This window comes from Diospyros lotus, chromosome 15 (assembly GCF_014633365.1).
Source record: "Diospyros lotus cultivar Yz01 chromosome 15, ASM1463336v1, whole genome shotgun sequence".
Taxonomy (NCBI): domain Eukaryota; kingdom Viridiplantae; phylum Streptophyta; class Magnoliopsida; order Ericales; family Ebenaceae; genus Diospyros; species Diospyros lotus.
In genome coordinates this window covers 24,065,173-24,127,591 of record NC_068352.1, presented here as the reverse complement: position 1 = coordinate 24,127,591, position 62,419 = coordinate 24,065,173, and the positions used below count along the sequence as shown (strand labels likewise).

Below are 62,419 nucleotides of genomic sequence, written 5' to 3'. Positions count from 1 at the left end.
TATATATATATATGTACATGCTTAATGATTTTCATTGTACGTAAGGAAATGACACAAGTAATGAAAAGATTTAGCATTATAATACCTGCAAGCCAACCACAAAGCACAATTTTTCCACCTTAACTGTTTCTCATGAGTGAAAAATAGAGAGAGTTTACTTACTTGAAATCTTTAAAGTTCACTCTTGATTTGCAAGTGGAAGAGTCTTAGAGGCCCATGACGTCAATGTGCCAAAAATCCTAGTTAATTATCAATGACGTTAAAAATTTTTCAATAATCTTTACCTTCTAAACATGGACTCCATTTCACTACTATTTTTCTTAAGTAAATTTATTATGATACTACATGTATAAATAGTATTAAATAAAAAAATATAAAGAAAACATTTACAATATAAACCTACTAGTGAAACATTACCCATTTATGAATCTAAACAGTTAGCCCTTACGAAGACAACAAACATAAATTGAAATTCTTAGCACTAAAATCACGTGAATACAATTTTGTGAGCTAAATAACTCATAGAGATTACATTCTCAATTATTAAATTCACATCAAGATTCAGATTACAAGACCCTCAAAATATTTTTCCAAATTTACAAACAGAATTTATTTTTTCTTTTCTGGCAGCATGCAGTAAAATATTTCAAAAATCATTTAAAAATAAGAATCGATATTATAAAATTATAAATTTTACACATGATGTAGTAAACTCTTATAAGGTCGTCAATATAAAAAATTGAGCTTATTACAGAAACGTTTGGGGTTCCAAAACATTTTTTCTATCCTGCAAAATACTCTTCTCATATGAATTGTCAAGTATACGAAAAATGTCATAAATACTTATACAAGTCTCCAAATGATTTCATTTCAACTCTAGATGATAGACAACTCACAGAGGGTCATTTTCCAATTTGAATCTTCCCAAAATTCAATATATACAATTTTTGACAAATTTTTAAAGTAAGAGTAGAAAAGCTGTTGAATCTGGGCAGCATTATTGTTCCATTAAATCTATCAAAATTACATGCCTATAATACCCAATCAATATAAAATCAAACCTATCATATGTATTCTGTCACATCTATGTATATATTTGTATATAAAATATACATCCTATTAAAGGTTGATTTGGGGAGAATTAAATAAAAGTATAGTTACCTTTTTTTTTTTTTTTTTTTCTTCTTCTTCTTCTAGGATATGTGGGTTGAGGGAGAAGAGAGAAGTGAGATGGGTGAAGGAGACAGAGAAGTGAGATGGGTGAGGGAGAGAGAGAGGACGTGAGGTTTGGGGAGGGGAAAGATATATTAGGGTTTTCTTTTCTTTTATTAGGTTTTGAGTTGGGTGGGCTTTATTTGGACTTTTGGGTTATTTTATTTATTTTATTTTTCTCACTTATTGGGCCAAGAATTAAGCCCAACACTAAATTAATTGGTGTTTTAGATTCTACTAAAATGCTATTAAAATTTGCAACTCAAATTAATGTATTTAACCATTTGAATTGGTTTGATAAAAAAATAATACACTTAGAAATTTTTAAATCAATAATAACACATTGAACCCCATAATAACAAATTATAATTTATTATTATTATTATTATTATTATTATTATTATTATTATTTTATTTTTATTTGACACATTGAGCGTGACGACGTCCATTTCCTTCCACTATAATACAAGGCTCAAAAGTTTTGACAGTAATAATTATGATTTAATCATTTATTATGGCATAAGAAATAAAATTACGCAAAATTTATAAATACATGTAAAATGGACACTGGTGTTACACAAACAGTACACATGAAAGTTTTTACGTAGTTCGACAGAATGATATCTAGTCTACGATTGTTCTTTGGTTATTTGACAAAGTAACAGTGTGTTATTATTGTTCTCCCTTACAATGGTGTTTTGACTCCTATTTATAGTGTGTGGTGTTAACAATTTTTACAAAATCCATAAATAAAAGGATAATGTTATGGGGAACAAAGTATCCTTATCAAGTCCATAAAATCGGGAGTAAGTTTGTATTACCAGAGATCTGGTTTTGTCTTAGATAAAATAGGTGGATCCTACCTTAATTTTTTTGCGATTTTTATATTATTATAAAATTGAACAGTTTAAGCCAGCAAGCTAGAAGTATTGTTTAAGAGTTTGCTTGGTTCTGTGATCTGAGATCGGGTCTCAACGACATGTGACCTTGCTCTAACGAGCTCGGCTTGGGCCTATTGGGATTCGAGAGATTGGGCTGGCCTATCTAGCCAAGTCCAGCCCATAAGAAGTGGTCCAAAAAATACCTATAACAATTATATTTGTTATCTTATATATCTTAATATTAATGTGATTGTTTGCTATATATTACCATGTGGCACATTAATTTTCAATTTGGACAAATAGGTCCAAGATAATGTTAGACTAAGTCTAACTAGATAGATATTGTAAATTATTTAGATATTAAAAAACTCGTGACAAACATGTCTAAAATAATGTTATTTTTTTAACGAGCTTACTATATGAACATTCTAACTTATCTACTTAGTCAAGACCAATTTTTATCTCCCAATTACTCAAAGATTTGAATGTCTTCGGATTCTTAAAAATGCACGTATAGATGATAGTCTGTGTGGCAATAGAAATATAGCAACAACAACTCCAACTAAATGGATTTAACTAAATAAATTATAATTCATCAATTATTACGGTGATTTTTTTTTTTTTATAAATTCCTTGTATCTATCATATCTAAAAATATCCTATCAAGTTTTATTTTTAGGTTATTTTGTTTGTTGCTTTTTTTAAATACTTGTTGTCACTCATTTACTTTTCTTATAGCAACTTTTGTTGGAATTCTAGATAAATTGACCATATATCCTCTTAATTTTGTCTATTTGGGTTAAACTCTAACTGAAATTAAAATTTGCCCAATCAATATTTAAATTTTTTAAAATTAGCCATGACACTTTTTTAAATGGACAAAGTTTAGGGGTGTTATGGCTAATTTTTTTAAAAAATATATAAATTAATTTATAAATTTTAAAATTTAAGATATGCTTGAACTAGAAGTGGAGGTGTCAAAAGGGCCGGGCCGGGCCAAAGAAATTGGGCCCACAACTGGGCCCAGCCCGTGGCCCACTGGGCCCTTATGGGCCAGTCAGTTAGGCCCTTACTCATTTTTTTTAATTATGTTATTCTTTAGTAATTATTGATATTGAATATTAAAAAATTTACATTTCGTAATATATATAAATAATAACCATCAATTTATTTAAAAATTTTAAGTTAAATTTTTTATATATTCAAATTATAAATAAACATTCTCCTTTTTATATGTATATTATTTTTCATATCAATTCACAAGAAAATTTATAAGGCATATAAAATTTTAGAATATAAAATGATAAAATAATATTTAAAACTTAAGAATTTAAGATATAAATATTTTTTTTTAAAAAAATTAATTTTTATATATTTATTATTTTAATATTTATATATGTATACATTATATGCATTATTTTTAAAAAAAATTATTAAAAGAAAGAGAAAAAAAGGGCTGGGCCCGGCCCGCTAGGCCCTGTGAGCTAAGGGCCCAGCTTGGCCCCCCTTAGGGGGGCCGTGGGTCGAGTCGGGCCGGGCCCTATCCATGGCAGTAGGGCCCGATTCGTTTAAAAAGCCCGTGGGTCGACTCGGACTGACCGGATCGACCCTTTTGACATCTCTAACTTGAACCAAGGAATCAAAGTTCATAGAGTATTTTATCAATTTACCTTTATATTAATTGGATTAAATATATTTTATTTTCAATAAAAATCACTATAATATTATTATTAAAAAATTTACCTTCACAAGTGGGGAGAGAGATCAGAGATGGTTGAAGCACTCGGGGCGATCGTATCTGACCAATCCGAACAGGGCAATTCCTGTAAATTCCAAACTGCCACCAACCAACGACTCGAGCGAGGGAGGGAGAGAGAGATAAACCTTCCTCACCTTCCGATTCACAGAACAGAATAAGAACCTCCCAATTCTCCTCCTCTTTGTCGAGAGACAGAAATGCAGTCTTTGTGGTTCACATCCCTCTCTCGATCCCTAAAATCCACCGCCAGTCTCCCCCCTCTCCTCTCTCTCTCTAATCTCTTCTCCTCTTCCCCCTCCCTCGTCGATTCTCCCAATCCACCTCCTCCTGCCCAAACCCTAGAGGGCCTCCGCCGCCGCCTGGCTTCCGAGTCTCCCACGCTCGCCGACTTCATCCGCCTCCAGTCCGATGCCGAGTACTCGATCGAGGTCGGCACCAAGAAGAAGCCCCTCCCCAAACCCAAATGGATGAGAGAGTCCATCCCTGGTGGCCCCAGGTACACTCAAATCAAGCGGAAGTTGCGCGAGCTGAAGCTCCACACCGTCTGCGAAGAGGCTCGTTGCCCCAATTTGGGGGAGTGTTGGTCCGGCGGCGAGACCGGCACCGCCACCGCTACTATTATGATCCTCGGAGATACTTGTACCCGCGGTTGCAGGTGATCCATTTCATTTCCTATTCTTTCCATTTTATTTTTTATTTCGTTATTCAATTTCCGAGGTTGTTTTTCCCGACGAACGTTGTTCTTCCAATGATTTATCTTTGATGACTGACCTTGTGGGAAAATAGGTGCTCTTTTTTTCGTTGGAATTACAATTGAAGCATCAGTTCATTTGCTACTTGTTTGTGCACTGACAAGTACTAGCATGTTGTTTAAGTAATTCAACAATTTGCTGTCTTACATTCTTTTGCCTTGGGGTTTGAACACGCAATATTGGGCATTGGGATCTGTTGTACAGTCGTGAAGATGAAAACTTGATTGACCGACCAAGCAAAATAGGGGGTTATTGTGACGTTGTAACTTGAGAACAAGTGGACTCTGAAATGATGCCCTTTGGGAAGTCTGCTTTTGACATTCAAATTTGGATACATTCTACCTCATTTGCTTATTAGGATAAAGAGTTGGTCATTGTTAAAGTACATGAGCTGTTACTGGGTTTTGAATGGATATTGCCACTTGTTAATTACATAATAGTGAAATTTGTTGCTCACATTTCAAGTGCTTAACCAATCCCAACACTAGGAGTTGCATCACTATTAGCTTTATTTAGATCAAATAGGGAGACACCATACTTTAATAACTTATACTTGCAAGGAACTAAATTTTTACTATTGAATTAGATGTAGAACTATTTTGTTGCAAACAACCAAATTTAGCAAATTTCCCGGACAGTAAGAAAAGCACCAAACTTGTTTTGTATGTGTTCCGAAAACTGTAACCATATTTTAGAACTGAACTGACATACGGGAAAGTAAACTGATTGATTAGAAGTACAAGTAGAGCCAGAGGAGTCATCAATGGCTATCATTTTGCCAGTGCAACTACATCAACTAGGAAATGCCCATATTAAGTTGTTCGTCATAATTGGAACAGAGCACAAATTAAAAAAAAATGATTGTTTATTTTCTATGATTCCTGAAAGCAATGATAGAAATCCCTTTTTATCCCGTTCTTCTATAGTTGATGTTTAATTGGTCCTTGCAAGTAGTTCTTGGTAATTAGTTTAACATTGACGGAGACATCGTATTTGGAGTGAATTGACTGGACCAATCATCATGAAAGATACCTTTTAAGCAATGAACAGAATTCTCCATACCATCAGAAACTCTATTATACCTTTCAAGAACCAAAACGCCAATGAGTAAGGTTCATCTTGAGAAAGCACGGTACGTCTAAGGTTAAGTTTGGAAGCTGCAAAAAATGCAGTATCACATCACCTACCCCATGAGCTAAGTAAATGAAACATCGAGGCATATCTCACACACTAATCACATGGAACTTATTTACATGCACTTTGTGACACCAAAGATTGTTTCACTTTTCATTGATTCCATCTTTGTATGTCTATGCAGGATCCTCTCTTTAGATACTTTGATTATCATTTAGCCTAGTCATAGCGACCATGCCCCTAGCATGTATATGTGCAATGTGTATGGCATTTGTCAAACTTAACATGAAACACAAGGCAACTTTTATACTAACAAAGTGAAAAGAAAATAGAACTATCTTATGCTTGTGTCTGGGTCTGTTTAATTCATTATTTTGCTTTATTATATGCCTAAGACTTGAAACCTTGCAGATTCTGCAACGTGAAGACATCTCGCACTCCCCCTCCTCCAGATCCAAATGAACCCTCCAATGTTGCAGAAGCCATTGCATCCTGGGGTTTGGATTATGTGGTGATAACTAGTGTTGACCGTGATGATTTACATGATCAAGGAAGTGGTCATTTTGCTGAGACAGTGCAGAAATTGAAGATATTGAAGCCAAATATGCTAATTGAAGCCTTGGGTTTGTATCATTTTGTTCCTAATTCACATAATTGATGTTACCATGGCACCCTAAACTTAAAACATCTTCAACTGCAAACAACTAGATTTAGAGAATGGTGATAGTTGTCATGATCCTAGGGCTTAACCTAGGATCAGTTTGGGAATCGGAAGAATCCGATTCAGCTAAGCCAAGAACAGAAGGGTATTAAGGAGCAAATTGGAAGAATGAGGGAGAGACTAGAAGAAATGTTAGGGAGATTAGAGAACAGAAAAAGAGGGAGATGAAGATCAAGAAAGGGGAGAGAATTTGGAAGAAGAGAAAAACAGATTTCAATTCATTAAATTTCTTGGATAAGGAAACAAACCATTACAACAACCTTTTATAGGCATATTTTCCTTCTAACAGCCTAGCACATGCTCCCATATGCTTCTAACCACTTGCTAAAATACCTAAAATATCTTCTAACAACTATTATCAACCTATTACTATATTTCCCTCTATAGATTCTTGGGTCATGACAATTCCCCCCTCCTTGAGAGAGTTCTTGTCCCCAAGAACTTACAACAATTTAGCCATTGCTCCTCAACCAATACCAACTCTCTCTAGCTTGGTTGTTCTTTCTTTTATCATTCCCTTTCTAGGCCGTTTCTTCTTTGTTCTTGGATACTCCTCAGCTGAAACAATAATGATAACCAGTGCAATCAAAGCTGCATCTTCCTCCAAGGAGCAACATACCATTTCCCGTGGGTTGGTGATAGCTACCAAATTAAGATAGCTTGTACCAATAGATTGAGGATCCATTATGATGTCAAATCCAATCAATATATCCTCATCTAGTGCCTTCATTGAATTTAGCTGCTCCTGGTCACAGGCAACAGCTGAAACTTGCAGTTCTTCAGCCTTCAATTGATGTTGCTTCTCAACCTCAAAATTTACAGCAACATTGTGGCACATTTTAGGATCAGTTCTACACACCTTCACAACATTGAAAGATATTTCAGTTACATGCACTTCTCCTTCAAAAGGATTCGTGGGCTCCTTTTGATCTGCTGTCCTATCAACCTGATCAATATAATTTTCCTTGAGATTGTGCTTTTCACCACCAAAATTACTCTCAATATTGCAGCCATCTTTCTGGTCACTGCTGCCTCGGTCAAAATGTTTCTTTTTCTGCCCAAAGTCTAGAGTAGGCAGTGAATCGATCGTTCGTAATCTTGTCTCCTCCTTCGGCTGCTCCACTCTAAGGAATTCTTCCTTGTTAAAACTTCCGTGATAATCATCAAAGTATTCTACCGGAAAGTTGTAATGATACTTCTTAATAAGTATCATCGCAAACTCTTGCAGCTTCTCACGGAACATACGACCAAATTCTTCGCACTCTTCATAAATCCCATTGCTTGTTCCTTTGTCCCTGTTGCTGCCAACTGAAAATGCAGCCTTCTTTGGTTGCCATTGAGGCTCCATTCCAGCTATAAAGGAAGTTTTCTTCTGCTGCAATTGAAGGCTCATCTGCCCCATGTATGCACTGCCTCCCCTAGCTTCACGAGTTGGATACCCCCACTGAAAATGCAGCACTAGTCCGTTGCAATTGAGGCTGCTCTCTTGCATGAAAATTAACCACTGAAAATGCAGCATCATTCAGCTGCAATTGAGACCCCATTTGTTTCATGTGTGCCCTGCTTCCCTTAGCTGATTTTTCACAATCAGCATACTTTGAAGACCAAGGAGCTATGTACATACTACTCTTCTTTGCCTTTCCCATTCAAACAAAGTTAACCAAAATTCAAAGTCAAAACTACCCTTTGTTTACCTTACTAGCAACCTAGAATTCAATTGGAATCACTTCCTATTACGCCTGCAGAAATTCGAACACTGACTGTCAGCTTCACCACTGGAATCGACTGCTCGAATTTGCTTTTCCTTCCACGTTCGGCCTCAGCTTTCAGCCCAAGCTCAATCTCTGTAACCTTAGGAAAGTGATCGGTGAGTAGTTGTCGGAACTTCTAGTTCCATTGACTCACTGGACTCTAGAATTCGCTGCTCAATGAATTCACCAGAGTTGCCGAAAACACCGTCGGACCAGCCAGGCCAAGTTGCCTTCAATCCTTCTCAACCTGGACCTTAACTATGGAAACTGATTTCCCTACCTTACACTCAAGTCAAAATCGCAGCCAAAGAACAACTACTGCCCAATCACCGTCCAAGGCTCCCAGCACAATTTGCAATCGCTTCTGATTCCAAAATCACCAGAATTCACTACCAGATCAATCGCTACACCTACTCCCGAGTCCAAATTGCAACACCCACTCCAATCACGACCTCCTGGCCGTCTGCGTCAACTCCAATGGACTCGAGATCGCCTCAAGACGTCCACACTCTTCGTCCGCTATAGTCACGAAGGCCTATTGGTCCGCGTCACCTTCGACAGATTGTCGCCTCTGGGATCGTCTGGGCTGCTCGCCTTCCTTGAGCGAATGCGATGCAATCAACGAAATTATGCGGAATTGAGAATTCGGTGGTTGCAGTAGCTTACGACTTGGCTTCCAAGTCCGTTGAAGCTGCGTTCCCTTCCACTTCGAGCAAGACTTACTGAAATTCGTGGCCAAGCGTCAATGGTCAGCTACGTCTTCAAGACTTGAACACACTTTCGGAATTCTCAAGCTGAGAGCCACTCCTCTGTCGAACTCACGGGAAGCTGAATTCGCTTAGCTTTGCTTCATCATACGAACAAGTCGGATCAGAATGACTAAAATGGTCTCCTCGTTTGATCAATGCGAATCTGGCTCGCTGAAAATCACTCGAGACTTTGCTTCGATCATGCCTTCCTTCTCTCTATCAACTCACGATTAAAGTGACTTCAATATTACCAGTGGAGTTCCCACCCAATCACCGACCACTGGTTGGAATTCACTTGAATTCTTGAATTGGTCTTGATTCCTTTCGAATGCTTGCACTCGCCTATCACACCGTAACCAAGGAAACTCGTTGGAGTCCTTGTATTTGTTGGAATCACTTAACACAGAGAACCGCTGAGAAACAGTGGCTCTGATACCAATTTGTCATGATCCTAGGGCTTAACCTAGGATCAGTTTGGGAATTGGAAGAATCCGATTCAGCTAAGCCAAGAACAGAAGGGGATTAAGGAGGAAGTTGGAAGAATGAGGGAGAGATTAGAAGAAATGTTAGGGAGGTTAGAGAACAAAAAAAGAGGGAGAGAATTTGGAAGAGGAGAAAAACAGATTTCAATTCGTTAATTTCTTGGATAAGGAATCAAACCATTACAACAACCTTTTATAGGCATATTTGCCTTCTAACAGCCTAGCACATGCTCCCATGTGCTTCTAACCATTTGCTGAAATATCTAAAATATTTTCTAACAACTATTATCAACCTATTACTATATTGCCCTCTATAGATTCTTGGGTCATGACAATAATTTGATTTGGGTGCACGCTGTATAGGCTGATTAGAGCATAAGAACTGCTGCATGATATGAAAACATGAGTTATGATTTTACTGGTACACTAGCAATGTCTGTCTCAGCAGCTTTTAAGTTTATTATGTTGTTATACTTTTCTAGAAAATAAAAATAGAGCAGTAGAGTGGCCAGTGTAATGTTGCTGGAGTATGGATAACACCATTGGTTTGTTAGGTCTGATCTATTTACTAGTTGGCCGCTGAATCTTTGGTTCCTAAGGTTATGTGCACTGGTTAGTTAAAAAAGCAGGGGAAGACAGAGTGATGGCATCTTGACCATATTTGTGCAACTGTGTCAAGCTTGATTATACTTTTTGATTCTAATTAGAGCATTGATCCATGTGAATGTGCATTGCTAGATTATATTCAACTCTGTTGTTCATAGGAAAAAGGAGAAACTCTGTTGTTCATATGCAACTCCAGTAGTGGAACATTTCTTCCTTTTGTTAATCCTGCCAGTGTGATTTTGTTTGTGCAGTTCCTGATTTTCGAGGACATGCTGAATGTGTAGAGAAAGTTGCAAAATCTGGATTGGATGTTTTTGCTCATAATATTGAAACAGTTGAAGAACTTCAGAGTGCTGTACGAGATCACCGTGCCAATTTTAAGCAATCTATTGATGTTCTAGTGATGGCCAAGGACTATGCTCCTGCTGGCACACTTACGAAAACTTCAATAATGTTGGGGTGTGGGGAAACACCTGAGCAAGTGGTGCAAACAATGGAGAAGGTGAGGGCAGCAGGTGTAGATGTGATGACATTTGGTCAATATATGAGACCATCAAAGCGTCATATGCCAGTATCTGAATATATAACCCCTGAGGCTTTTGAAAAGTATCAAAGTCTTGGCATGGAAATGGTTTGTTCCTCGATCCTTTAATTCTGAGTTTATGATTTTGGTACTTGTTTTAATTTCTCCCTGAAGGCTGCTTGTACTCATGGTTTTAGCCTTTTAGGTAAGACATTTTATTTCAAAATTGGCATGACCTTTATTTCAGTTGGTGAAATATGACTGCTAGTAAAGAGCTTCTCTCTTGCTTCCTCCCCAATTTTCTTTTTGAAGAATGAAGAACTTACTGATATGGATGGCGTGCAATTAACTGAATATCTAGTGTAGCATTTTTCAGTTATAACCATGAATGTCAACATTGTGATTGTACCAAAAAAGACCGCAAGTATATCAACTTCTACAGTATGGTGAATAGTTCAAATATTAGAAGCGACAAACCTAAATTTTTCAAAAAAATAAATAATAAGAGAAGGTAGAAATATCATTTTAAAACAAAATGAATAACGTAAAACTCCATGAATTGTACTCTCTCTCATAAGTTGGACCGCAGCTTAGATGGTAGAGCTCTCACACAAACACTGAAATGAACTGGAAGAATCTTTTAGTGAAAAGAACTGCACCTCCAATCAAACAGATTAAAAAGCATGGAGAAGTAAAGCGGATTTAGTGAAACTTGTCCTTGGTTTCCTGCTGCATGTATTATGTTATTGTGCATAACCTTTACATCTGTGATAGAGGACAGTATTTAGAGATTTGGAGTAATGTTGCGCAAAGTAAATAGTTCATAGTGGGTTTGGGAGAAGGGAAGTTTTGAGGTTCAAGAACCAGAAAGATAGGAGAAAGGTTTTAGTGTTATTAGGAGGTTAAGTGTATGTAATTGGGTTGGTTTTGAAAATGTGGCAAGTTTTTGGTTTCATAACAAGATTTTGAGTTTTGTTGTCTAATCCCAAGGATCTACATTAAGCCCTTACCTCTTTTGTCCTAGAAAAGGATAAACTCACTAAACATATTTAGGTGGAGATGTGGTGTTTGCTACTTGCAGATGATATTGTATTGGTAGATGGGACAAAAAAATGTGTGAATACTAGCTTGAGAAATGGGTGACCAACACTTTGAAGCCTAGTGGTTTTAAGTTGAGTAAAAACCGAATATATGGAATGTGAGTTTAGTGAAATTGTAAGTGTGGATCATGTTATGGTAAACTGGAAGTTCAAACCGTACCAATATAAGATCAGTTTAGATATTTTGGATAAATCATCTAAAAGATTAAGGATTAATGTGGATGCCCATAGAATTAAAACAGAATAGTTAAAATGGAAAATTGCATCTGATGTTTTATGTGATAGTAAGATGTCATTGAAGGTAAAGAAAAATTTTACAAGATAGTCATGAGACCAACTCTATTGTATGACATCAAATGTTGAACAATAAAGCATCAACATGTGCAAAATATGAGTGTTATGGAGATGAGAATGTTAAAATGGGTGTGTGGCTATACAAGAAAAGATAAAATTAAAAATGTGGTTATTCATATAAGGTTAGAGTGGCTCCTATTGAAGATAAGAAATGTGAAAAATCATTTAGATGGTTTGGTCATGTGGGTAGAAGACTAATAAAGGTTCCTCTGAGGAGAGTTGATGGAATGGAATAACTATCTAGTAAACGAGGTAGAGGAAGACCAAGAAAAATTTTGTGGGAGAAACTTTGATATGGTATTCGTTATAAAAAGGCTTTACAGTAAGGTTATAGATACAAATGAATGACTTGCTAGAATTCATGTAGCCAATCCCACATAATAGAAGAAAGGCTTGTTATGTTGGTGTAATGTTGGAATTATCTGCATGATAATTATTTTTCTTGCGTTTACTCCATGTAATTGCTAGGGAAAAGAATAGGGAAGTTATAAGGAAAAACTTTTATAAGTCAGATTTGTTTCTGTTGGAATTATCTGCATGATAATTATTTATGTTGTGTTTGCTCCTTGGAATTGCTAGGGAAAAGGATAGGAAAGTGATAAGGAAAAACTTTATAAGTCAGATTTGTATCATTAAGGCGAGGTTGGTTTCTAAAGTTTCTGAAAAATGATAACAGATTGTTTACTTGTTTAAAAAATGGAGAGGATTAGGCAAAACAACATCTAGGCCTAAATTTTTTTTTTCATTGCAACTTGGAAGAAAAAATTAAGGTACCTTCTTGAATGCTACTCTTAATACTTTTTAGTTTAATTATCATCATAGATAAGGTTCTGCATTGATTTTGCAGGGATTCCGTTATGTGGCATCAGGTCCCATGGTCAGGTCTTCGTACAAGGCAGGGGAATTCTACATCAAATCCATGATAGAATCAGATCGGGCAGCATCCTCTTCATAGAGTTGCTGTCTCTTGATTAAAGTTCAATTAATTTTTTTGTTTCCTCATATTGTTCAGCATTATATCCATGTAACTTCTGGGAAATGTTACATGACTCAACCACACTTCAGGAGCTATTTGAAGTGCATGTTGAGCAAGGGATGATTAAAGGCATGCCTTGGTGTTAGATAAGCTTTTCCTAATGCTTAATCACAACCTGTTTAGTTGTATATCCAAATTAAATGTAGTTATCATCTTGTACTGCCCTGTGTTTCCATGTCTGCTCTTTACCTGGTTAATGATGCCAGTAACACACTTCCATTTATTTTCAATAATGCTGTTACATATGTCCAAGTATATGTTGGTGTGTTACAATGCTCTTACGCACGTATCAGTTTGCTAACTATCCCCTAATTACTGGAACCTACCCTGCTGACCTTTTGTTTTCTCAAGACAGTGGATCTACAAGTTTGAATCTACTTGATATGAATGGCATTCCATCGGCCTTGGTCCTTCTTGCGCTTGGGTAAAGAAACAATCTATTGCTCATCTATTTCAATTTTCATTTCACTAGTTTGGGCTGGTCGTCTTACTGAATGTTGGCAGGGTTACTTTGCTGCTGGTCCTGCCAAAAATCGTGGCAAATTCAAAGGAGATTGAGTTATTTGCTCACCCTTCAAGATGCAAACTGGGGACAGTGTGGCTCCTACCAACTCCAAAAAGGGGGAGGCAGCCAGCAGCCTGATACCCTGGTGGTCCTATCATTTACACTAAGGAACAAGCCATTCATTGTCCGGGGCCTAACTTTCAACAAGAAAATTGAGGAAACTAGGCTTCGCGAGGGCGCATTGATATTCCCTCCCACTTTGCGAATTAGTGTGCTCCACATTTAATGATCTTGTTTAGGGAATATAGGCCACCATAATAACTCAGGAAACAGTCCTTGTCCTATTTATTATTTAATAATTGCAGCAAAGTTTCTTCTAGGTAGGTTGAGTTCTAGGCCTAGTCACATCTCTTCTGCCAGTGTTGTTACCTTCACTTTAGGTAGAAAAAACTATGCAAAATAGGGCTGGACCTGAATAGAAACTAAATAGTTTTCAATTCTCATCAGTATTATAGTGGTCTATTGAGTGACTAGAACCGAAATTTATTTGAGAACGAACATTATATTTAAATTTTTATATATTTTCTTGATAGGTAGATGTGTTGTATAGATTGTTGCCTGTTATTATTTTTTTTTTGAAGTGATCATGAATTCTTATTAAAAAAAAAAAAACAATAAAAGGGTGACAGCACTAAGTATCCAAAGTTGGATGGGGGTGGTGTTTTATGTCAAACCCCCAGGAACAATGCCATCCCTCAGTCCCGGATCCCAATACACAGTCCTATACCCCGTCCCCTTATTTTGATATACCCTAAGGGCATCATCAACAGGATCTCTCACACTTTTACTCTGATCTGAGCAGAATTTGCGCCGTTTACCCAAATGGGTTGCTGTCTCAGCACCGGCACCGCGCCCGCCCCCTCCGGTGTTGCCACCAAACCAAACCCAGATGTTATTTCCCCAAATGGGCGTCGCCATCCGCCGGAATCTGACGCCATCCGCGGTGCTCCTTCACCTCTGCCTCCTCTTGAAGAAGAAACTGTGAAGGAAGTGCTCTCCGAAACCCCCATCGCCAAGCCCGCTGTTCTGGCGGCGAATGACCAGTCTGTGATGAGTAACCGGAAAGTGCCGGTGATCGAGGAAGTAATGGTGGAACCCAGTGCCGTGAATCGCCCGGCGGAGGAGATGGTCTCCGTCTCCGAGGTGTCCGAGGTTTCGGAGATGTGTAGCTTCAGCGAGAGCTTGTCGACGGTGGCGGAGAAGAGGGACGACGACGGCGAAGTCACTCAGCGTGTCCCGAGGTCTCCGGCGAAGATCCCGAGAAAGCGCGCCGTCTCCAGCGGGGCCAAGGAGAGAGGGATCAGATCTCCGGCGAGACGCGCCGAGCTCTCGCCGGCTAAAAGGACCCACATCGCGCAGTCGAAGCCAGTCCGAGCCCCCGCGGCGGCTTCCCGGCGCAATGTGGGGCCCCCAAACGCTCTCCGGCGGGACCCCGGCGAGAGTTCCACGCGCAGGTCTAGGTCGCCGGCAACACGCGGCGAGATGGGGCAACCTCGGCCGGTGAGATATAAAAGCCCGGCCTCAACCTCTGCCGAAAGGTCCAGTCTCCGGAGAGCAGGGGCGCGGGCGGAGGACGGCGGGGAGGAAGAGAAACGGAACGAGGAGGTACTGCCGGAGACAACGGAGTCGCTGGAGAACCCTCACGTTTCTCTGGAGTGCTTCATCTTCCTCTAAAAGGCTGAAAATAGCTGCCCCGAACGAGGCTATATTTGTCTTTTTGGTTTGTCCGGCGGACGTCCCCATGAAACGCCGTCGTTACGCCTGAACCCCACAATTTGCGTTAGCTCTGCTCACAACACATTAGGCCTTTTCTCTTTTCACTTGTAGATTCTACTCTCCACCTTCTCAATAGTAAGTAAACAGTTAGTATATTTTAATTTGATAAATTCCCATCTCTTCTTGATGGCCGCGCGGCTGCACATGCCAACCCCCCCTCTCTCTCTCTCTCTCTCTCTCTCTCTCTTTTTAATTTTATTTCTCTATTTTACTCACTATTTGCTAAATAAATAATCTATTTATTTATATAAAATATAACAGTGTTACAAAAGTTCAGGAGAGAGGAAGTTGGTTTAGTATTTTTACAATGATAAATGTGACGAAAGGAATTGAGAGGAAACCTAAGAAAATTTATTGCTATGTATAGGAAACCAAATATAACGATACAATTGATTAGATATAATTTGCCTTTAATTTATGATGTTATCTAAAGAACCTTATGTAGTTATTGAATATCTAACACAATTATTATTATTTTTTTAAATTGGATCTGACTGATACTTGTAATCAATAGGAACACTTTCAACTTTCAACATCATAAGTGTTTTGGGAGAGTTTACCCCAACATCATAAGTGTTCAAATAATATTTATGTAAATTTAAAAATTAAAATTTATAATAATTGTTGAATAATTTATTTTAGAACCATAAATAAATAATATAATTCTAATTTAGTTCATCAACCTTTTGTATGGAGATGATTACCCATGTTTATGTGTTTTTGGGGGCGTGATTATAAATCTTTTCTTGGAACGAATGCTGGGATATGCATGGCAAAGGCCAGGCAACTTTGGGGCGTGCTCTCTGTAGACTAGTAAAAGTGTTCACTTAAAGAGACACACTCACTTTCCTATGAATTCGTACAATACCATGGATTCTAATCAAATGTTATGTATTGCAAGCATAATGAATATTAATACCCCTACTATACTAAGGTGTTTTTGTTGGGCCCCTTCCGATATTGAGTTTACACTTATATTAGATATTTGGTAAGTTTAATAAGAAATGTAATAAATAGATATTTAGTAAATTTACAAGTTTTTCATATTAAGTGCATTGGAAAATATAAAATCACACAAAGTATTTTGGTACATTAGGCGAATTTAAGTATTTTATTAAAAATTATAGTTAGAAATTAATTCAGTTTGATCAATGTACCAAAAAGTACTACTTTTATGTAATCAAATCTATATCAACTCGAACATGTAGTGGTAAAATACCTAAAATTTACATGGAGTATAAGATTTCGAATCAGTGTGAATACTTACTAAAAGGTTTAAGTTTTACATAAATTATATTGAATGTTTAGTTTTGAGTATGTATAGATTGTGTAGGCATCCGAATTTATTCAGAAGTACATTAGGGGGAAGGTCACCTGCACTAAAAGATTAGTCGAGCAAAGTTCGGACATCCCAAGTGAATAAAAAAAAAATCTATATCAGCTCATCAATGTTAAACGAACTAAGTAAAAAAAATATCAAATCAATCTCCTGAAATCTAATCTTATGAGCAGGGCAAGAATTGAGCGAGGCATATGACAACATATACACATGACTTCTTGTTTGTGTTATATGCGAACGGACTGAATAAAGCATAAAGCTGAGGAGCACACTCTAATTTGAGGTTGTAGAGAGGAAAAGGACATAAAAAAAAAAAACTATTAGCACCAAAAAGTTAAAACTTTTCGAGTCGTGGCGATTTTATCAAATCCTTTTAATTTTGACAATTAAGATCAAATTTGTAAGATTAGTAACAATTTTATCCAAATTAAAAAATAGGCTACTCGACATCTTATTTCATTTTTTTATAATAAAATGTTAAATACATTTTTTTGAGTGTGTGAGTTTAATTTTTTTATTGCAGAAAGATCAGTTAAATAAATCACCCTCATGGGCTGCTCGGTCGTGGTCGTACAATTTTGTTAAATACAACTTTATATAACAATTTAATATTTTATTATAAAAAATATATATACTATTCAAATGTAATATATTTGCTGTGTGATTTTAAAAAGAAATGGATTGTTTTAACATTTATGTGCAATATAGCAAAAAAAAAAAATTTGGGTACCTTTTTAAAGGAATATAATATTCTATTTTATATTTCAAAAAATTCTGGTGAATATATATGTATATATTATTTTAGTTGTCTTCATGAAATAATTATTTATTATTGCCTATAAAATGACTTTGTTATCTATTGATTTTTTTTTTTTTTACATAAATTTATGTTTGGACTTTCTAAGAAGGACAATTTTTTTTTTTTTTTTTGGTCCTACTTGGACCACCGTCATAGGCAATGACAGTAGTGACAGTTGAAAATATTTTAACTCTTCCTTCCTATTGCCATTGCACCTAATGTATTTAAACTTTCATCAGATTTTAGAGACTATTTAAAAATAAAATGAGAGTGAGGGTGATTTGCTGTGACGTTATCTAAATAAAATGAGAGTGAGGATGATTTGTTGTGACGTTATCTAAAAAATTGGTCTAACATAGAAGGGACGATTTGTTTGGAGCTATTTAAAAAGAAAATGAGAGTGATTTATTTAGCTGGTCTTCCTACAACAAAAAAAAATAAACTCACACTCAAATAAATGTATTTAACATTTTATTATAAAAAAATATAAATAAAATAAAATAATAGACCCATAGCCCTTTTTTTCAATTTGGATAAAATTGCAACTAACTTTACAAATTCGGCCTTAATAGCCAAAATTAGAAGAATCGGATAAAATCGCCAAAATTAGAAAATTTTTGACTTTTTGTGCTAATAGCTCAAAAAAAAAAAAAAAACAGTTCACCGAAGAGAAGAAGGAAACAAGCGGGAGCCTCTTTGATTCCTATAATCAATGGGTTCAGAAAACAAATACAATTGCCCTTCAGCTCTCCTTGGTGGGATGATTTAAGCATTACCCACACAGACATCTCTACTCACAAGTTCAACTTTCTTTCAGATTTTGTCCAATCTGATGGATTCTAGGCCTCTTGCCTAGCCTCGCCAGTGAGAGGCCTTTCAGCTTGTGACTGAGCTTGAGGACAAGCTGGAAACTGTCTGGTGCTGATGAAAAGGCCGAGCGACGCTCTCCCCAGGACAAGGTCCCGGAGCAGGGTGCGCGATGAAGGTAGGAACTTCATCTCCCGGCATGAGTACTGACATGGCGTGAGTCGTCATCTGCACAAGTTACAAGGGAAGAACAATACAAGAATCTTGTTGAGAAACTAGTGTTTGGAGAAATGGTGAAACCAAATACCAAAATGAGCAGGATAGGAAGAAGCAATATCGAGTGGAGATTTTTCTTTTGATTATATGTCAATTGTTAGCGCGAAATGATGCAAATTCAACGTCTTCCAAACAAGTGGGGAAGCGGGTAAGGCGATTCCAAGATCAGAGAAGCAATCCAAAATTCCCCCAAAAACAAAGTGACCTTAAGGATTTGACCTTTTCCATTCATACGATATCTGGAAGAAAAGCATCATGATGGTAGTTAAGCTTTAACAAGTGTATAATATAATGAGCAGTAAAAGAAGACTGACTTGGCGCCTGTCGATTCCACATCAGTCCTCCACAAATTATGGGTTCTACCGACCTAATTCTAATTAGAGAAGAGGTGACAACAACGATTCATCATTCATTGAATGTTTGGTCAGGGAGGGGGAGAAACACATACAAGTAAATTCTAGGAAAATAATAACAAGGGTGCACGAGAAAGGCCGGGAACATTGATCCAATATAACACAGTCCAAATATATTTGACTAAGTTATTTACATTTTCCTTAAACAATAGGGGGATAGGCATAGGCATTTGTTTCACTTTTCTAGGTCTTCTCCTCAAAAGACACCCAGAGTGCTTAATTAAGATGGCTAGCTAGAGTCTAAAGTGCTAAGCCTATATATATATATATATATATATATAAGAAAGTAGATGAAGGATTATTATGGCTGGTTGTTTATGCAACTCAGACAAGAACACATGCACATGGGAGATGGGAGATGGGACCCTTTAGCCCAGGCCAACCCAGAAAAGCAGTCACAACAGGATGCCTATGGCGCCCTTCACTCCCTCTCCCTCCTGCTAGCTGCTTAAGTTTTTGAAACTGTAAGAAAGTTGGTTAATTAGCCGCTTCTGCATCAATAGCTGGACATGTCGAAATCTCGTTTACTAGATGACATTGAAGCAAACATGATGGCTCATAAAAACTAGTCACGTTATTTGTAGATTGATGTTGTCCAAAGGTTTCATCATATTGCCACCTCAAGGTAGGTAATGAAACAGCAAAGAGGAGCTAAAGTGAGAAGCATGGTATTCGGAATGGAACTCTCAACTTTCTACTTTTTCTCAGGATTATTATGCTAAGATCTTCGATCAAATAAGGTTGCGTTTGGGTGCAGTCTTAATATAATATAATATAATATATTCGCGCAGAATAATGCAGTATTCCATGACCGTGATGTAGTCCACTGCAGAAACTCCAAGTTAAAGCATTCTGCTCATCCTCCATGGAGCCATTTAAACTTAAAATAATCGCCGCTAATCAGGCTCCTTAAATTTTGCAACCATAACCATCCCACTAATCCAACAATCAATCAAGAACTTTAATATACTACATAGAAATCAAGCATTTGTTCCTAATATATATATGCGTGAAGCATAGAATATGCTAGTTGTAGCAGTTGGATGAAAATGAATTCACAAGTTAGAGGAACAAAACAACCAAACTATATATTATCCTTGTGCAAATTTAGTGAGGAACTTTAATTTATATATTATCCTTATGGCAACAAATTCACCAATGAGAGGCCAATTTTCTAATTGCTGCTCCAGTACCCAAAACAGAAAGGCTTGTCTGATAGTTGAGTTCATTTGCTGGGATACATCCAACATACGAACAAACCAAATTGAAGTCTCATCAAAATGGACGTTTTATTTATTACAAGGGGAGTGTTAAAAACCTGCTTGTGTAATGGCGTTTGTTTAAAAAGAAGAAAACAGTTTGCACCTTGCAGCTAGCAAATGATCATAAAAACAAGAAGGAAAATAGAAATGAAGCAAAGAGAGTAGAGTTGGGACTTGGGACCAATGATCTTACTGCCCCCCATTTCATTTCATTCCATGTTAAGAACAAACAGTAAAAGATATTTTCTCAAAGCATAATAAGCACCTATCCATAATTAGCACAACCATTAGTCAAATTGCAAAGATTAGGCATCATTACACACAAAATAAAAGGTAAGTAATTGCCAATTAAACTCAGTTAATCACTTATAATCTACTAATTCAGTTTTTAGAAAACAGAGGCAGCCATGAATTTGCAGAGAGAGTGAGAGAGACAGAGAGAATATGACTACTTCCTCAAGTATTATTAAAAAGGAAATGATGCTCTCCTTGAACCATTTAACAATTGCTTAGCTGTAGAAAATGATTTGTGGCTTATAGTTTTAAATTTTTTTATTAATTTTAACTTGAAAAACTAGTTCAGATGCTAAAATTACATGAATTAATTTTTAATGTAGAAAATTAGAGTCTAACAAAATAGAAAGATGTCGTTTGGGTTATTTGTATTGAAAAAGAGACAAAAATAATTTTAGTTTTTTTTGCATTTTCTAAATTTTTATCTTTTATTCTGAAAATTTGTATATTTCAACAAAATTTCTATTTGTTCATTCAAAAAAAAAAAAAAAAAAAATTGGATTGTTTCCCCCAGTGAAACAGAGGCTTAATTTCACACACGTTGATGGAGGCCGAGAGAGAGAGAGAGAGAGAGCATACTCTGGGAGAAGGGTAATTGAGCTTGCCATCAAACACCATATGGGGGTCAAGATCCCGGCGGTTGGGGCCACCGGTCGCGGCGGATCTCGGGCGGAGGAACCTCTCAAGGATGGCCATGACGAGGAACATGGAAATGAGAACGGCGGTGGCGACGAACCCAAAAGATACGGCGTTCACCGAGTTATCAAGATTTTTGGCCCAATGCTCCGCTCTATCGACCGAACTAACACTACTCACAGGTGCCACACTCGGCGGCACGCTGCTTCTCCATCTGGAATTAACTCCCATTTCCCTCCAATTCCCGCAGAATATCCCCTCTGATATATATCGCTTCTCTCATTACCTATCGGAACACAATCTGAGAGCCAAGCACCAGATTCAGAGAGAGAGAGAGACCCAGCTGCTGATTTTTATGGCGTTTTGGTTGTAACTACTTGGCTGATCAGAGCGTCCATGGCTTCTCAGCTGGAGCCGTAGAGAGAGAGAGAGAGAGAGAGAGCGAGCGCCGTGCTGTGCTGTGTATGGTTGTCCTTTAACCTTCCAAGTCACGGACTTTGCTCATTTAGATCAATGGTTAATTATAATAAACATGTTAATCATATTGGTGTGGCAGCACATTAAAATATTTGTTTTAAAACGAATTCTAAAAGTAAAGCCAACACAAAATAGAAGTATTTTAATTTTAATAAAAAACAATTGGACTTTATTAATACTGTTTATACATACAACTCACGCTACTCTCATTTCTACACCTCTTTCACAATCCAGTGTCAATTATGTTAGAAATCTTCAAAATACAACTTCAACTAAATTCACCCCTTCATTCACAATCTCTGTTACAATTTAAATGTTATTACATTAATGATTATTTATTATAATTATTATTAATCTGACTATAGATTAGTTTCGTGATCTTGTATTTTTAACCCGGGGGCGCTTCCAATTAAAAAAAAAAAACTCAAATAAAAAGTTAATAACAAACAAGGCCTTAACATTGCTGCGCTAATTTTATTTTACTTAATCTGTATAAAGCCCATAATAATCCCCCGAGTGGTCCCCTCTCCATTTTGATGTGAGGGGGCCAACAACTTGGGCCTACAGTGATAGGTGTCAGCAAGGCAGAGCTGATGGGGTGGCTGAGAAGTGGGGCCCAGCTATTACCTGACGTGTCAGATATCTATTGTCGGCTTTTCACAGACTGCATCTCCGTGAGGCCGCAGCGAATCTCCAGATGCCATATGTCCGGAGGCTCAGATTATCTCACCTCATTATTCCCCAAGCATCATCAAATCTCGACCGTCCGTTGGAGGGCATCTATGCCGTCCACGTTTACGTTGCACGTGGCCAAGCGTGAGCCTCTAGGTGATCAGGAGCGAGAAAAAGAGGCCTCGAGTCACGTGGGTATGGGGCCCCCTCGTGGCACCTGCGAGGACTTCCCGCTCACGCGCTCACGTGAAACGGCCTTTTCCTTTCACTTTTGCTCTCGCACGCGCGTTGGCACGTGTTTTCTCTCCTTTGACCGTTAAATACAGTTAAGAGCCTTGCAAGAGTTGGACCATCTTGAGGTTTCAATTAGAATTTTATTTATATAAAAAAAATATTGTTTTATTAATAGCTATATATTTAAAATATTTAAAAAAGTAATTTCGTAATTTGAAAAAAATAAAAGTAATAAAATTTGGTGAAATAAGTTTAATTGCATTTATCAAAGTATTTTTACATTTCGACTAAATTTTTGTAAACATTTGTTAGTCTGAATAAATTTTGGTTATTTTTGAATAATTTTGGTTAATAGGGATGAAATATGTTTTTGGTTGGATTTTGTTATATAAATTTTTTGTTAATTCAGTTTTAGTTGCCAATTGGCTCCATATATATAATTGATCAAAATAATCATTTACTCACCCAAAACTCTAATAATATATAGAAACTTAAATGCATTGATTGTCATGACTACTATTTGAAATACTTGGAAGCACAATAAAGAATGGTTATATGGTGTGCCCATTGACCATTGTGGCCTCTCCCAATCCCATGTTAAAGTCAAAATTTCTTTCAAGCTTTAATGGAAAAATACAACAAATAAAAGACAAAAGCTTATAGATGCAAAGATTCTATAATACAGAAAAGTATACTAAAGGGAGGCTCTATGATAAGACTGCAAGAGAGACGCAAAACAGAGGGTAGACTTGAGATTCCGTATCCAAGCCGACAGTTTTGACTAAAATTAAAAAGTTACCTCATAAATTTTCAAGACATAAATAGGGATTAAACAGGTAATATGTTAAATTCATAATTATTATTATTATATGATTATAATAATAAATTTGTAAAAAGAGAAGATCATCAATGGATGATCTTTTTATAGATGATTCGAGCAATAGGTGACTCTAATAGATGAGTCTCTCGTGGGTTGAAGCAGTGATGGATGAGTCTCCCGGGGGTAAGAGAAGCGATGGATGAGTCTCTTGAGAGTAGGAGTAGCGATGGGTGACCTGTTGAAAAGAGAATCGGTTAAGGGCGCGGCTGAAAGTTCCTGCGCGGACCCTTCGATATTTAAGTTAGACCCTCGTAGAAGTAAAGTGCTTGAAAACAAGATTGTAAGTGTGAAAGCGTAGATTGCATATCGAATGAGGGAAAAAAACCTCCTATTTATAGCGATAGGAGGGACATCCATGAATCGCGTGTCCCAAGCTTCATAGCAAAAATCTTGGAGAGGCTTTGACCAAGTCTCGTAGGGGTGGTTTTAGGCCGATCCTCTCGAAGGTGTTGGTGCAAAGGGATGGGGCACACGGATGTGGGCATGGTACCACGAGTGACCCTCACTCTAGGGTGTGTGTGAGCGCGGGCATGAGGGAGAGCACGTTGGGCATGCACAGGCTTGGGTGCGAGAAGGTCGTGCGCATGCAGCTGCGCACGGGGGCGCGCTCGGGCAGCTTGCACAGGGGCTCGCAGCTGGGCAACTGTGCATGTGGTCCCGCACGGGCAACCACGCTCGCAAGTAACCCTACACGTTGAGGCGCCCCCCCTCCCATAGTGACCCTCACTCAGGGGGAAGGCTCCCCCTGAGTACCCCTACTCGAGGGTAGGGCCAGGGCACAGCCCCCGCCAGGCAACCGCAAACTGCTGGGCTGCGCGCGCGTTGCTTGGCTACACACGTGCGGGGGCCACGCTTGATGCATGCCTATCGAGAGCCACTCGGGGGTGGCGACCCCCCGAGTGACCTCTTGGGTCACCGGTCTTGCCAGGTGGCGCTCTTTCGGGCTGCCACGTGGCGTTTCTGTGATTCTCCCATTTCTATATTTTTCTATGCATAACAGTAGTGGTGTGTTGTGAGTTCAATTTTCGTTTTATACAATGATGTAAAGTCTTATACCTGTAATTTACCTTTTTTATCGAAATTAAAAACATGAATAGTGGGGGCCACACAAGGACAAACTTCCGAGAAGCTAAACCAGAAACTGAATGGGTATAGGAGGCTCTTGATAGTTTTGGGTCAATTTTCAGAAAGACAGTTCTTGATTGGCTCAGTCGTTGATAAGGGTGAATTAAAATTAAAAAGTGGCTTGGGTTTATGAGGCTAAAATGGGCTGCTTTATTCCCAGGTAGGAGAGATCAAAAGGTCCAAAATAAACAAGGCCCAAGCCCATTCAAAGGGTTAACATAACATAACTTAACTCACGCAAATGAATGACCCTATATCTCAAGTTTCTCCTGTCCTGCGTGACTGTGACCGTGTCTCTATGATAACCCTACATGTAGATATTTTTTTACTCCCTTCGGTGGAATATGGGAGGCCAATTGCCTAAAACCCAAAACCTTTAAGAATCCTACTTACTTAATTCTTCCAATTGTTCAAATTAAGTAAATACAAATCGTATTATTAGTAAAAAAAAGTATTATTTCTCTCTCTAAAAATACAAACCCAAAAGATGGCTTCACTATTTTCACATTAATTTTTATATGTAAAAGCTCATTTATAAATAGCACTGATTACCCGTTTGCCATTACTAAATCACCCTTGGTAAGGTGCATATATTGTATTTTATTTTTAATTTTTAAATAATTTATTAATTGATAAAATACTTTAAATTGTTATATATTTATTATTAATATTTAAAAATAAGAAATTAAATACATTTACTACACCTCTAATATTGCCCCCAATGCCAATGGTGAAAATTACCCATTTATAAAACTTCCAAGGATATCTCTTCTGACATAAATATATAATATAAAAACGTGTAGTGATCAAAGAATACTCTTATGTATGTATTTATATCTGTATATCTGTGGACGCATGCAAAGCAGTGATATGTCCAGCTCTTTCTCTCCCACTTCGATGGGCCCCGGCTTCTCCAGCCAAAGTAATGCTATTTGTACATAAAGAGTTTCACAAAATAATTTATAGGTGCAATTAAATGACGATTTTGCCCCTGTGATAAATGGCGGACAACTCCAACAACACTACTCCAACAGCCTCCTCCTCTTGTTCATTGCTCTTCGCAAAAGCTTCTGCTCCAACCTCTCCCTTTTCCGCTCAATTCGAGCCAAGCATCGAAAGCTTCCATTGCCCAAATTTCAATTCTGTGCAGGATCACTTTATACTGTGAATCTTGCTTCAAAACAGCAAATCAAACGCACAGAGATACTTGAAACCAGTGTTCTCACCGGAAGAAGACGATTCCATTATTCCCATGAACTATGGTGGACCTCGATTGCCTCTGGAATTACTAAGTAAATAGAGCAGAACATAACGAGGGAAAGGAAATATTATGATATTGAAGTAATTAGTATTGCTGTCAAATTATTGTGAGTACAGATTTTCATTTTTTTCCCTTAAATTCTCGAGTTCTGCGAAGAACATTATCGCCCTATCACATACGAAACCAAATTCACTTAACAATGCTTCGTTTTCCATGTTCCTCTAATTACTCCAAAAAGGCATCGGTGGCCACTTGAGGTAAATCCACAAAGAGATAGAGAGGGAGAGGTTAGTGACGGAGATGATTGGTAGTTTTGCAGTGGCGACACCTTCACGGGGAGCTTGGAGGCGGCAGCTATGGCGATATCGGGAGGAGAACGGTGGGGAAGTGGTCTCAGGAAAGCCGGAGACAGAAGATTGAGGAACGACGGAGACGAGCAATCAGTTATAGACAGATCGGCCGAAACAATGGTGCTGATCCAACGGCGAGAGACGGGAGTAGTGGCTTCGCCAGTGGAGAATGGTGGCTTCTTGAAGAAGAAGGGTTTGGCCATTTCCGCTTGTCCTACCTATTGTCTTCCTCTTTTCACTTAAATTCATTTTCTCGCGATAAATTACTCCTATTTGTATCTAAAATATCTTCAATTTATCGCAATATATCCTCACCTGTAACCCAATCTGTAAAGGCCCATCTGTACAAATAGCATAACTCCTCCAGCCATCCTCCTCTCTCTGCTGACGTGTCGAACACGTGGACAACCGACCTCAGTCTCGACGTCTCGTCTGACATCCGACGCCGACAAGAAGTACAGCCGCATTCCAATTGGAGCCATGTCAGGTACATCGGCTCCGCCGGCGGCCTGCTGTCCTCCGTAGCGTCCGACGTGAAAATCAGAGATGACAGGGCGAGTAGGTGGGACCGCTAACCATGTTCCAAATTTTCGGCTTCCGTTGTAGGCGTACCTGGCCCTTCCGCACTTTAGCTTGCACAAAAATAAAAATAGGAAAAGAATATTATACAAAATAGAAATTAAAAAATAGTATTAAAAAGGTCAAAAAAATACGTAAATAAAAAAAATTTATAAAAAAATTTTTTAATATAAAAATAATTATTTAATTTAAAAATAAATATAAATTTCATAATATTAGAAAAAAAAATTCTCCCTAATTTTTTTATGGATGGAAATATGTTTTCAAGTCAAAAATATGATTTTAATATTTTTTTAAAAATATTATAAAATAACTATAAAAGTTTTTAAAATTACAAAAATAGTTTGAAAACATCTTTTAGAGTTTCAGAAACGTTTAAATGAAATACTTGTAACACACCACTTACTCAGGCATGTTATAACTTAAGAAATTTCGGTCATATTATTTTTTTTTATAAATAATCTCAACATCATATAAATTCACAAATTTCTCATTTACCTACCCAGCATGAGAACCATCATACATCAAAATGCTCTTCAGAGTGTGAACACCTCACCACCCTTACTAAGGTCATAGGAAGTCACTACATTAGCCTCTTCCTTTTCTTTTCTCGTTTGTTTGTCTTTCTTGACATAACAATCCTTAATAAAATGTTCGATTTTTCCACAACCGTAACACTTCTTACCCTTCCCTTGGGTTTTGGACTTTGACCTACCTTTGCCTTTTTTGCTACCTTCCTCTTGACTCTTTAACTAAGACCTATCCCTCATCACGTGGACCTCACCATATTTTCTCTCACTTTCAAGTTCCATTTCTTTACTCCTAAGAGAATCTGTAATACCCGGGAATTTCTTAAGGTTATAAATGTTATTTAATGAAGGGCATAAATGGAATTTTTAGAAAAATAAGACTATATGGTACACTAACGCAGCTTTCGACGACTGAATTAGTCAGAGGGAGTACCCCGAATCCTAGATAGCCAAGGAAAATGGTATAGTATCGACAAGTGATTCGAATTATGATTTTTAGTGATGAAAGAAATTGGATCTGGAATAGTTTTTGATATAGTTGTTGACCGGGCTGAGAAAATCGAATCGACGTAGGAGACGTCCGAAAAGTCAACAGAGCGCGTCAAGGACCAATATTTTATGTATAGAATAACTCTTAAGTGATTTGGGGTTGAAACGAATGGATTTAAGGTCAAATCAATCAGCTAGGCCTAAGTATAATTTTCTAATTTTGCCTGAGAAATGTCAAAACGGTAATTTTTTGAAAGTTTCAAGGATGAAATGAATAGTACAAGACTTGTGGGTCTTGGTGGTATTGTTAGAATGTTCAGGGGCTCAAAGGAAAAGGCAAAAATGTCATTGGAAGAAAATAAGGGGGGCTGAAGTGCAATTAAGCAAAAATAGAGGTGTGAACGCACAGAGGATTTCGGCCGCCGCCTTCAACCGCACATGGCCACCGTTTCCGACAATGGGACGGCTGAGGGTGGCTTAGGGGAGGTCGTATTCGGCTGTACGAAGCTTGGAGACCAAGCTTTGGCCGTTGATTGACCATGAGGTGATCGGAATTTTAGTATAAATAGGGGTTGAGACTTCAAGTTTTTGGCATCAAATGCTTGCGTTTTGGAAAGAATCGAAGGCAAGGGATAGAGGGCTTTTGGTCGCGAGACATCAAGGATCATTTTGGGAGCATTTTGAGGCATTTTCGTATTCGTTTGGTGGCCAATCGAAACTTGGCCATGAGTAGGAGGCGGATTGCCTAGGGTTACTTGTAAATCGCTTTTTGGAAGGATTTTTGGTATTGTTTCGGCCTGATTTTGGTGCCATCATGATCGACATTAAGAGGGCTTCAAGGGGATACCTTTGTTTTTGGCATCGGAGAAACCGCTGGCAATCGGATCTTTGGAAGAGACGGTGACGCATGCAGCCACGCGCCAGCTTTTACTTGCACCTACGCACCAAGCGCGTGAAGGCGCGTGACAAGGGGCTTTTTGGTAATTTCATTTCCCAAATTTTTATTTAATTATTTGAGGATTTACTATGTTGAAATATTTTGGAAAATGGTTGAGAAAATAATTATTTTGGAATTACCGAGGTGAAAAATGAGAAAAAATAGAGGAAATTAAGAAAAATTTGAGGAAAATGAATTTTAATGTTTCCTTAATTAAATATGGTGTTTAGGAAATGTTGTGGTTCGAGGTTGAACTGTAAGTTCGAGAGTTTGTGTTTTGGCACACAAAACGAGGCTTTGCACGAGGATCGAGACGATCCGAATACGTCGAGGTGAGTGTTCGCCCCTAAAACTTGGTTTATTGTGCTTGTTCTATCTGAACATGTGGTGATTTCATGCAAAATGGTTTTGTGCATTGAAACGGTAACCGGTGACGGTTGGTTTTATGAGGAAGGTTCGTCCCTAAACATTTTGAACTTATGCATTGCATTTTATAAATATTGTTTATATGATGCATTGAATTGTGAAATGTGGCATTGTCTTGCGTTTTATGTGTACGTATGGAATGTCAGCCTAAGATGTTATCTGGATAGTGTAGCCATAATTTTTCAAGGGCGTGAAGGAATAATAGGTGTATCTGATGCTGGTGTGCATGTCAGGATACCTGCCTTGGTTTTCGTGCCAGACCGTTTGGTGAGGAAAGTTGCACTAGGACAAATAGGTGGTTTATACTGTGTTGTTCATGTGGGATGTCAGCCTAGGATGTTGTCTGGATAGTATAGCCGTAATTCTCCAAGGGCGTGACAGAATAATAAGGGTATTTGATACTAGTGTGCATGTCAGGATAGCCGCCTTGGTTTCTGTGCCAGGTCGTTTGGCCAGAAAAGTTGCACTAGGATGACTAGGTAGTCCATGTGAAATTTTGGAGTTGAGATTGTATGGTGGTTCCTGGATGCTTAAGATGGGAACGTATTCTGGTGAGATCCGTTGGCAGCCCCATTTAAGCTAGAATCGCGTCGCGTCATCGAGTCGGTATGGTAGCATAGCTTTTAGAGAGATTGCTCTTTTCCCGTGGTAGGGTTAAGCGCGTGGGATTCTCTTGGGCTAGGGCTTACAGGGTGTATTGGTTTATTTCATGTCTTGCATTCATTCATGAAAAATGTGATTTTGAACTCTCACTTAAATGATTCAGCATCTAATTTGGACTTTGTTTCTGGAATATTCAAACATTCTAGGTGAAGGCAGCGGTGCGAAAGGAAAAGGGATCGCTGAGGAATGACGGCGTCTAATTGATAGCTTGTAATTTGTCATTTTCAATAATGTTGTTTATTTTGAGGACGTCTTGTAAGTGTTGGTTTTACTTTATATTATAAATAAAGTGGTTTCGGTTATGACCTGTTAAGGTTTCGATCTAGCTTCCGCATTTGTGTTGGTGAACCTGTCTTAGTTTATTGATGGTTCATAGTTGATATACTGAGAAGGTGTAACGGGATCTTCGGGGAACGATTTTTGTGATGGGTTTTTATTCGGAAAAAAAATTTATAATCCCAAAATCTTACATTACGTAATGCCCTTCTAGGAGAGCGGGGTGTTACAGAATCTATGACAATTTCTGGTGTTAGAGTATCCCTACCATACTTAATGGCATTTTTTACCTCCTTAAAGGCATTAGGAATGGCATTCAAAAGAATTACAGCCTTATATTCCTCAGACATTTTTTCACCACAATTCGTAATATCTTGAACCAACTTGTTAAAGACATCTAAGTTGTCATCTAGGTCCCTAAAGGGGTCAATCTTAAAACTACAGAAACTTTCAAGCAAATAAAGCTTATTAGGAGTGGATTTCTTAACATATAATTTTTTCATTTTTTCCCAAAGTTCTTTAGTTATGTCAAGTTTTCCTACTTTCCTTAACACTGAATCAAAAATATGCAAGATTATAGAAGTATAGGCAAGTTCATATATTTCTAATTTTCGTTCAGCTGTTGTGTTTTGGGGATATTTGTCATCTATGGCTTTTGATACTTTTTGTTGAAATAAAATCCCTTTCATTTTCTGTTGCCAAATAGAGAAATCACCCTTCCCATTGAACATCCCCATTTCAAAATATGTAGCCATGTTCTCAAAGAATATGCTCAACACACAAATAAGTAGTGCAACCTATAAAACACTAAATTTTTCACACTGTATCCTAAACAATGGGTATGCACAAAACAGATTCAATCAATGGCAGATTTTTAACAGGGATAATACTGATTTAAAGCACTAAACAATTAAAACAATCACAAGTAAATCATAAATTATCAAAACAAACACTGGATACCCACTAAGAGTATAAGAAAATAGATATGCAACCTAAGGAGATTTTAAAAGAAAAAACACAGTTTTAATTTAAACAAAACTTAGGCAGCAGATTCACAAAGAATCAAAGATCGATTAGAAACAGATTTTTCAAGCATTTAGCAATTTCAATAATCACACAGATTAGCACAAGTTTACTCAGTAATATCTAAAAAAAAGACACTAAGCAATTTAGATAACAGTAAATCATAAACAACCACTGGAACCCACAAAGGATTAGACCAGGCATAATTTACACACAGCACTAAGCAATTGATTTTCTAAGCAAGACTTAACCGCACCAAAACAGGTTATGCTAGCACAAGAAAATCACAGATAATCCTGATTCTAGCAACAAGCAATGGTTACCACCACAGGATAACCCCAAACCTAATGGCCACCCCCACACGATGACCTATTAGTTGCTGGAAATGGAAATAAGATTGTTGGGTTTGGAAATTTCTCACCGAGCGGACTGTTTTTAACAATCCATAAACAGAAGATGGTTTGAGCCACTGCCTTTGCCAGAGTTGGCACGTGTCGCTGCCGCCGGCTCCTCACGAGCCACCGCCGATTAAGGGGACTCTCCTTGGTCGATTGATTTTCGGCTATGGGCTATTTCACCCCCAAATCGAATCCTGCACACAGCAATCAAGGAAACGCAGATTTGGCTTTGATAAACTCTTATCGTGAAATCGAACCCAAAACCGAAAGGGGATTCTCGATTCGGTCTTGATTTCGAGTAACCCAGGAGCCACAAGAGGCTCTGATACCAATTGTTGCGGAAAAATTCTACAAAATAGTGGGTTAGAACTCAATCGAATCAAACCAAAACAACCGAATGCAAGAACAAATCATGGCAGAAAATTAAACTCCCTGTTTAGCAACAGTGGTAGTCACGAAGACTGCTCCAAGGCTCAAATCTGGGCTCGTTCAAAACACCACTTAGGCAACAACCAACGAATAGGGACACCAAGCCACAAAGGAGCCCAAAAGCCCTAAGAACCGAAGCCCTCAAACCCCCAAATTTCTCAGCCGATTGACACCCCTTACCCAAGCCACACAAGCTTTCACACACAGTAGGATCCACCAAGGAATAGAGGAAAATCACAAAGATATGGGTTCAACAATGGTCGAAAAACTTACCTCAAAGAGAAGATAGCAACTCAGACTAAATAGGCGTTGCAAATGCCATTGATGAACAGCCATCACGTACAAGGAAAGTGCGACACATAGCAAAGGAAAGAAGCATTTGACCGAGAAGGAAAGAAACCCCAAGAAGATCGCCATCAATGAAAGGAGATTCAGTCGAGAGAGGGAACAAGAGAGAGCACACAATTGGCCGCCACACCTAGGGCACAAAAGGGGAAAAATCCCTTTTATATTGTGGGCTTAGGGTAAGAGAGGAAATGGGCTTGGGCTTCATGGGCTTCCTCCCTCCCTTGAGAAAATGGGTCAAGGCCCATTTCTCCTCCAAATGGAGGGTTAAGGGCTTATGGCTCGACTTCTATAAATGGGCTGCCAATAAGTGGGTTGAACCGTTGCTTCAATCCCGGGCCGAAGCCTATGAAGCTAACCCGAGCCATCGTCATCGCCTTTGACCTCATTAGGAAACACAAAACCCAACACTATCGATAGAAGAAACGAGTTAGTCGACAGATTTAAGCATTAATACAAAACTTAGTAGATAGATTAAATCATTCTGTTGATAGAATCACAATATAATATAAGACTTAGTCGACAGATTGAAGCCTTCTGTCGACAAAACCAATACATTGATTCTGTTAATCGACAGAGCTTAAGCCTTAGTCGACAGAATGAAGGCATTTAATCGATAGATCATGACCACTTAGTCGACAAAAGCTACAAATTTGCCTTTAACTTAATTTTTCAATATTTTGAGATTTAATTAAAATTTAATACTTTATTTTTTCCAAACTCCTAAATCATAAATAACACATATATATTGGAAAATACTTTAACGAAACATCTTTGAAACTTGAGAGTCGATAAAAAACTTTGGGGAAATAATATGAGTTCATGTAATTTGGTGCATCAAGATAATAATCATAAATAATTTCATCATCAAAATTGTAAGTACCCCAGCCCGGATATCCCCAACCACCCGGACTACCCGAACGGGAGCACTTACGAATGGAGAAAGAATGAAACACGAGACAAAAATCACCCTGGCATGCATACACAAGAATAAGAACAGCGAAAACAAAGCTAAACACATGAATGCACTACGGGAACACTGCTAGCACAGCGGTCATAAGATCAATAAATGAAAATAGACTCCTGTGCCAATATACACGAGACTCGAGGGATGACCTGGCACAGTAAAAATAATAGAGAAAATCCTACTCAACCATCAGAGTTGACATGGATTGACGAGATTGCCTGTACACCATACCGACTCTGCCGCTAAACGCTGGCTCCCTTAACCGAGGCCCACGCTGCCACTACCTGGAATGATGGAAAAAATAAGGTGAGTTGAGAGACTCAGCAAGCATAAGAAAAGAAAGGCTGAAGGCTACATAAAATCAGAAACCTCTTCCCAGAATAAACCCCCAAGCACACACAAGCCATGAGATGCTACAACACAATAGCATAGCATAATAAAAACACATAACGGTCCTTGGGGCCCACACAAGACACCTGGCACCCAAGTCCCATACCAACCTGCCGCTACCCTGAAAGGCAACATAAATCTCCAACAAACCTGCGCGCGCTGTCCCAGGTCGGCACTCCCGTCACCCGTCCATGTCGGTACTCCCGACACCCGAGCCATAGGCTCCCTCGGAACGGCACTCCCGTCCGAGAACTAATAACTACTAGTAGCCATGCAATGCACCTAAAAATGCAATGGCGTAGTGAGCATCAACGTGATACACCGGCGCCCATACATCCAGGTATCAGGCCATGCTCCACCCACATAGTAAACCACACGCGATGCATATGCCCGTGAGACCCATGTGCATATCAAATCATGGACAACAATATAATAAATTTAAACGTGCAGTAAATCACACACTGGCAGAGCTAGTCAGTAGTGCCCGGCACCGGTCAACGGCCAGTGACTAGGAGTGTCCACCCGACGGTCCACTTCAGGGCCGTACAATAGTCTACTCCAATGTCACCAACAACCGACCCCTGCCCTACTGCTCGATAGCTCTAATCGAACCATAAATAAATTCGAGAAAATCATAAATAACCCGCACGTCTAGGAACCTAGTCCCCAAGCTAGGTCAGCATCATTCCCAAATGGAGTGGGGGCGGTACAAACCCCCGTAAGCACTCAACAAATAAAACTCTAGAAGTCTCGGATTTAATTTAAATTAAAACAAATGAATAATAATTCAACAATTAATGCTAAGTGCCAAAATAAAGTAAAGGAGGTGATAAAATACGAGAAATCACGGGGTCTTTCACGGGAATTGAAGAACACGAGAAGAGGGTTAAGAGCTTGCCTTTACACTGCCGTTTCCTGCCCATCTTGCACTCCCGCTGCGAAGTAAAACGTTTAATAGCGATTAATAAAATCGTGCCTCACATTAATTAAATCTAACCGTGTAATATAAATAATTTAACCGTCAAAAATATCACGTAGACACATCGTAAATAAAACCCCAACGAGTGTCATATTTAATTTAAATTAAATCACGCCAATAAAATCTTCATTTCGAATAATTAATACGCAATACCGAAACGAATTAAGGGAAGACGAGGGGATCATAAAATGGAAAGAGATTGTAAGGGTAGATGAGAGCTTACCTGTATCTAGTCGTTTATAGCGTTTTCCCGCTTAAACACCACCAAATTAATACACGCTGCAATAGATTAAACTTCCAAAATTAACAAAACATAACCCAAAATAAAATTCTAATCGTTCAAAATTTATAATTTAAACATATCACGCTTCTACTAATTTTTTCCCACGTACCTGATCACTTCCTTTACCGAAAAATCCCAAAATTCTTTTATTTTTTTCCCTTATTTTCTTTTATTTCCTTTCTTTTCTTTTTTTCTTTCTTCTTCTCTTCTTCTCCTGCGCACCTTGCTTCTTCCTCTTCCTTCTTTCCTTCTTCTTCTCCATTTCTTCTTTCTTTTCTTCTTCTTCTTCTTCCGGCTGCCGAACCAGCACCACCGCGGCCACCTGCGCACGCACCAGCACCCGCGCCTATCTGCCTTGGCCGAGCTCCACCAACCCCGCCACCTCCTAACGGCAGCATTATCAGCCGCCCCCGCCACTAGCGCCGCCACCCCACGGCCGCTCCGCTACTTGCATCGGCCTCTCGCCCAGTTGCGAAGCTCGCAGCCATGGCTGCCATGGCCGAGAGCTTCACTCGGCCAGCCTCTCTCCCTCTCGAGCTCTCTCCTCTCGGCCATAGCTCTCTCTTAGTCTCATCTCTCCATCTCCCTCTCTTACTCTATCTCTCACTCTCTGCTCGCCCTCTCTTTCTCTCTCTCGCGCGCGATTTCTCTTTGGCCACATCTCTCAATGTGAGAGATAATATCATATTTTTAACCACTTTGCTTCACCTCTAAGCACACGTGCACCGCCACAAAATTACAACATTAATTTAATTAATTTAATTTCATTTATTATTCTTATGATTATATTATTATCCCTATTATTTTTGGGATATTACAAAAATATAATTATTTTTCATCATCAAAACTATATCAAAGGCAAAAGATCAATTTTGATATAATGTAGGGATATATGTGAATACATCTTAAGAGAAATCCATGGTATAATGTAGTTTCATTCACGGTATGATATAAGGGTACTTGTTGTATAACAAAAGATGATTGTGAAACAACGTAAAGGTATTCATGAAGTAACGTAGAGGTATTTGTGGTATAATATTTGAGTATTTGTGGTATAACATTAGGGTATCTATGATATAATATGAGAGTATTTATAATATAATGTAAAGATATCCATAATTTAATTTAAGGGTATCAATATTATAATATAAAAGTATCCATATTATATAATATAAGGACTATAACATTCATATAACTTAAGACATAAGTGGTACAACTTTAGTATAATTAATGATATATGTGGTGGTACAATCTTGATATACTACAACAAAAATGATTTGTTGAGGCATTTTTTTTAGGACATTTTTTAGAAAGTGTCCTCTAAAATACCATTTTAAGGCACAATCTAAAAAGTGCCCCAATATAATAACTTTAATGAGGCACAACAATTAAGTGCCTTATAAAATACCATTTTAAGGCACAATTTAAAAAAGTGCCCCAATAAAACAATTCTAATGAGGCACGATAATGAAATGCCCTTATAGACAAATATAAGTGTCTTAATAGATAAATCTAATAGGGTAGAATTTTTGAAATGCCCCATTAAAATAATTCTAACAAGACACTTTGATGAAGTGCCCTAATAGACAAATCTTAAGTGCCCCAATAGAATAATTCTAATGAAACTTAGATATACTATAAAATAAACATATGTACATATATTAATAAGATGATGTGTAAATTAGGTAGTCACGCGTGTGCAAGAAGAATGAAAGGTTTAGGGTTCGAGCTGAGGGAGAAGTAATTAGAGTTAAGAGAAGGCCTTGTGGGGGATATGAAAATAAATTTATAGTGATTTTTGAGGTATTTTTAAGTATCGCAATAAACTTAAATTTATAGTTATTTTTAAGGCATTTGTAAGTGCCTCAATACGTTTTTGGGGCACAATTACACGCGACATTTTTATTAATGCCTTAATAGTTAAAATGCCCCAATAAAATATCTATTAAGGTATTTTTAAATGTCTCTTAATCCAAAATTTGATGTAGTGATACAACCATGCCATAACTTAGGATATTCATTTTATAAGGTAAAGATATCTGCATTATAATGTAAGGTAAGTTGCATAAGTTTGGTACAACTCGAGATGTCTTTGATATAATGTACAAGATAGTCAAACATAAAAGTATATATTGTATAACATACAAGTAGTGATGGTACAATATGTACAATATCAGGGTATCTATGGGGCAACTTAAAGGTATTCGTGATGTAATATTAAAGAATCTATGATACAACATTGGGTATATGAGATACAATGTCATAATATTCTTGATATAATATTTGTATATTTATAAATATAATACTTAGGTAAACATGGTACTACATTATAGTTTATAGTTTCTGTGATATAAATTAGAATATCTATGACAAAACACAAAAATATTTATAATACAATGTTAAGAAATACATGAAATAATATAATAGTCTTCGTATTATAGTATAAAGGTAAACATAGTTTAACATTGAGGAATCCATAATTCGAGACGTTCAAAGTTCAATTTAAAAAATATATATATACATACAAAACTAAGTTGCACCATTTGATTTTTTTAAACTAACTAAGGTAAAACTAATTTTAAGTGTGTAATTAAGATGAACCTAAATCGAACTGATTGGTTCTAATTCAAAAAAAAAATCATGATTTCTTCTTCAAATGCTAAAATAATAAAAAAATTAAGATAAAAAATACAAATAATATAGCAAGTAAATCTAATAAACTTCTTCATAATTAAATTTTTTTGTATCTATTTACACTATGAGAGTAAATACAATCAATTATGAAGAAAGAAAAAGATTATAAGAATATAATTGTTTTAGCCATAAAATATCATGATTGTGTTGTAATGTGTAAAATTAGTTATTAAGTATTTTCTTACAAAAGTTATAATTCTTTCTTGAAAGAAGTGGATTGTAAAAATTAATAAAGTTTCCCTAAAGTTTAAGAAGAAATGACAAAAGTCTAAGGTTAAATAATTTCAGTTTAGGGCTCCATTTAGTTTAGATATCTCATTTCTATTTTCCAACACCCTTATCCAAAATTGAACCATATCTATCCATATATAGAGAGAAGGGGGTGAACAAGAGTTCGGGTAAATCAAACTAATCAAATCGAATCAACAAGTCTGATAGGTTCGGTTCAATTTTTCACCAATAGCGGTTCAATAAGATTATTTATTTCAAGATTTTTGATTATTTAATTTGGTTCTGTTATTAGTTTCAGTTCGGTTATCAATTATTTTTTTCAAAAATTTCAATTATTCCATTCGATTTTTTTAGTATTATTAACCAAAAAATCAAGTCAAACCGACAACTCAACCCTCTTTTATTAGGTTTGGTTCGGTTTTTAGGTTTGATTCGATTTTTTTGGTAAGAATTTCGATTTCATTTTCGGTTCAATTATAACAGCTCAAAGTTTGATTAGTTCAGTTTCGATTATTACAAATTGAACTTAAACCAATCTGTATAAAAAATTAAATCAAAAAGTTCAGTACGGTTGGTATTTGTGATAAAATATTTTAACATTTTCAATCTGATTGGTATTTGTGATAAAAAAAATTTACATTTTCAATCTAACTGAGATCCAACTATGGTACAAGCCAAGAATACCCTAATATTGCTGTGCAAGGGCCATCATCCTAAGAATACATTAATATTTTGTGTTGATTTTTAATTATTTTAAAAATACATTATATATATTTAGTTTATATATTATTTGTTCAATCTTAAATAAATATACATATCAAATATTTTCATATAAAACTTATTTAGATGTATTTTTTATAAATATATATTTCTTTAGAATTATATTTTCTTAATATATTTTTATGAAATAAAAAATATATATTTATATTTTCTGTGATTTTCATTTTTGAAATTATAAAATATTTTTGAATATATATTTTTTTGTTGACAATTAGATTTTCAAGATATTTTTTTACGCATACAGAGTAACAAATATACGGACTATTTTTTACAGTTAAATCAAATTTTAAGGATAATTATTGTAATTTACTTAATTATTTTTAAATCTTTAATTTTGATCAGTTAAACAGCCTTTGGTTTAGGCTTGCTTGAACCTAGCTGGCTGGCCCAATGTGCTTTTGGTTTAGGGTTGAGCCTGTTGTATAAGGGTATTGGTTTAAATATTGGAAAGTGTTGTGTTATAGAAAAAAGTTTATAAAAAAAAATTAAAAGCTCAAAATATTTTTTTGGATTAAAATGTGTAAATTTTTCTATAATCGAGGGGCTCTCGTACAAATGCGCAAAATAGATAATTCTGATATTTAAAAATATCTTATTAAAAAAATAAATAATTATCTATAAAAAAAATTCTAATTTTAAAAAGATTTTAAAATATTAGAATAAATATCATTAATAAGAATCTCAATCCTATCTGGTTCCAAAATATAAGAATACTAATTTTAACAAAATTATAAAAGATCAAGATAAACGTTATATGTAAAAATCCTAATTCTGAATTACTAATATCTCTCTATAAATAAGTAGATACTCATTTTAAAAAATATATGTCTTTAATATTGATTTTAATACAGTATTCATAATCTTCAATATTTGATTTAAATATCAAAATATTTGAGCGGAGACTTCCTCGCCCCATCTGATTATTTTTTTCTTACAAATCTAGTTTGTTGGACGATGACATTTTCAGTTAAATAAATTTATTATTATATCTCAATAACAATAGAGAGCAAAAGAGAGGTGAAATTATATTTTTGAAAAAAACTATGGAGGTTCTTGTGAGAAAGTTTTCACTTATTCTATTACCCATTCCCTTAATATTTGGTTAAGGTGTGAGTGGGGTCGGGTTGGGTTGGGTGATGGAATCTTTATAAGTCATTTTGCAAGACAAATAAATTTGGAACCTTTGCGATAATCCATGGGAGACGAAGACAAACCAAAAGCAGAAATGAATGAGTGAAAGAAAAGCCATACTTTGTTTTTGTTTTTTTTTTAATTTAAATTTAATCATTTACTTTCCAAGCAAACAAAGAAGCCTTCGAATTATACTAAGTTTGATTTGACATCCACTACTGTCGTCGACCCATGTTCCACGTTTTAATTATTATATTACATGAACTCATAAAAGTTGCTCCAAATTGTAATTTTTCTTTTTTAAATTTTTACTTTCTTAATTATTATTTGCAGAGGCAGTTCCAGTGTAGGCCCAGTGAAATGCTGGCTCGCCTTTAATTTTGACCTATATTTAGGGCCCATAATAAATTTAAAAACCCTCTCTCTTTCGCTTAAACGTCCCACCGCCCATCCCATGCCCTTCCCCTTATTCCACTTTTATTCGTTGTCGATTGCCTACCTTTCACTCTCACTCGTTTTGTGCTTGTTGGACTGTCGCTTGCCTCGCTCAATCACCCTTGCTTGCTGCCTTTCTCTGGCTTCATCACTCGTCGGCTTGCCCCTTTTCGATCCTAACCCTTGGTCATCATCGTAGCTCAGTCTCGTTGGCTCTCCCCTTAGTCGCTCGCCAACCTCACTAAAAAAAATTTGTTTGCTCCGCCTCTGATTATTTGAATGTAGCTTCAACTTGAAGCCATACTCCTGCATTAAATTTGTTCCTTATTATTTTCCAATTTCCCATTTCATCTCAAGCCCTTAAAAAACATGTTTTCCTTACAACTCCACCCCTCACAAATTGCGGCTCCGACACAAAAACAAAGCGAGCAACACGTCTTTGACTTTTCACATGTCTTGCTCTTGATTTCATAATTATAATAATAATGGGTCGGTCCCATCAAATTATTAACCTTTAGTCCAACTAATGCATCTGAACTTTTCAATTGTGTTCGATCCTAGGCATACCCGATGATTAAATTATTTAAGCTAAAATGTTGCTCGTAAGAAATAATAGATATCAAAATATCATGCTCATACATCTAAAAGTTTTATACCTTTCACATAATGTCAATAAATAAAATATATTTTAATAAATTAAGACTTCAAGACTTAAATTACCTTGCCCCTAGATAAAGAGAATTAAAGAATTTGATTTTTTTCCCTTAACCCTTGATCTTTGTGATGGATGAAAATAATATGGTAATTTATTTTTTGTGATTGAGCTAAAAAGAAAACTAAACTCTTATTTATAACTGTAAATGTAGTGTCCCATCAAAGTTCATGGAGAATTGAGTATATTTTTAAAATTAAATAAAATTATAGTAATTAATTATCTTATTAAATCATTTAATTATATCTCATCTAATAAATACAACTATATCTGATAAAATATATACCTTGATTATCATGTAAGTCATAGATAATTCTTATATTTTTTCATTTGAGTCATATGATATTACTTTTACGATTTAATATAAAAAACGTAATGCATACAAATACCTCACTAAAATTTCTCTTTACTTTGACTATAACTTTATATCATTATTGAGTTAAAATATTAATGTGAGTTATGGTAGTTATGTGTGTCAATTATTTCGACACAATCAATTCCATGTATCACAATACTAATTTTTAACTTAACATGATCTTTAACGAAGGTAATCATAACAGTCCGATTTTAATACCTTTCTTATAAGATCATTCCAGTCAACATCATTCTAAAATAATTCTATATACAAACAAAAAATATGAAAGATCAGAAACACATAAATGAACTCAAAATGATAAATGTATAAACTTAATAGAGTCATAATACAATATCTCTATTGACGTTTAGAAATACCCATTCCTTCAACATGTATATTAAATATTTTGATAAGATTTGTCTTAATGTATTCAATTAACACACTCTATTTTAAAACATCTACTTTAACAGTCAAGTATTTTATTTCTATATGATTGTCACTCCTAGAATATTTGTCGTTTTTAGAAAATAATACTATTATACAATAAATTTTCAGCAGCTTGGTAATACTATCGACAACCCAAAGTCTTGAAATAAAGTTTTGCAGCCATAAAGCATGAATTGTGGCCTCAAAATTGCCACAAACTGATCAACTTCCATAGTGGATGCAACTATGACAGACTGTTTCGCACTTTTCTATGAAACAGTTCCTCCTGCTAATAGGAACATGTGGACAAATTTAGATTATATTGTATCAACACATTCAGCAAAATTTGAATATGAATATCCAATCACATCAAGATGATCTGATCTTCTATAAGTGAGCATATGATCCTTCGTTCTTTACAAGTATCTGAGAACTTTATTTACAGCTTTTCAGTGATCCAGACCTAGATTATTTTGATACCTATCTAATATTCTGACAGCAAAACTAAAGGAATATTACACATATGGTGATGAGGGTAAAATTAAAAACTTTATGTGCATTAGACATACACAGTGAAAACTATAAATACACACCATACATAGTTTGGATATTTAAGCAATACGAAATTTCATCATATGAAATATAATAAATGAATATCTGCAGTCCGATGTAGGGATCAGGTACATAAACTGTTTTGTACTGTGATTGAATCTAGCTCAAGTCGTGGTGGTCTTAGTCCGTCCACACCTAGCCTATTACCTTGTACCAAAACGATCACCTTTTCTTATGGTAGTATGAAGGTTCCAATTCACCAACACCCATGTGTCTCACTAGACTCTTTGAAATTTACTACGCGCGTAACAATTATGTGAACTGTAATTTCCTATAAATTGACAAAAGTAGAAATTGCGGAAAACGGAGAAGCATAATACAACTCTCTATAATTTCTCTCATTTTTTCCCTTTAATTTACTCTACACGATCACCCCCACCACTCTCCCAATTTCATGCCACGTGTAATCTACTCAAAATTGGCTGGGGCAGTGCAGATGTAATACCCCATGTTTGTATAAAGTTGCCACATAATTTCGATAAGTTTATAACACCAAAAAATTGGCCTAATAGCAGTTATAAGTACCAGAATCAACTGCAGGGAATGCCTCGAAGTGAAATTGTCTAAAGAAAATAATATGGTTTCGATAAGCGTTCCGAGATAGAATTTATGGTATCGAAAGAAATCAGATCAGGAACAATTTTAGGTATACTTAAAATACAACTGCCATTTAAGCTGTAAAATCGAATCGTTATAAGAGACTCCCGAAAAATCAAGGGAACCCTAGGGGGGCTCCGATTTTGCGTAATGAGCAACCCTTCAGTAGTTTCAGGATGAAACGATAGTCCAGTAAGGACAATGGGACAAAATCGTCATTATCGAGTAACTTTGAAGTTATTAATTTTGTATTTTTGAAATTGTAATGCAAATTAATTTGAGAATTAAGGACATTGTTGCAATAAAGAAATTGCTTGAGTGAAATTAAGAAGAAAATTAAGGATTATATGTAATTTTCTTTAGTTTAAATATGTGATTTATTAGTGTAATACATAATTATACATATATATATATATGCATGTGCGCGTGGCCAACTTCTGAGAAGCTTTAATGGCCGCGATTTTGGGCTGCAAATTTGAAGATAATGGCAGCAGGATTTGAGGAAAATAGTTGCAGAGGGATTTAAGGAGATGGGAAGCAAGATTTAAGGGATTATGTAATTAATGATGTACAATATAGATATATATATATACACACAATGGCTGCCTATAAATTGGCAGCAATCTTAGCTGATGGAGAAGTAGCAAGAGAAATCAGAAGGAGAGTTGCAGAGAGTTTGGCCATTGAGAAGCATCAAAGCAAGGGAGAGAGTGAGTGAGAGAGAGAGTCGAAATCGGCCATGGCAACAATAGCAAAGCTGCTGTTAGGCAGCCATGGCCGACGCGTAGTAAGCAGCTGCGACGGAAGGCGAGGCGAGTGGCCTAAAGGAGACCAGCCAACAAGGCTGAAAGCGGCCAGAGTGGCCGTGAGCTCGCGGCGGCAGCCATGGCCGCGAGCTCGCAGCAGCTGGGCGAGGAGGCTGTCGCGATGGCGGCTCGTAGCGGCTGAGCAGAGCAGGGGGTGGGCGAGCTGGTGCGGCGGTCCGGGCGGCGGAGGCGGCCGGCGGCGGAGGCGCTGGCAGTAGCGGTGGTCGCGGGCGGTGCTGGTTCGGCCATGGAGGAAAAAAGAGAAAGGGAGAAGAAGAAGAAAAAAAAAATGAGAGGAAGAAGAAGAGAAGAGAAGAGAAGGAAGAAGAAAGAAAGAAAGAAAGAAAAAGGAAAAAAAAAAGAGGGAGTTGCAGGTCGCGCAAAAGGAAGCAGGAGGAGGAAGAAAAAGAGAAGGAGAAAAAGAAAAGAAAAAGAAAAGAAAAGGAAAGAAAGGAAAAGAAAATAGGAAAATAATGGAAAAAAATTCTAGAAAATCCTAGAAAATAGGAAATTATATTTCGATAACATCCCGAAGATTTTGGCGAGAAAAATGGCCCAGACACTCATTTCAAGGATAGGGCACGCATACCGAGGAAGTTAGAGATGCTAAGCTAAGGTAAGTAATATTTCCTAGAAAATTTCATAAATTCAAGAATATTATTTTATGAATTTTCGTAGTGAAATATTTGAGAAAATATTTTACAAATAATTAGTTTGGATTTATTGAGGAAAAATAGGAAGGAATAGAGAAAAAAAATGATAAAAAATGTCAAAAATTATGGAAAAATAGGTTTTAATATTTATTTAAATAATTATGGTGATTAGGATGCTTTGAGGAATAAGTTGAAGTGACTTGTCAAATTTTAAGGTTGGCACGCAAATCGAGGCGATGCACGAGGCAAAGCACGGATATCGAGGTAGCCCGATAAGCTTGAGAAGCTAAGTGGTACTCCCCAATTAAAGTTAGTTTTATGAAAAATGCTTGGTTTGTAAGTGGTTTATGTTTCTCGAAAATATTTTCATCATATTGACATGCCCTGATATGTATCCATCACGTAGACTGCATACATGACTATGAAATGTATAAATACACGTTGATATCATTGATCACTCGCATTTGAGGCCGTAGGGAGTACGAACTTGCACCGCTGTTTTACCAAGGGTGCACTCATACACCTCGGCCTTGAAAGAGGTGGCAGCAAAAATGGTAGGCAGCATGAGGGGTGCAGTTGATACCTACGAGGTAAGATATTGCATACACACATGATATAGCATTATGTACCCTTACTTAGATGATTCATCATCTAACTTGGGTTTTGCCCCTGGAATATTCAAACGTTCTAGGTGGAGATTGTAGCAAATACAAGGATAAATGAGGCATGAAATTACACTTAGCAGAGTGCATGAAGAATGAAATGTATGTTATGTAGCCCATGTATTTAAGTTCTACTACTTTGAATTTTGAACGTTTTGAGGAATGTTGAAGATGTAAGAATTTAATTATGATTAATGTTAAGATATCAGATTTCGATCTTTGCTTCCGCATTTGATGTGTATAATAATTCTCTTTTGAAATTAATGTATGGAAATTCTGGGACAGATTCGAGATATGATGTGATTTACAATTAAGTTTGAAAAGAAAAATTTTATTGTCCCAATTTATAACGCGCTCGAGAAAGTGGGGCGTTACAGCAGAAGTTAACTTTCAGTTTAAGGGAGTTGACTATAGCTTTAGAAGAGTCAACTCTCAGGTCGACTATAGCTTTAGGGGAATCAACTCCCTCAACAGTTCACAACTTGAAGGATGTCAACTATTTTCTTGGTCTTGAGATTGCTCTACTTCTGGTACTTTTATTAGTCAAAGAAAGTTCATCCTAGATGTTTTGATGGATGCACATATGATTTAAGCTAAACCTTCTCATTTTCCTTTGCCTAAAGGTTTACACATTTATCCCCCGATGATGGTTCTCTTCCTTCTTAACCTGATTAATATCACTTTCTGATTGGTCGCCTCCTATATATGTTATTATCACTCATCCTGATATTAGTCATGCTGTCCAACATCTTAATTATTAGTCAATTCATGGCTACTCCTAGACAACCTCACTAGATTGTTGTTAGGGAAATTCTATTCAGAACCCGAAAATTTACTCTTTAAAACCCATGTCCTATCAAAATTTTCAATAATTTTAATATACCTCTTTTACCCCCACAACCCATAGCAAACTCTCTTCTCCGATCACCTCTCATCCCCAGCCATCACCTAAATATATAAATACACACTCACACACACTTATATATATATATATATACACACAGCATAGCCGCGGCCATGGCAGCCGCGACCATGCAACCCAGCACACACACACATATACACTCACACACCTATACAAATATATATATACACACTCACACACACTTATATATATACAAGTTCCATGGCCGCAGCCATGACAGCTGCGACCATGGAAACCCTCGCACCTCGCGGTGCGGGGGTTTCTGCAATCCCCGCACCACGAGGTGCGGGAGTTTTTGAAATCCCCGCACCTCGCGGTGCGGGGGTTTCAACAACTGCGGGGATTTATAAAATCTCCGCACCTCGCGATGCGGGGAATCAAGCCTTCCCCGACTGCTGGGAAGGCTTGATTAAATTTGTTTTATTTTAATTAAATTTATTTTATTTTATTTATTTTATTTATTTTATTTAAATTAAATTTGTTTATTATAATAAAATAAAATAAAAAATAATATAAATAAATAAATTCTAAATATCTGTATTTTAAGTAATTATAAATTAACTAATTTTAAATTTTAAATCATTGTAATTAAGTGTTGAATTTTTAATACTTAAAAAAATTTAATAAGATAAATTTAAATATATATATATCTTTACCTAATTCAATAAGATAAATTTAAAAATCCTATCATCATTTAAAATATATTCTTTTTAAATATATGTAATTATAAAAAAAATATATTTTAAATGATGATAAAATTTTTAGATATGTGTATCTTCAAGTAATTTAATAAGATAAATTAATTAATTTTAAATTCTTTTAAGTATTAAAAATTCAACACTATGATTTAAAATTTAAAATTAGTTAAATTATAATTACTTAAAATGTAGAAATTTAAAAATTATTTATTTGTATTATTTTTTAATTTTATTTTATTATAATAAAAATTTTAATTAAAATAAAAATATAAAAATATAAAAAGTCTTCCCGAAACCTAGCTTTCCCAACTGTTGGCAGTCGGGGAAACCTGACTTTCCCAACTGCTAGCAGTCGGGGATTTCAACAATCCCCGCACCTCGCGGTGCGGGGGTTGCTGAAACTCCCGCACCGCGAGGTGCGGGAATTGTTGAAATCCCCGCACCTCGCGGTGCGGGGGTTGCCGAAACTCCCGCACCGCGAGGTGTGGGAATTGTTAAAATCCCCGCACCTCGCGGTGCGGGGGGGTTGCAAACTCCCGCACCGCGAGGTGCGGAGATTGCTGAAATCCCCGCACCTCACGGTGCGGGGTTGCTGAAAACCTCCGCACCGCGAGGTGCGGAGGTTTTTATGGCCGCGGCTACCATGGCCGCGGCCATGCTTTTGTGTGTGTGAGTATGTGTATATATATATGTGTGTGTGTGTGTGCTGAGTTGCTGTGTGTGTATATATATATATGGGTGTGTGTGTGAGCTTGCTAGTTGCATGGCCACGGCTGTTATGGCTGCGACCATGCTCTGTATATATATATATATATATGTATGTGTTTGTGTGTGTATATGATGTAGGAGGGAAAGAGAGATGCGAGATGATGGTCGGTGATGAGAGGTGATCGGAGAAGAAGGTTGGCTGTGGGCTGTGGGGGGGATAAAATAGGTATTTTAAAATTATTAGAAATTTTGATAAGACGTGGGTTATGAAGAGTAATTTTTCGGGTTCGCGATAGAATTTCCCTTGTTGTTATTCATGTTCTTCGATATTTGAAAGAGTGTTTGGATAAGGGAAATTCTATCGCGAACCCGAAAAATTACTCTCCATAACCCACGTCCCATCAAAATTTCTAATAATTTTAAAATACCTATTTTATCCCCCCACAGCCCACAGCTAACTCTCTTCTCCGATCACCTCTCATCGCCGACCATCATCTCGCATCTCTCTTTCCCTCCTACATCATATACACACACAAACACATACATATATATATATATATATACACACAGAGCATGACCGCAGCCATGCAACTAGCAAGCGCACACACACACCCATATATATATATATATATATATACACACACAGCAACCCAACACACACACATATATATATACACACACACTCACACATACCTATATATACACACTCACACACACAAAAGCATGGTCGCGGCCATGGCAGCCGCGGCCATGAAGACCTCCGCACCTCGCGGTGCGGAGGTTTTCAGCAACCCCCGCACCGCGAGGTGCGGGGATTTCAGCAATCCCCGCACCTCGCGGTGCGGGGATTTCAACAACCCCCGCACCGCGAGGTGCGGGGATTGCTGAAATCCCCGACTACCAGCAGTTGGGAAAGTCAAGTTTTCCCGACTGCCAGCAGTTGGGAAAGCTAGGTTTTCCCGACTGCCAGCAGTCGGGAAGACTTTTTATATTTTTATTTTAATTAAAATTTTTATTATAATAAAATAAAATTAAAAAATAATACAAATAAATAATTTTTAAATTTCTGCATTTTAAGTAATTATAATTTAACTAATTTTAAATTTTAAATCATGGTGTTGAATTTTTAATACTTAAAAGAATTTAAAATTAATTAATTTATCTTATTAAATTACTTGAAGATACACATTTCTAAAAATTATATCATCATTTAAAATATTTTTTTTTATAATTACATATATTTAAAAAGAATATATTTTAAATGATGATAGGATTTTTAAATTTATCTTATTGAATTAGGTAAAGATATATATATATTTAAAAAAAATTATTTTAAATGATGATAGGATTTTTAGATATGCGTATTTTTAAGTAATTCAATAAAATAAATTTAAATTTTTTTTAAGTATTAAAAATTCAACACTTAATTACAATGATTTAAAATTTAAAATTAGTTAATTTATAATTACTTAAAATACAGATATTTAGAATTTATTTATTTATATTATTTTTTATTTTATTTTATTATAATAAAACAAATTTAATTAAAATAAAATAAATAAAATAAAACAAAATTAATTAAAATAAAACAAATTTAATCAAGCCTTCCCAGTAGTCGGGGAAGGCTTGATTCCCCGCACCGCAAGGTGCGGAGATTTTAGAAATCCCTGCACCTCGCGGTGCGGGGGTTGCTGAAACCCCCGCACCGCGAGGTGCGGGGATTTCAAAAACTCCCACACCTCACGGTGCGGGAATTACAGAAACCCCCGCACCGTGAGGTGCGGGAGTTTCCATGGCCGCGGCCATGGAACTTATATATATATATATGTGTGTGTGAGTGTGTATATATATATATATTTATATAGGTGTGTGAGTGTATATATGTGTGTGTGGGGTTGTATGGTCGCGGCTGTCATACCTGCGGCCATGCTGTGTATATATATATATATATATATATATATATAAAAGTGTGTGTGAGTGCGTATTTATATATTTAGATGATGGATGGGGATGAGAGGTGATCGGAGAAGAGAGTTTGCTGTGGGTTGTGGGGGTAAAAGAGGTATATTAAAATTATTAAAAATTTTGATGGGACGTGGGTTTTGAAGAGTAAATTTTCGAGTTCTGAATAGAATTTCCCTTTGGATAAATACTTGTTCCTTCCAATCTCCACTGATCTCTCCTTATCTGCTTACCGTGATGCTAGTTGGGCTTCTTGTTCTTTCTCCCGTAAATCTCTTACTGGTATATTTCTTGATGGTGCTTTAGTCTCCTGAAAAACTAAAAAGCAAGCTACTGTGTCTAAATCTTTTGCAGAACCTGAGTATCGTAGTATGGCTTCTACTATTTGTGAGTTGTTGTGGATTTTCTTATCTTTTGTGGGATCTACAAACTACTTTTGTCCTTCTTATTCCTTTAAAATTTCTCTACATATTATTGTCTATTCTGTTTTTCATGAACGAACTAAACATTTGAATATTGATTGCTATATTATCCATGAATAATTCCATAAAGGGTTCATACATCCTACTTTTGTTGCTTCTAAGTTACAGTTGGCTGATGTTTTCACTAAGCCACTGCATTCTTCTCATCATCTGCTTCTTTCCAAGTTGGGATTGGTTCCTTTGCCCTAATTTCTAACTTTTGGGGGGGTTATGAAATTCGCTAGAAGTCTGTTAGTCAGACTAGTTTTCTGCTATGATTGTTTAGTCAGTTACAATTAATTACAACAATCTCTTCTCTTCTATATACATAATAAAGTTTGTAACTCATAAAGATTGTGAGAATAGAATAATCATTTTTCCTCTTCTTCAGTTATTATTTTTCATTTCTCTTCCTCCATTACTGTTTCTGTACAAGGACACCCAAAGAGGCTCAAGGGTTTGTTGGTGGCAACAATATTTATTGAACAATACGCAGAAGAGGGGGAATAAAAGCCTTTTGTTCTAATTAAGTATTAACGCGGCTGTGGTTTGACAGTAATAACATTTATTTTATTTTTTTGTTGTGGAAGTTTTGTAAATAAAAAAGAAAATATTTTGTTTATAAAAGTTAAAAATTAAAAACAAAATTACAGTCAAAGGAAGTCTTAGAATTTGATTGTCATGGGGATGCTACAATATTGTTAATCGAATTTTGTATCCAAAATTTCTCTTTCAACAGAACATCTCTCCTAGAAGGAGAGTACTGTTAGAAAGTCTAATCCTGCTAACATCACAACCAAGCAGCCAGCCCCCATGTCCTTTATTTCTTTCTTTGCCAAAAAACAGTAAGATTAAGCCATTCAAAATTGACTCTGCGAAACTAGAACTCGAAATCTCTGATTCACCAAGACCTCCATTCCCTCAATTACAATAAGCAGTGCTGTGAAACCTTTTGATAGTGCCGTGGTTCAAAATCTTCAGCAAAACTTCATTGCTGGTGCACCTGGGTGTCTTGAACTGGCTCAAAGCCGCCCCATTGCCTATGAAATGATCCAAGATCTTCCTGAAAGTCCCCCTCTCCAAAATGCAGAGCTCAAGCGGGCCGATGGAGTTGGTCCGGCGCGACACGATGTAGCCGTGATCAACGAAGGCGGCGTCCATTTCCCGGCAGCATTCTCGCAGCACCGGCTCCGCCACATCGCCCTTGATCTCCCAGTAGATGACGTAGTGGCCTGGCTGCCTGGCCACGTTCGCATGGCTGGTGAAGTCGACGAGCTCGGCTCTGGCCTTGCTGAGGATCTGGCAGCCCCTCTCCACCACTAGCTGAAGGTCTTTCTCTGTGTTCTTGTCGATGTTCACCGTTAGAATCAGCTTCCTCCGGCATATAAAGTTCAGCTTCGGCGTGTTTCGGTGGAATCCGGCCACCTCCACCACGTCCCCCAACCGGTACCGGTAAAGTCCTGAAACGGCAATATTGTCTTGGAAATTAGGAAATGAATCATCCATCACACATAGAAAATAGATTCTATCTGTAACTAAACAACAGGATCAAAGTTAATTAGGAGACTGGACACACAGCAATGTGCCTAGCTCTAGCTAGTTCTATGTTTATGCGAATAACGAGTTAAAAGATAAAATAAAAATGGATAATATATCTTACTAGACCCTAAAATTCTAAGCCATTTTGATAATAAGATAATATATTTAGCTCTAGCCTCTAGGCTCGAGCAAGAGTGAGTGAGGCCATTTCGGATCTCTTTGAGGTAACAAACATAGCTGAATTTGAATTCAAAGCAACAATCTCAACGGACAAAGAAGATCAAAATGATAAGTAGCGCTAATTAATTAAATAAATAGAAGATTTGACAATATTTTTCTTTTGTATGAAAATTTTATTAAGAATTAATAGAATTTTGACGGATTAAACAGTGAGGGAGGGAGAGCAAAGACAAGTCGAGAAGAATACGGAAAATCTTTGGAACATGATTTCTTGGGCCACATGTACCCCAAGTCTTGGGTTGGCTAAAAGTTGTTTCTTGAAAGAACAGAATCGAATCCGCAGCGGACATGAAAATCATAAATGTTACTCATCCCAACCCGCCCCCCCCCCCCCCCCCCCCCCCTTATTTCTGTCAAACTTAATTAATTAACTGACATTGTTTTGCTTATTAGTTTTTTTTTTCTCTGTTTAACTAATTGAAATTGATACCTTGAAGATGTTGGGTACGCAACAAGCTAAAACCATAGCCACCTTAACTATGACATTCACTGTTGTCAACAGACACTATCTATAATTAATCAGGTCAATCCTATCTCTATTCAAATTAATGTAAAAATCTAAAGAACCAAAGTGTATCTTATGGCAAAATGATAATCACACCACAATTTTTGTACCAAAAAAAGAAATGGCCCAATTATTATTAATTAATAATTGGCCAATTTCGTATAATTTTTTGGTACAAAAAAAATTGCCTAATTACTGTGTTTTTACGAACCGACTAGCTAAATTTTAACTTGACAATCATCATAAATTTCTATTAATAGTTTTATATTTAATTTTTTCAGATTTATAAGACTCTTAAGACCGACCATATATCATAACTAAATTAATATCTCTCATTAATTTTTTTTTAAACTTTTTCTCTACTCTTTTGCTCTATATTTATTCCATTCACTCTATTTTCTTCACAAAAGCTTCTGTGGATCTCCAAATATGAATGGCAATCAGTCAAATTTTTAGATGAGTTGGCTGATGAGACATTTTGGTTATTATTTATTTGCGCACAGAATTATTATAAGTTTCTATGACACTCAATATTTTGAATTTACATATTTATTTTTAATACTGGCATAAGATAACTCACCATCAATAAATATCGTACAAGTGTCAAAACTCTGTATCAAAAATTAATGTATTTTGGTATATCAAAGTCTGAAATAAGGACGCAGTGTGTGTGTGTGTGAATACCTGTGAAAGTAGTTAGGACAATCTCATAGCGCTGTCCAATTTGAACTTGAGAGAGTGGAACGGGTTCACCTTCAATGAAGTCATCAGCAGCAGCTGAAGTAGCCCCGTATTCTTTGCTCAATGTGTTGTAAAGCGGTATGAACTCAAAGTAAGAGAAAGTGGGTATCACTGCAAAAGTAACCCTCTCTGGTGGGGAAGATGGATCCACATTCACCCCAATCCAGCTCTCCGTCGACCCATAATCTGCACTCACCAACGGCAGCTGATCACCGCCTCCATAATGCCTCAGCTTCTTCAGGTATGGCTGCATCGATCCCGTCATTATAGAGTACACATGCTTGGCATTTGGCCACAGCTTTGGTATCAACCCGAACCAGTCTTCATCTTCCAGCTCCTTGCAGAGAGCTTCGATCTTCATGGCCAAGGTAGGGTTTGGCGAGATGATATCGAGAACAGCTTCTCTTGTTCTGGGTATGGTGATTCTGGAGCTGAGCTTTCCTGTTCTGATGTCAACGCAGAGCTCTTTCCACAGCTCTTCGAAGGACGTCAAGGCTTGGACGATGCTGTAGGCGAAGGTGGAGGTGATGAACTCGACGTCGCCGGAGAAGAAGAGACCGAGGAGGAGGTGGCAGTACGTGGATTGCTTGTAATCGCCGCTGGAGATCACTTCGTCCGGGCTACAAGTGAAGGATTTCGTTTTTTGTTGTTTGATCTTGAACTCTTCGCTTGCAAAATAGTGGGTTGTGGCCGTTCCTACTGTTAGCCCTCCCTTTGTTTTGAACTGCTTGCTGCTGTATATGAACTCTAGGATCCTTCCTCCTTCCTTTATCGGGTAAACCCTAACCAAAAAATGTCAATAATTAAGCCCGAACAAGAATACAAAAGAGAGTTGGCCCTTTGGAGTTTCAATTATTGATGAGAAATTTATAATTTGAGGGAGGGGGAGAGAGAGAGAGACCTTGATCTGTAAGCAGCAGCCAGCCTGAAGATTTGGAGGGTCGTCTGGGAGCTATGGCGAGTGAAAGGAACAAACTTCTGGCGCCCGTCCGTGGTTCCAGAACTGCAAATATGCAACCATGGCCGCCATCGAAATGCATGAAAAGAACTCAACAAAAACACATTTCAAACAGCAGCACAATACCGAAGGTTACATTTTCTCTCCATTCATTCAATGCCAAAATATAAGTAAACTTCCTCAAGGTCTTTACTTCCCTCTCATTCCTCTTCTCCACTAAACTAATCACATTAACAACCATAAAAGCAAAGAATAACTAAGAACGAACTACATATATCTTCTGTAAGTCACGGGTTCAACTGAGAAAAGGCAAAGGAAAAGACTCTGTACAGAAACGTCGCAAAGTATTGTAACGGGTACCTGAGAGAGAGTTTGTCAATGGGTTGTTGAGTGAGCAAAGGAGAAGAGTCCCCATCGGCTATTCTCTGAATGTAAGGTTCCAAATCGGAATGGTTGGCGAGGGGAACCAAAGAACTATAAAGCGATTCCAGTGCATTTGGATCGATGTCTTCGATGTCTCCGATATTAGCGAGCCATTTCCTGAGGTACTCGGCTCCGAAATTGAGCTGAAGAATCCGGCGCAGAGTCTGGGTCTGGACGAGGGCGGCGTTGGCGGCGACGTGGTCGAACCAGGCGATAATGTTATCGCCATTGCAGCTGCTGCTGGTGGATCTCGCAGCTGTTTCCATTCGGGGAGCAATTAAAGCTCAAAGTTGCTGCAGGAAGATGGCGAAGTTGCTAGCAGTAGTAGTAAGTGGGTCTCTCTAACTCTCTCTCTGAGAGGCTGTCTTTGTGTGGAAATGGAGAAGCCGGAGAGATAAAAAACCCACACGGGTAAAATGTGGTGGCAGGGGCGGCTGACTTATTCTTTTACTTGGAGGCCATGTTTTTCCACCGTCTGGCTGGATGGTTCCGTCCTAGAATTGAATGTTGATGGTTACTGCTAGTACGCCTATCTGCAGCACCATCATATGAGAGAGAGAGAGAGAGATTGAGACAGCTCCATCCGAGTGTTAATTGGTACGACGCCATCTAAACCACAGGACTTGGCTATCATTTCCCCCAGAGAGAGAGAGAGAGAGAGAAATCATGGAGATGAATAGAGAAGTGGAAGCTTGTGGGGGCGTCAGATTTCGTCTTTTTATTGGAGTTTTATAAGTTTTTTAGCTGCATTTTTATTAGATTTTGTATTTTTTTGAAATATTATTAATTAAATTTATAGAATCAAAAGGTTAATAATGTTATTACCAAAAAAAATTAATTTTCAATTTATTATTTATTGATAAAAAATGAAGAGAGAGAGAGAGAGAGAGTGGGGAGACCAAGGCCACTGTTTTGACATATTCTGATGACTTTATAACTTGGCCTGGCAATGGCATAAAATTGATAACTTCTTCTCTACTAATAACCCATTTTCAAACTTGTAGACACGATAACCCATTTTCAAAGTTTATCATCCAGCTGTTTACCATTTTCTAAATCCCAAATATTAACGCATAGATGTGATGATGTGATATTTTTGTATCTTCTTCTTCTTCTTCTTCCCTTGGAAGCTCTTAAAATGGCATTCATTGTCATGGCTACCCAGGTCGCCATCAAAAACACAATAGGGTGGTTGTCACCTTCTGGAGGTTAAAGGTTATCTTGTGAAGAAGTACTGATTGAAACCTAAGCGTGTTCTTAAATTTAGTTAACGTGCATGCATGTGTTAATATTTTATTAGTTTGGTAAATGTTAATAAATTAATTAAATGTCTAATAAAGTTAAAAATTCAACAAATTCTTCACACTTTCATTCGTCTTGGGAAATCCGAAACGAATTTGGTCCAGAATTAAAAAATAATAATGATTTGAGAAATTCCTCGGGTTTCGAGGTGGCAGAACGCAGAGGCCCTAAATTCATTAGCTCTGTTGTTTTGCATTTGCCTGGAGCTCGAGTTTTAAGGCTACGAGGAAGAGGAAGGAATTCAAACCAACTAACAGCTAACCGTTACAGCTGAATGGCATATTTTAAGTTTATTTTTTCTTTGTGCAATACTAATGGTGGATGAGGCAGTGAGGAGGAGGCTCTACCCTTCTACTCTTCTCTGTCCGGACGTACGGACCCATCTATCCTTTCTTCATATTTTTTAAATTGAACAAACTTTGGTACTTTTGATGAGATCGCTGAAGCACATATTCAATCTTTTTCAGTTTTCTCCTGCATTAATGGCTGGCAACCTTTGTCACGTTGCATAAAGGTAGAAGGATATATGCTCTAATCAAATTATTACGTTTCACGTGTTGAATAACATAATATTTGTTCAAAACAAGTAAAATTAGGAAAAGGACATGAACTTGAGAGTACCCCCTTCCCCACCACACATTTTGCATGCTCGAGTCGAGTTTGCCTTCGCAAGTAGGAGTGTAAGAGAACATTGTTGTGTGCTCTCAATCCCATATCATCTGTTTCACATTTCTGTATGAAATAAGATAGACAAAAGGTATAAAAATATTCCCCAACTTAACCATTTTGGTGGTGCGTCACCCTTAACTTAGACTTGTACACCTATTCATGCAAGAACTCTCCTGCCCCCATCTACATTGCCACCATTTCCAATAGCTTGGATGAGTGCGGAGACAAAAAATTCCATCACCCATTGAAAATTCACATTATCAATGGGTTTATGAAAAATACTTGTGGCGTTTTTGGAAGGTCGGGTTGGTCATGGAAAGCTGTCAATGCTTCGACCACCTTGTGGATTGCATCGTTTACAATCCCTTCTTGCATTGGGCTCTCGATATCACCAAGAAACTAGGGCTAGTCACCTTCTTCATTTAATCCTATGTTGTCGACTATATGCGTACCATAGTTTTCATGTCAGAGAACCAAAGCTTCCGATTTCACCTGGGTCTAAGTTTTTGGTCCCCAAATTGTCGCTACTTTGAGCTTTAGACTTGTCGAGTTTTATCGTTGGCAACAAACTTTATTGTCGCCATTCGGTATCCAGTGTTGCTCAAGGCATAGACCACTGATAACTCTATTTGATAGCCAGTGTCGAGACCTATGCCTAGGACCCCAAAAAAATAAAGGTCCCAAAATCTAATCATTAATTATTTAAAATTTATTTTTTCTTATTTTTTGAGATACAAAATCACTAATTATATTTCAGGATAATTTTTTATTTAAATTCATGCTTTGTTTATTTTGTTATTCTATTTGGATGAGAAATCCCCCAACTCCATAAGTCCACATATCATTTAGACGAGGTGGCTCCTCCATTGATCATTTTTTAATGTCAAGCAATAAATAGTGAGGTATAAACTAGTAACACAATGGAAAAAAAAGACAATAAGTGACGTTATTTTAAAAGAATAATTTAATAAAATGATTTTTTAGACGATAGAAATTTCATCTGGGGAATCCGCACTGATTTGGGCATTAAAGAAAAAAATAAAAGTAAATCGATGATTTTTTAATTTATAGGACCTGACTGTGAACTCTTTACATTTTTTTTTATTCAACTCTTATGTTTTTAGATCTTTTTTTCTTGTCTATATTGCTAATTGAAAAAAAAAAATTGCTTTCTTAGCTTGAATATAAAAATTTAATTAGTGATTTTGTATCTTAAAAAGCAAAGAAATTAAAATTTTTAAATAATTTTAATATTTATTTATACTATTAAAGAGCCACCAAAATAACTTTTGTCTAGAATCATAAATATTCTTAAATTGATATTGGCAATATCACTAGTGGCAAACCTTGCCGAGCTTCTGTGGGCAATCTTGCCTGTGCTAGGTCGCCATTGTCAAAGCCATCGAAAATGGTATTGACGACGATGGAGCTGAAGGGGCAGCTAGTTGCCTAGTTCATGATTTTGTTGAAGATGAAATGAGTGGTGAGGAGTATGACTTTGGTGCCTTTGCTCTCTAAGCGCTTAGAGAATTGCATCATCAGGTTGATGTGGCCTTACAATGGCAATGGCTACACCAAGCAATGAGCTTTCTCTCGCATGATTCTCTCTGCCATTGTTGGTGTTTCTCTTCTCCAAGAGCTTCATCGACGTCCTTTATTTTCCACTCTTGATTATTTCTTTTAATTTCTATGTTAGATCGCATGTAGTCATGCGTTATATTTTAAAAAATAAAGTGTGTAATTATTATAAAATGAGAAATTAAAAGACACAATAGGTGCAAGTCTAAATCAGGAATACTACACTAGCAAAATGACAAAGTTAAAAGAGGCATTTTTATGCCTTTTGCCAAAAAGATATTTTAGTAAACAAATTTATATAAAAATTGCCAAGAATTGGGGGCTTAGCAAGTGACATGTGGTTATTGTTGTTATGATTTTTGAAGAGGCTCTACCTAATTCAAGTATTATTATTTTTAAAAAACATAACTAATTTGGATCACCAGAGTTGATTTGAGTCCACTCGACTCGACTCTATATCTTTAAAGTGATATTAGGATAATTATTATAAAAAATCAGCAATGTGATGTGATAACCGATACTTTTATAATATGATGTATGGCCACGTGAGGATGACTAAGCCACACCATTCCTTTTGTATGATGATTCTATATATGTAAAATTTTATTTTTATAGCATTGCCTTTATTACAAATAAGAATTATTTTGATGGGTGTCAAATTATTTTTTCTTAAAAAAGTCAAGTCATAGAAAATAGTCTATATAATATTTTAATTGTTTTCAAAATTATTTATGGAAGGGAAAAAGAAAGGCCAAATTATCCTCTCTTTTTTTAACTTCAATCCTTGAAAATTTTTAAATGGTTAATGGTTCACTTTATCTTTTAAACACAAGTTTTGAGTTCACTTTACCCTAAAATACTAATTTTTCTTCCCTCAAATTGACCTTTAATATATTATTAAGTAAATAAAAGAATTCAGAGGCTAAATTAAATTAGCCTTTCTTTCTTTATGAACGTAGAAACTACACAAGAAATCTACATAATTTATGCATTTTGAATATTAGCATGATTTTTAGCTCAAAAAATAACAAAAATAAAAAAGGGGAAAGAGAAAACCCACAAACAGGCAGGGTGTCCTCTTTGTTGATTCATGTCTAAGAAATTGTATTAGCGATCTGAGACACACCCACTATGCATTATGCTTGCTTGCTTGGCCGATGGCTGAGAGCACTTAAAGCCTTGTATTTGGCACTTTTGAGTGTTCTATTTTGTTCTTTAACCCTTTCTCCCAATGGGTATCAATATTCCCTCCTCAATCACTGGTTTTTCCTTAAAAAAAAAAACAAAAACTAAACAAAAACCCACGATCATTATCTTTTAGGAGAGAGTATATTTGAAGTAAAGTTTGTTAACCAAAATATAAATCAAAAAAAGTAAAATATAAAATGTATCACGTACAAAAAATATTTTATATTATATTTGTTAAATTTTTTAAAAAAAAATCACATAACTTCTTATTTTAAATTTTTAAGATAAATTTATCCATTAATTGCTTTCGAATAAGTTATTTTAAACTTTATAGATAAATTATCTTGATAAAATATTATATTACTCATTTTAACAAACATTATACCTGAATCTATTATTTATACATAATAGATACTAATCTTTTTTAGATAACTTTCTATTATGTATTTTTGTTGTTTAAACTTTTTTTTCATATAAAGTACATTGAAATGAAAGACAAAATAAAATGTTTCTCATCCTTCTCTAAATATTCCCTAACAAAGTGACTTTAACCAGACTGAATGCAAGAGCAGTGACCTCATGTTTTAGTGAGAGAAATTTAGGTAAAATTGGCTGATGCTCAAATGTATCTATACTACTATATATAAGTATGTATAATAAAGTGAATTTTTAACATATTTTTTATTTAAAAAATAAAAATAAAAAACGTAATTGTCACCAAAATTTAATCTCATGATCTTCCCCGTATGAAATATATAAAAATTAGATCAGAACTATTAATTGTCACCTAATATATTTTATTCATAATACTTTTTATTTAATATATGTATTAAATTTGGCTTTCAATCCTGTTCCTCTGGCTACTTGGACAGCCTCGAGCAACCACCACTACATTGAAATTAATCCCTAGAATGATGGGTAAATAGGGACCATGAACCACATAGCATCGGCGGCAATAGAGGTTATATAGGTAGGTTTCCTCTTAATTTTTATAGCCGCCTCCCAACCTTAGGCATCCCAACCTGATTGTCTCATCTTTCAATTGTCACCAAATTTTAATATAATGTAGCTGAAAAGAGATTACGAAAACCATACTTTTATAAAAAAAAAAATACTACTAAAGTGATGTGACAAAAGATATTTTAAAAAATATTAATCATTTTGCATAAAAATTTCCATTTGTAATTTGTACATCGTCCATTGAAGAAGACGGGTGAACATTCAAAAAGAAAAAAAGGGGGAAACTATAAAATATCATTTTTATTTTATTTTTATACATAAAAAATCAATTTTTTTCCAAACATTTGATGAGGGACACGTAATTTAGTGAAATCTCAAGAATATCGAGGCTAACTTGCCCTTTTCTTTTTTAATATTAATCTCTCTCTCTCTCTCTCTCTCTCTCTCTCTCTCTCTCTCAAGTTCTATGGTGTGCAGACATTTAAGTATAGCCCTATATAATGTCCAACAGCTGCATCTTGGTCCCTACTCTGATCATATAATATAGGATGCTTGGGCCACTTCTTTTTTTCCACCATGACAGGTACAGAGATATCAAGGCTCCCATAGCTTCTATGATCCACACACCCTTAACTGACATTAAAGCTCTTCATCTCCACATTGCAAGTTCCAAGAATCAGTCCATTCCCGATGGAACAAGTGACAACAAGCAGCTCCACAAAAAAAAAATAATAATAATACTTTCCCAGAAACATTACTAACGGCCCAAAAACAGAGGCCGAGGACAATGCCCATATTGCCTTGTCCCAAGCTGATAAGGCTAACTCGCACAGTCGACTCTCCACACAATTTGTTCACAGAATCCTCTAGTGTTTTGTGTCCAGATGATAGAGATGGGTTTTTAGGAGCCACCCAGGTGACTCGCAATATCTAGATATTGTTCAAGAATCAAATCTAAATATGTTCCAGATGTCGAAAAATGAGATGCATGTTGGTTCAACAGCATCCCGGGATATTTCTCAATAAGCTCGATCAAAAGCTGACTTTTGTAAGTTCGGTAGGGAATTGAAAGGTTACCACTACAATCTTATCCGCTAGTAGAAAAAGAAGGGACAAGGAAAAGCAATCCTTACTCCTTAGTAAAGAAAAAGACAGCATATCGTGCAAGCGATCTAGTATTCTAGTTGAGAAGCTATCACTTTGTTATTCAGTCACTCTTGCTGACGTTAACTTTATCAGTGGTTGTTAAAGCAAATTCGAGCAAGGACTCATCGAGGAATCCTGGATGGAGATAAATTGGATAGGGTTTACCTTGAATTTGGTTGGGAAATCACTTTTGCCATGACATTCCTTCTTGCTTGTCCAGGACAGTAGATATCACGTTCCGCGTCAGAAAATTGGAAGGACTATAAGAGGTCTTTCTGGCTGTCCGTTGTTGGGTAATATTAGGCATACCAGCCCAAATAACAAACCCAACAAGCATACTTCTTCCCCGTCAAACCACAGCAACGTGGGTGTCAGAAGTTCAAAACATGGAAATGCCAGCTTAACATGCATCAGCAATGTCAAGTGCATTTCACACTAGCGGACCCGGCAGCAGAAGACTCATCTTTAGATCTCAGAAGCACCCTAATCAAATTAGGATACATGTTCTTTATGTAGTTCAGTTGGCAAACAGTAATTTTTCCCTGAATAAACACCAGAAGAAGTGCAAATCAGAAACAACCTTTGTAATTAAACTTTCAATTTTTGAAACTCAAACTCGATCACAGAGCTCCAGATTAGGAAACATGAATAACAATTTCAGGGAGCAAATATCCAGATGAATGTTGTTGGTTTGGAACTGAGCCTTAATGAATTCTCTTTCAGGTGAGTCTAAAGACATAGAGAAAAATAAAATCTAAGCAATTGCCAATAGAACAGACAAGTACAGTATAAATGGACTATACAAACAAATAGCAGCTTTTGTTTAGGGGCCCAGAATGAGAGTAACTTAACCGTCCGTGAGGAGTCTGCTAAAACACATCTTTGATAACAGACAAGGATTTATCAGCAAAAACATGTTAGTAATGAAAACAGAAAGTGACGAGTCGGATGGGAGCATTGATAGCGCTACATCATGTGCCATTTAGTTGCGACCAACTTAAACCACTTTCATCACCAATAGGCTACTTTGGTAGGAAAATTACGTGTTCTGTTCTGCACCGCTGGAATATTTGAATAACCATAAGAGCAAGAGAATTATTAAGAACCACAGAGGAAACACAAAGAACAATTTGATTGGTTAAATCATGCCCTGATAGAAGAATTAAACTATGCGTAGATCTCATGAACAGTGCTGAAATCCAAATTGGCTGGGTAAAATACAGTTGTGCATTCAGGTGAAAAGCACATGAAAGGAAGAGCATGCAATTGAAAGAAGCTATGAAATAAACAACCGTGATGATTTGCATACTTAAAGCAATGTAAAACATGCTCAAAAAGACTGGAATACTCTTGAAAAAGAGGACTCGCACAGACCATTTACCATG

General features: G+C 36.7%; 5 protein-coding genes across 6 annotated transcripts in view; 2 read left to right on the top strand and 3 right to left on the bottom strand.

Moving 5' to 3' along the window:
* Positions 1 to 3,882: 3,882 nt before the first annotated feature.
* Positions 3,883 to 13,221, top strand: LOC127792102 (lipoyl synthase 2, mitochondrial). Its single transcript, XM_052322454.1, has 4 exons — positions 3,883 to 4,507; positions 6,150 to 6,361; positions 10,299 to 10,678; positions 12,872 to 13,221. Exons 1-4 carry the CDS (start codon positions 4,050 to 4,052, stop codon positions 12,977 to 12,979), a joined length of 1,158 nt encoding a protein of 385 aa, XP_052178414.1. The 5' UTR covers positions 3,883 to 4,049; the 3' UTR covers positions 12,980 to 13,221.
* A 121-nt stretch (positions 13,222 to 13,342) lies between these two features.
* On the top strand, positions 13,343 to 15,553 carry LOC127792103 (uncharacterized). Its single transcript, XM_052322455.1, has 2 exons — positions 13,343 to 13,484; positions 13,565 to 15,553. Exon 2 carries the CDS (start codon positions 14,448 to 14,450, stop codon positions 15,297 to 15,299), a length of 852 nt encoding a protein of 283 aa, XP_052178415.1. The 5' UTR covers positions 13,343 to 13,484; positions 13,565 to 14,447; the 3' UTR covers positions 15,300 to 15,553.
* A 2,659-nt stretch (positions 15,554 to 18,212) lies between these two features.
* LOC127791431 (uncharacterized) lies at positions 18,213 to 21,704 on the bottom strand. The gene is made up of 2 exons (XM_052321306.1): positions 21,171 to 21,704; positions 18,213 to 18,574 (listed from the first exon to the last, which is right to left on the bottom strand). The coding sequence occupies exons 1-2, from the start codon at positions 21,456 to 21,458 to the stop codon at positions 18,416 to 18,418; spliced, it is 447 nt and encodes a 148-aa protein (XP_052177266.1). The 5' UTR covers positions 21,459 to 21,704; the 3' UTR covers positions 18,213 to 18,415.
* A 28,769-nt stretch (positions 21,705 to 50,473) lies between these two features.
* On the bottom strand, positions 50,474 to 54,643 carry LOC127791328 (indole-3-acetic acid-amido synthetase GH3.10). Its single transcript, XM_052321126.1, has 4 exons — positions 54,129 to 54,643; positions 53,712 to 53,813; positions 52,754 to 53,592; positions 50,474 to 51,245 (listed from the first exon to the last, which is right to left on the bottom strand). The coding sequence occupies exons 1-4, from the start codon at positions 54,455 to 54,457 to the stop codon at positions 50,707 to 50,709; spliced, it is 1,809 nt and encodes a 602-aa protein (XP_052177086.1). The 5' UTR covers positions 54,458 to 54,643; the 3' UTR covers positions 50,474 to 50,706.
* A 6,215-nt stretch (positions 54,644 to 60,858) lies between these two features.
* Positions 60,859 to 62,419, bottom strand: part of LOC127792322 (pentatricopeptide repeat-containing protein At1g03560, mitochondrial) — a 33,288-nt gene continuing 31,727 nt past the window's right edge. For both annotated transcript variants that reach the window (XM_052322781.1, XM_052322783.1), the window contains exon 3: positions 60,859 to 61,576. The gene's annotated coding sequence lies outside the window, so the exon portion shown is untranslated. The remainder of the gene's footprint in view (positions 61,577 to 62,419) is intronic.

Excerpts from the sequence above, each read along its gene's own strand:
- LOC127792102 (XM_052322454.1), top strand. The coding sequence starts at position 4,050 with ATGCAGTCTTTGTGGTTCACATCCCTCTCTCGATCCCTAAAATCCACC. Across the intron at positions 4,508-6,149 it reads ACTTGTACCCGCGGTTGCAG|ATTCTGCAACGTGAAGACAT; the intron begins GTGATCCATTTC and ends GAAACCTTGCAG. Across the intron at positions 6,362-10,298 it reads TATGCTAATTGAAGCCTTGG|TTCCTGATTTTCGAGGACAT; the intron begins GTTTGTATCATT and ends TTGTTTGTGCAG.
- LOC127792103 (XM_052322455.1), top strand. The coding sequence starts at position 14,448 with ATGGGTTGCTGTCTCAGCACCGGCACCGCGCCCGCCCCCTCCGGTGTT.
- LOC127791431 (XM_052321306.1), bottom strand. The coding sequence starts at position 21,458 with ATGGGAGTTAATTCCAGATGGAGAAGCAGCGTGCCGCCGAGTGTGGCA. Across the intron at positions 18,575-21,170 it reads TCAATTACCCTTCTCCCAGA|ATGACGACTCACGCCATGTC; the intron begins GTATGCTCTCTC and ends TAACTTGTGCAG.
- LOC127791328 (XM_052321126.1), bottom strand. The coding sequence starts at position 54,457 with ATGGAAACAGCTGCGAGATCCACCAGCAGCAGCTGCAATGGCGATAAC. Across the intron at positions 53,814-54,128 it reads ATTGACAAACTCTCTCTCAG|TTCTGGAACCACGGACGGGC; the intron begins GTACCCGTTACA and ends GCATATTTGCAG. Across the intron at positions 53,593-53,711 it reads GCTGCTGCTTACAGATCAAG|GGTTTACCCGATAAAGGAAG; the intron begins GTCTCTCTCTCT and ends TTTTTTGGTTAG.